At 38.3% G+C, this 65,658-nt stretch overlaps 1 protein-coding gene across 1 annotated transcript; it reads left to right on the top strand.

Moving 5' to 3' along the window:
- Positions 1 to 8,512: 8,512 nt before the first annotated feature.
- On the top strand, positions 8,513 to 60,756 carry IBTK (inhibitor of Bruton agammaglobulinemia tyrosine kinase). Its single transcript, XM_009887463.1, is given in 28 exon segments — positions 8,513 to 8,836; positions 12,229 to 12,325; positions 13,766 to 13,890; positions 14,887 to 14,997; positions 16,211 to 16,381; positions 17,495 to 17,612; positions 19,421 to 19,601; positions 20,856 to 20,979; positions 23,272 to 23,449; positions 24,947 to 25,121; positions 25,900 to 26,496; positions 27,643 to 27,729; positions 28,685 to 28,767; positions 28,877 to 28,914; positions 30,665 to 30,761; positions 31,153 to 31,254; positions 32,196 to 32,313; positions 33,942 to 34,002; positions 34,739 to 34,866; positions 36,686 to 36,798; positions 37,418 to 37,566; positions 38,285 to 38,448; positions 40,466 to 40,558; positions 41,735 to 41,890; positions 49,253 to 49,405; positions 57,890 to 57,970; positions 58,071 to 58,203; positions 60,631 to 60,756. Coding segments are annotated over 28 exon segments (4,083 nt in total).
- Positions 60,757 to 65,658: the final 4,902 nt, after the last annotated feature.

The raw sequence follows: 65,658 nt of genomic DNA, 5'->3' as shown, positions 1-65,658 counted from the left end.
GGGCTGTAGGAATGGGGAGAGCCCCAGGCGGGAGAGCTGGGGAGGATAAAGGGCAGCCGGCCACGTAGTATGGGAGGGAACCGGCTTCCAGGCGGAAGAAAAGTGTCTCGGTCGCCTGTTTTAAGTCTCTTCGGTTGGTTGTCGCTCCCCGGCTACGTGGACTTGTGCAGTGAGAGGCAGAACAGCTACCCTCCCCCCTGCCTGCGCCTCGCCTCTGGGTGCCTCTTTGAAGCATTTCAGACTTTTTTTCCCCTTGACACACTAGCAGCAGCCTCTGCCAGGTTTCCTTAGCTGGAGATTCCCGGGAAGCCTGTCGTGTTTCTGGCCTTCTTGGTGATACTGGTCTCTGGATTTTGGTAGCAGCTCACAGTGTGGCTGGCTCTGAGCAGCAGTGTATGCACCAGGGAGCTCAAATCTCGTAGTTAGCTAAAAAGGATATTTCTGTGCAGTCCTTTTAGGGGCCAACCACCTGATCTCTGAAGTCCGGTCCTGTTTTTGCTGATGTGGTCAGTGTAGTTGTCTGTCTTCATGGAAACTGACCACAATTTGTAGTTTATAAAAAAGTAATCATCACCCAACAACATCTGGTGTGGGTACTCTTTAATAATACTGTACCAGAAGTTCAGAGTTCATTTGGAAAAATCAGCTTTTCCTAAGACTTGATGTATTTATCTGGTACAGTTTGAAGTGTGGTGAAATTCTAGAATACATTTGTGGTTCATTGCTTTTGACTTATCTTCAGGTTATCTGTTTCAATAAAAATTCTAGAGCAAGGTCCCAGTGTATTGTGGAAATGCCTATAACTGTACTCACTATACTTTTGTCTATACCACTTTCTGTATGTTTTAGTTTTCTGGACAGTGTTAAGTTTCTAAATGTAGGCAGTTTTGCCTATTTCTAGATAAGCCAAGCACAGTATTTTAGTTTACTGTTTATGTACTATGATTCCTGACTAATAGATCTGCTCTGACGCCTTGTAGCTGAATTTAGCCTCCAATGGTACTTTTGGTTTTTTGGACAGACATATCTGCCTTTAATTGGTAGTGCTTGTTAGCACTGTTAGGAGCACATGGATTAGAGTTGCTGGATCACTGAATGTCTCATCCTGATAAGGATTATGCTGTTATTGCTGTGAAGGCAGGAGTTGTGGAAAGTCTGGAGAGAACCTCTAAAGGTCACCAGCACCAGGGTGTGTCTGTGCCAACCGGTGGCAGAGACGCCCCGATCCAGTAAATGACACAGCTTGGATCTGCCATGGCCCAGGGGACATAGCAGGCATGGTGGAATGTGGTGGTTTGTAAAGCAAGTTGGTTTTCCTCTATAGCTTTACTTCTAAGCAGGTCACATTTATTTAAAACTTGAACAGGTTACTTGTTGTCTAACCCATTTTGAGAGCCTTATTAGCATTCCATTTATCATTTGAAAGTGCTTCCTGACATATAACCTTAATCTCTTACAAAATTTGAAGAAATGGCTTCTTATTCCACTACGTTTTGATTTTTCTTTTTTATGTAACATGTGCCTTATTCAAAAGCTCTGGGTGGTCTGTAGAAAGCACAGCTGAAGGAGAAAATAGATCTAATTTGCTTGCCTGTACCCATGAGTTGTTTTGTAAACCTTCTGAATCCTAGTTGCTCTTTCCAAAGTTTTCTTCTACTTACACACTTCTCTTAAAACTTGGTGTCTAAACTGGAGTCAGTACTCTAACTGGTGTTTTGTGTGTTGAGAAGAGCAGGACCCTTTCTGTGCCTTGCACTACTCCTGTAATATAGTTGAAAAGAAGCTGTTTTTTTTAAAAGACTGTGGGAATTTCTCACTGCCAAACCTATGTGGGAATTTCTGACTGCTGCATAGCTTAGATTTACCCTTTTTTCCTTGTATATTCAGTCCCTTTCCCCCTCATAAAATATTTTGTGTATTCAAATAATATTGTTAAAGGGGTTGAAAAGCCTAGGTTTATGCCCAGACTTCAACAAATGTGCAGGGAGCTTCTGAACAGGTTAAACTATTTGTGGATATGTAATCTTCTGCGTAGAAGTTAGTAGTCTGGCTGTTCTTTAAAGCCTTGGACAATGTGCTGCTTATAGCTGAAGGGTGTGTTTGCTGCTATTTATCTAGGAATTCATCTACATTTCCTTGAGGATATGTTGCTTAATGCCAGTGTTATTGTATTATATTACTACCCAGCTTCAATTTGTTAGTCACTTTTGTCAGATTCTAAACTGCTACTTTAATATGTATTAGTGAAAGTTGCCTTTAGGTAAGACCACAGTCAACAGAAAATCCTGGAAAATCAGTAACATGATAGCAACTTCCCATGGCTTTAATTCTGTAAGCTTTAGGTTTGGGTTGTTTTGTGGGTTTTTTTGGTGGTGTTTCTGGTTGGTTGTTTGTTTTTTTGATTAGCTTACTTAGTCTGCATGGTGAAGTTTGTTTTGGGTACAAATATTCTCAGGATTTCCATGCTTTTATAGTTGCAGGTCTTTTGTGATGTTATGATAAAAGTGCAAATGGACCAACTTGGAGAATATTCTTAAATGTCAGCATGCTTGTTTAAAAAACAACCCCCCTTCCATTCTACCCTGGAAATCTTTAAGAACTCGCAATACCCCGATAAGGATGGACTTAACCTTCTTGAAGTGTATGATATTGCCAGTCATATCTGTCTTCGTTTAGCAACTTACTGTCAAAAGGAAGAGCAAATGAATTTTGCACCTTCTGAAAAGCCATATTATTTATACTATTTTTTTTTTAAAGGAGGGGTATTAGGATTGACAAGGAAAACTAGGTTTCTTTTATATGGAAAATAGAAACCATTATTTAGTTCTGGTTTAGGACACTCAAATACTAGGTAGTTTTTCACCAAGTGCATCCTAGATGCAACTGATACTTAAGAAAAAATCAGTACCGATTAAAAAAAAAAAAAACAACAGAAAAACAGTGAATAGAATGAAGTTATATCAATTTAAAGATCAAATAATGTCTTGAGAAATATGTTCTTAGTAAAGCAACCTAAAGCTGGGTTTCAAGGCCATGTCACTAATTTGGCAATTGAGTTACTTTAATGTAGTGCACATGGAAGATGCGAAACCAGCAACCTGTCTTCAAGTGGCACTGAATTCTAACAATCTGAATCTCTTGGGCTTTCTCTTTCATTTCCATGTGAGACCATTGTCTCTAGTAAGATGAAAAAAAAAACACAACAGTAACCAGTAGTCCCTGCCTTGTTACTGGTATTCACATCCATGTTATTCAGATTTTGCTAGGTCTAGTACTGAGTATAGGCTTTCATGGGGAAGAATGTGAAAGACCATAGATAGGAATTCTGGTATCAAACGTGTGCCTCTTGGATTGGCAGTTTCAATATATGTTTCCGGCATCCAACCATGTGGTAAGGGTTGGTTGCTGTTTCTCTTCTGATAAGGCCCTTGTACCTTTGAGCTAAGAGCACGCAACTTCTATAGAAATACTTTGTAGAAAAAAAAGAAAATTGGGAATGTGTTGCTGGAGAACAGATGTGGAAACGAGCGTTCTGGTATTTTCCTTCATCCAGCGTGATGCCTCTGTGCTAAATGTCAGTGTTCTAGGCATCACAAAAAAATTGTGCTGAATATGCTTTGCCTTCGCTGGGTTTGTCTTCTGAAAGATAGTGATTAAGAAACAGATATGTAGTGGGAGTTCCAAAGCTGCCTTGGTATCATCTCTTCTGGCTTAATTTTTGTGAGATTTCGTGTTACCAGAATAGAATTGATTATATATTTTTTTTACGTATTGTGGGAAGCATCTTGGATAACAAAACTAGGTAAACAGAACCCCAACCCACCAGCAGTCCCTTGTAAGCAACTTTGATATGTAGAGAGATTTCTGGAACTCCACAGTGGGAAGCTTCTGCCAACTCTGTTCATTTTTCCCTGATTGAACAGAATCTCAAGATTTCACATCTGCCTTCTACTGTTTGCAGGAAATGAAATCTACCATCATCATCTGTAGTCATTAAGGTATTTGTTAGCTTAGTCTTACAGATGTGTAGAATATTAGTTAATTTCATACTCAAGAGGTGTGACAGCTTTGATTTTAGACTTTTTAGCAAAAAAAAAAGTGCCAAATCTTTGCCTATTTGTAGTGACTTCTTGAAAGAAACAGAGATTTTTGAGACAACAGTAGTAGGTGGAGAGCTTCTTTTTCAACTGTAGGAGTTCTGACTCCATAAAGTCAGATGACACATCTGATACACTCCTTCTTAGAGACTGTCTGACAGCTGTTATGTGACTCTGCTTTGCCCTCTCTGAGGGGAAGAGCTGAGTGAAGGGGCTCTACCTACTCATTTCCAGGAGGCAAGATACCACAAACAATTTCTTGCTACTTAGGAATTGCTTCCAAGTTTGTTGTAATCTTTTAAATTTTCCTGGACTGTGAACATGTATAATAAGTAGCTTGTGTCTCTAAGGGAAAAATTAGAAACCCACTTGCTACTGAAATAAAACGTCTTTGGGATACTCTGAGTACCGTTCCAATTCCTCCATTTTTCATGACGTTTTTCTATCATGAAAATGTTAATGAGGAATCACTTTTTCAAAAGAATTTGAATTCCAAATGATACCTATTGTATCATAAAAATGTTTAAAAGATGATAATCTTTTTTAGCTATTTATGTCTTTCAGTGATTACAGCATTAGGAAGGTACCAGTATTATAACATGAATATGATTAGTGCTGAGAAGCCTACAGAAATATCTGCAAATAAAAGCAGAGATGCATAATCATAAGGGCACTGTATTCTAGGCATTTAAATTCCTATTTTATGCTTATTTTAGATGCTGGTGATTCAGCTGAGACTCTGTATACTAGAAGTAAGCATCTGGACAGCAATCACAAGGTTTTCACACAGATGTGATCGTCAGTTCACAACTTTAAAGTGTTAAAGTTTCACTTAAGGATCTCCTTTGTACTTAAAGATAGATCTGATTGTTAACCCTTTTCAGATGTTGTAATAACATGATAGTGTGTGTTATTGGTGTGCCAGTCTATTGTGGAGGGGTGAAAACTTGATCTACAGCCTTCTGTCTCGAAACTCAAGGTGTATATATCAATGTACGAATATAGTATCTAGCGTTGTAATGTTTATAGTAAAGGAGGGCTGGGTTAGAATGACTTATAAAGAAATAATTCAGCAGGGTCAGATTTCACATAGCTGCAGTAAATGTCACCATAATGAAGTTAGTGTGAAGTAGGCCGGACTGTACTTTCATATAATAGCAAACTTCTTTTTTTACTGTGTGGTTTGTTCACAGTATTTTGGTGTTTGGTGAGGCTAGACTTCAGGTCCTTTAATGAAGTTTTTCTCTGGCCTCTCTGTTCCTTTCTTGTAATGGCACAAGTTTCTTAGGAACCAGCATTTACTTTATTCTGAAGCATTTTCTTATGTAATTCAGTGTCTTAAATAGGTGTGTACTGCACAAGAGAAGGTATGGCATGGGGCACAGCAGTACTGCTTCCTTGGGTGGTGGTGCCATTTCATACCAGTTTACCTACCAAATTAGTCAAATGACTCCCTGAATAATTTTTGTTTGTTCTTTTTATTTTTACTTTTCTTTCTTTGTAGCATTAATAGCAATGTCTTAACAATGAATTATATTTAAGATGTGCTTTACAAGACATGCTGTAGAAGAAGTACAAATTTTACATAATTTTCTTGCCTAGTGGCATATTGATGAAATGTGACAAATTGGTTTGAGGGTAATAGCACTTACGATGTTTTTCTTACAGATCATAGAATCATAGAATGGTTTAGGTTGGAAGGGTCCTTAAAGATCATCTAGTTCCAACGCCCCCCCCCCATGGGCAGGACACCTTCCAGTAGACCAGGTTGCTCAAAGCCTCGTCCTCCAAATATCATCTTTTAAATTATTACTATTTAGAAGAGTGTTTGATGCACTGGCAATCTGAGTCTGCTGATAGCAGTCACCTGTCACGCGTTGATTCCTTGGAGCAGCAAGTCAGGCTGTGTTCTCGAAACCAGAGCTTTTTTTCTAAGCTTGCAACATTTGTTCATTTTTCATTATTGTCTGAGGCTTTAGAGAAGGTGAAAGAAGAAGAGTCCACACAGGTATATGTTAAACTTGTGTTACTGCAGAAGTTTGTGTGTTGGTTGTAAAATGCCTTGTAGAGTGAACTCAAGCTTGCTGTGACAGATGTAAGCTAAACGGTTGTGGTCGATTTTGGTCTCTGAAATATTTCTGAATATTACTCCTGGACAGAAATGGGAGACTAAATTGTAATGAATAAAAACTACTTTTTTGGTTTTCATGTGCCTGCTGTTTGAAATTGGTTTGAAGGTACATACTGAATAACCTTGATTTGTAGATTTCTGTTCCAAGTATTCAGTCCCTTCTGCATGAGGAGAAAAAATAATTGTTGAAGGCTTTGTCGTGAGATGTTTAAATGAATACTCTTGGATTAGATTATTTTTTTTTTTTTTTGAAAGTTTTAGACTCCGTTAGTAGGGTTTGCTCTAAACTGGTTGCTTTCAACTTGGTGGCAATCTTGGTGGCAATCTTGATAACTTTCGAAATAGGAGGAGGACTGGGATTTCTGTTTCCTGTTCCAAACAAAGTAATCTTTCCCTGATGTGTCTTTGCAGATAGAGACAGTGACAAAATATGGTTATGCATTCAGTGCCTGGAAAGCAATGGAAGCCAAGATCAACAGGCTGGGGGGAGCAAGGAGTGGGGTGTGCACATGGTTACATGTATAATGACTGCTGAGCTGGAAATATGGCAGGGTTTATTTGTTTTTCCTGAGGATTTGCTAATATATTTAGTTTTATTTGTTCGTCTTTCATGGTATCATTGTCCATAGTATCATTGGAGCATTTTACTCATTGGTAGAACAATTTTAAGCTACAGTTTGTATTGCAAGCAAAAACATCAAGGAGTTCGATACATGATTAAATGCTACTTCACTCAATTTGCAACTTATGCTTGGAAAGATTGAAGTGTGACCTTTTTTGGGATTGAATAGCAGTTCACATTAAATTATGCAGGTTATCAGCGATATGTATAGTTCACTTCTGTTTTAGATGGGTTTATGTGTGATTTTTATACTGCTGTCTGCATTTCTTGTACTGTAACCTGTTTAAATATAACTGCAGGCATTTAATGGGCTAGATGAGTGCTTCTGTCAGGCCTTCTTTACTTTTGAGAAAGCTGCATATGCTGAAGATAAGTATGACCAGATAAGCAGAAATGCTGTAAGCCCCGGACTGTGAATGTATTTTCATGAACAAGAATTTGTATTTTTGCCTCCTTTTCCTTCTTCTTCCTCCCTTACTCTTTCCAATTTAGAGCTTCATTTCTTCTTGCCTGTTTCAGGAGCTTCAGACCTTTGCCCTGCATGAGTACTAATCCTGTCTGAATTCACAGCTCTTGTGCAAGTTTTTTTTTTCTTTGCTCTGTTGCCATCCTTCCTCTCACATATGTCAGCAGCTCCAGGAGTGGTGGCGAGGAGCCTTCCTGTTCATTATGCGGGAGAGGTTTAGTAGGGAAATGGGTAGGCATTCAGGCCAAGGAAGAGAAAGCACAAAAAGAAAAAAAATAATTTTTTTCAGCGGCTTAAGGGAAACTGTGGTTATGCCTCCCTCCTCCTTCTGTGTGTGACTGACAAAGCTTCTGTTAGCCAAGATCTACTTAATAACTGTGAGGTTTTTTGGTGGGTGGGTGTTTTTTGGTTTTGTGGGTGTGTTGTTTTTTTTTTTTTTTTTTCCCTCAACAGTCTTTTAGTTCAGTCCTTGCTTTCTGATCACAAAGTAATGATATAATTAGACAGTAAACTGTGAAGGTCCTAAGGACACGAAGGCTGGGAAAGCAAATTTTTTTTTTTTTTCTCTCTCTTCAGATTACTTTTTTGGATCCAGTTTTTCGAGTAGGCTCAAAGATTTATGTCAAAGAAAGGGAGGAGGTTCCTCAGGAGGCTGGGGTGGGGAGTGGAGTCATGTCTTTTATAAACTGACTGAATGACTGAGTATAGGCTCAGATGGCATGGGACAGGTCAGTTAACCCTTGCCACATTGCTCCTGTACTTGGAAGTGCTAGTTTGATATGCATTTAAATTGGTGCAGTTGCTGGAGGAAAGCATTTTTGTTGACTAATGTGTTCTGGTTTCTTTTCTTTCAGGTCTCCCTTGCAATTATGGAGTTTTAAAAGAATAAGGTAGTGTGGAGGGGGAATCCCCCTCTCCACACTTGAGGTAGTTCACTTTTGGAATTTTCTATGGACAAGAATATTTGTTATATAAGATGGTGAAATAAGACTTCTAAAATTATATATTTATAAATATTTATTTGGATCAAGTGCCAAACATAATAGTACAAAGATTTCTAATGGCAGCTCAATAAAACTGGATTTACGTCCTTGGAATTATAAGTTTTTTAAGGCACTGTGTTGTACTGAATTGGAGTGCCTTGATACACTTAAGGGTTGTTCCCCTTAAGGAGAGGAGCAGCTTAAGAAGTGAAGATGAATTCTCTCATGCCAGACTGCACTTCAAAGTGTCGATCTCTACAGCATGCTTTGGATGTTATTTCTGTGGTAACCAGAGGAAGTGAAGGCCAGATCAAGGCCTTTCTCTCTTCGTACTGCTACAATGCTGCAACTATAAAGGATGCCTTTGGTAGAAACGTTATACATCTTGCTTCATCTTGTGGCAAAAAGGGTGTGCTAGACTGGTTGGCTGAGACCAAAGGAGTAGATCTCTCGGCGAAAGACAAAGAGTCTGGATGGACAGCTTTGCACAGAAGTATATTTTATGGATACATTGATTGTGTTTTGTCGCTGCTGAAGGTGAGTGATTTAAACTGTAGTTTTCCTTGGTATCTACAATTTTAAAAATTGTATTCATTATGTAAAAGTGGTGTTTTAAACTTGCCTGAAAGCCTCTTGAGGGTTGTCTTAATACTGTGTTTAGATCACAGTGCACTGATTTACGTGAAAGTTGTCTCTGTGTTCATAAAAGATGTCTGCCTTTGCCCATGCAGAAATCAGCACTAAGTGAGGATCCCTGATTAATTGTGGATTTCCCTGGAGACTGGTTTGTGTGGATGATAGCAGGGTCAGGATCTTAAAAGTGGAGAGTGATCAGACTAAAATTATGCTAAAAATAGACTCTTCAGTACTCAAGCCAATTAGTGTTGTTAGAGAACATAAAATAATAAAAGTTTAACTGGAGTTATAATTAGAAATTAATCTTACATTTGAGAGAGAAGCACGTTGAGATATGGAACATTTCATTAAGTGAATCCCCATTTCATTCATATTTTAACCAGGGCTTTTATTCATTCCTTTCTTGCAGTTGCTGTTTCTTCCCTACCACTTAGCAGATTGTGTACATTTTTTGATTGCTTTTCTGTTCCTCCTATTCCAAGTACAGCAAAGGGAAGAGCCACATATGATTGAGATGTTCAGGGTCCCTTTAATCACACGAGAAAATGAAATACTTAAAAGCAAACTTTTCAAGGCAGAAGATTTTCCATTTTAAGTTCAACCTTTTTAAATTGCGGTGACTAGCCATTTGTAAGCATTAAACTCTCTGCTTTCAACAGGCAGTTTAAGCAAGTGATTGTGGATCCAGTAGTTCTTAATTCTTGATGGTCTGGTAACTGTTAAATATGTATTTCATGTGTTGTACTCTTGCATAGTGAGGAGATTTTCATTAAACTTCACAAAAGTAGGCGTTTGTGGGAGAGTTGTACGTGATTATGTTCTCTAGAAAATTGGAAACTGTGTATGTGATGTATCGAAAAGCATTCAGTTCTCTAGTGTGTGCGTGTGTGTGTATATCTTTATCATCTGATGTTTGCTTACAAGAGGCCTATACAGGTTTCTCCACATGTATTTTATTTTTTGATCAGTTGCATAAATAAGTGGAGTTTTTTCTGATAGCTAGCTCTGCTGATACTCCTCTAAGAAGCAGAAAGAAACAGGTCATGGGCAGTACTCTGCCCTCCAGTTCCTTAGCTGAAGTTTCACTGCTGTACTGCATTATAGGAAGGTATTATAGCAACAACAGGAAGGGATTATAGAATAGAATTATGAAATGGCTGAGCTAGAAGGAAATCTCTGAAGAGTATCTAGTCCAACCCACATGCTCACGCAAGGTCAGCTAGAGTAGGTTGCCCAGGATTCTGTCCAGTTGGATTTAGAATGTCTCCAGGGACGGAGAGTCAAACATATCTGTTCCAATGTTTTAATTCTAGTCCAGTAAAAATGTTTTTTAGGTGTAAACAGAATTTCTTATGTTTCAATTTGTGCCCATTGCCACTTGTCCTGCCACTGGATATCACTGGGATCCCCACCCTCCGTCTCCAATCAGGTGATTGTTATACACATTGATAAGACATGTCCTCCCCTCACCCACCCTGAACCTTCTCTAGGCAAAGCATTGCAGTGCTCTCAGCCTCTCCTTGTGTGTCAGATGCCTCAGTCATTATTTTCGTGGTCGTCTGCTGGAGTTGCTCCTGTATGTCCATGTCTGTCCTGTACTGGGGAGTCCAGACCTGCATCTAGCACCACAGCTGTGGCTTGCCGGTGCTGAGTAATGCCTGCTGGCAACACTCCCTCGCATAGCCCTGGATGCTTTCACCATTCTTAGCTGCAAGGACGCGCTGCTGGCTTGTGATCAACTGGTTGTTCACTAGGAACCCCTGGTCCTTTTCTGCCCAGCTGCTTTCCAGGCAGTCGACCTCCAGCTGTATTGGTACACCGCGCTGTTCCTCCCTAGAGCCAGGATTTGCACTTCCCTATGTTGAACTTCATGAGGTTCCTCTCAGCCTGTTGCTCCAGCCTGTCAGGGTCCCTCTGAATGGCAGCACAACCTTCTGACTTGTCAGCTGCTCTTCCTGGTCTTGTGTCATCATCAGCCTTGCTGAGGTTGCACTCTGTCCTCTCATCCAGGTCGTTAGTGAAGATGTTAAATGGTACTGGCCCCAGTCTCAGCCCCCGGGGTACTCAACTAGTGTGGATAGTGGGCTTCTGTTGTGGGCTGGAGGCAGTCATGGCTTATTCTCAGACTGTATCTAACTACAAATTTTGCCACTCAGCAGTTGGTGTTTGTTATTACAAATTCAAATGGTGTGAATATCACTGCAGCCTCTGTTTTTTGCTTGTAAATGACCTGTGCACCTGCCAAAGAGAAGAATATCCATCTACCTGTTGAATCATAAAAAATAGGTCGGTCTTTCTGTCATATAGTGAATTAATACCAGCACTGTTACTAGTGGGGTTGCCTTTACAATTTGGAGAATTTATGTTGTTCTTCTGGCTAGTGTTTTTCCAAATGAAGTTACAGGTTAAAATCCCTACAGCAGATGTGGCTAGCTGTCCTTCTGTCATGCGTGAATGGATTGTGTTTCTTTGGTTTTTGTATTTCATGTGTTTACCTCTTAAGTATGAAATTCTGTAAGGTTTTCTTTTATATTAGCTATGAGCTGTGGTACATAGGTACAGCCATATTATGTGTTAGGTTCTGCCTGGGGTCACCGCAATTCTTTCCTTCAGTGATCTGATTGATGACACTTGACTTCCTTAAAACCAATGCTGGTGTAGCAGCACTTTTTCATATTAAGGAATTGATATTTACAGAGAATACCTACCTCTCTAAGTTCTAACACAATGACCTGTTCATGCTTTGTGCTTCTGAAGGTTCTTTGCTGCTGTCTTGTCTGTTTGTGTCTTCTTTCCCTTTCTCAGCAACTGTGAACCACTGCTCCCTGCTTGTTTTCAAAGCCATAGTAGGTGTGTTTGATCTTCTTACTTCACCAGCCTGCCAAAACTGATTCTGTAAACATGCTGATGTAAGAAAATGTATTCTTCAAAGATGGTAAATGCATTTTTGGTAAATACTTGCCCTTCCTAGATGGCAGTGCTTTATCTTCAAGTATATCTCTTTTGTGTTTCCCTGATTACATCTTATTGCTCAATCAGTGTTCATATAATAAAGTCTCACTTAATAGATCAACATGGTGTATATGTAGTTGAACAGAATGTGCTGTTTTTTTTCAGATCTGCTTACAATTTACTTGAAAGAATCTGAAGGTTTTCTTTCATCAATATTAAACTTCAATTAAAGATTTGTTTAGCTTCTTAAACCTTTACCTAAAAGCTTAAACATTTACTTAAAGCTGTGAAGTTCAATTGTAATTCTGGTTTTCTCTTCCTCTCCTCTCCTTCTCTTTCAGCATGGTGTTAGTCTGTATGTTCAGGATAAAGAAGGCTTATCAGCCCTGGATCTTGTGATGAAAGATAGGCCAATCCACGTGGTCTTCAAGAAAACTGGTAGGAAATCAAGTAGCTTAAATTGTATTTTACAAGGAGATATGTTTCAACAGTGTATTAATGTATGTACCAGTGTAGACAATATTTTCTGTTTCTAGTTAGGACTGTGTAAGTTATGAGATATCTGAAGATGTGGAGTTGCTAATGTCATAAGACAGCAGGTGTAGAATCTTGGCAGTAGGCACAGGATGCACATGTGTAGCAAAATGAAGGAATAATGACGGACTTAGAGGTAAAAAAAAAATAAAAGGCCAAAAAAAAAGCATGTGATATAATAGGTAACCCAAAGAGGTTGTTGAGACTACAGCCTTGGAGATATTCAAAACCTGAGAAAACATGGTCCTGGGCAGCCTGCTATAACTGACCTTGCTTAAACAGAGTTATTGGACTAGGTGATCTCCAGAGGTGCCTTTCAACCTCAATTATTCTGTGATTATTTTTTTTTTTTCCTCTTTTATCTCAATTCAGTTTATCAGAGGGACTTCAGTGTCTTTGAATTTGGTAGAGTACTTTACAGCACTTCTGTATCTTGTGTGAAAAGAAGGGGAATATGTCCTTGAACCTTCAAAATATTTTTAGGCAAGGTAGCTTGATACAAGCTGGTTACAGTCATTCTAAATACAATTTCTCCAAATAGGAAATGAGTATGTAAGAATAACTCTGAGCACACTAGTTTTTCTTGGACATGGGAGTACTTTTTCCACTGGCTTTTATTTATTTTTATGCAGTTTTATGCTTTTCTACCCCCCTCCTTCCCCCTTTTCTCCATTTCCCCAAGTTCAGTCTTGTTGCACTGTTAATTTTGTTCTTTTCGGCTTGTTTCCAGTCAATTTAAGTATGTTTGGTCACACAAATCCTGAATCTTGTGTGTTTTTAATTTTACCTTGTAAAACATCTTAAAACTATTTAATGTCTAGTAGTAGCTCAACATGATCAAATGCACATTAATTTCAGTTTCTTACTCATCAGAAAATGGTGTTCAGATATCAGTGTAACTGAGCGATTATTTAAAAAATGTAAAATGTTAGTTTTTGGCCATACCTCTGATTTGAAAGTGTTTATGGTTTTCAAACACGACAGAATAACCTTTTTTGGGGAGGGGATTTTTACTAAATTGAAACAAGGCATGTATAATCTTAGGTAGTAGTAGTTGTCTTCTGAAAACACAACAAATAAACTTGCTGCTGAGGAGTGCTTGCCTATTCTGCAAGTGGAAAATATGTATAACTAATGTTGATCATCTTCTGTACGTTGATGTTAAAATATTTTGTCATAGCGCCTTCCTTCTCATAAGAATAAAACTTCTAAAAGTTCAATATTAGGTAAAAACCAGCTTTTTTCTTCAAATTTTAAATGGAAACACCAGAAGTTGATTTTCAAAGTCATTATGCATGACACTTGTACATTTAGAAGCTGCAGAGAGAATTTTTTTCATTGCAGATCCCACGGAAGTCTACACCTGGGGAAACAATATAAATTTTACTTTGGGTCATGGTGGTCAACATGGTAAACATCATCCTGAATTGGTGGACTTTTTTCCTCGGAATGGCGTGTATATCAAACAGGTATTCTAAAAGTATTACAGAGGCATGTTTCTCAGTGAACTTGGAGGGATGTGTATGTGGGAACAATTATTGAAGATGTTATCAAGTTTTGAAAATTTGAATGGAAAAAAAATTTGGATCTGTGGGGTTGTTGTGTTTGATTTTTGTTTTCCCTCTCTTCTTCTTTCTTCCTAGTTATCCATTTCCATTGCTCTGGCAAGCAGCTTAGAGCAGCTAAGGAGTACTAGAGTAGGCCTGCTGTATTATATTCTTGCTGCTTTCCGTCTCCCCAGTCACCCTCAATTAAATCACGGTTCCCTGTTTTGGTGGGGAGAATTTTTTTTTACGTTATTTACCTTGGATATAGGGCTTGTATATCATTAAATAAATTCAGAAGCATGATAGTTCCGTAACTATTTTGAGTTTCCGACTTCTTGTGCAACTCCCATAGTGAACTGAAGTGGGACACTGAATCTATTCGATACATGTTGAATTAAAATTCTTCTTGTGTTGAAAGGGGCATGTGCTGTTAAACACTCTTCCTGTAACAGTAATTTTGTTCCTAGTAACTTCTTGGGCCTTCAGTTTAAGGATGTTTGAAAGCTTAAAGTACAAATTGAACAAGCATTTAGGGCAGACAATCTGTGCTGCAGTCTCAATGTGTCCTTCAGCTCTTCTGAGGCAGTATTGTTGCCCTTAAAACTCAGTCTTTTGAGCTTCTGTTAGCCTTAAGGGCAACACTTGAACTTATTTTAATGAGTGCAAACTGTAGGTCTCTTCAAGTAGGTTAAGGCAGTACATAATAAATCTACAGCAAATATTTTGTGGTGTTCTGACTTGATTTGGCACTCCTGTGTGTTAATACTAGTATCTTACTCATATTTTCATGAACAGATCTTTATTAAAGCTGAACTTCTTGACAAAGTAGTTTTGCTAGGTGTTTTGAGATTATCCAAGACAATTAATTTGTCCTATACTGCCTCCTCCCCACCCCTTTTTTTGCCCTTTTTCTTTCAGGTGGTACTCTGCAAATTCCACTCTGTGTTCCTTTCCCACAAAGGTCAAGTTTATACATGTGGACATGGACAAGGTGGACGCTTGGGTCATGGTGATGAACAAACATGCCTGGTATGCTATCCTGGGTAGTCTAGCATAATGCTTCTTCTATTTTAAACAGCAAGTCTAAAAAGTGAATTAGGGTTTCTGTTAGTGTACTTTCAAAATCAGTTTGCTGTTAATTTCAAACCAACCCCCTTGCCACCAAATAACAGAAAAAAACCAAATGTCTCCAGTACTGCTAGTGTGGTGGCAGAGAGTAGAAGAATATGCATTTAAATATGTTTGACTACAATAGCTAGCTATCTTAAATTAAAACTTTTGTGTTATGGCTGAGTCATTTTAAAGGTTAGCTGGTGCCAGGTAAGTGGCAGCAAATAGTTTTTTGCTGGGCTGGCTTCTTAAACAGGTTTGTGGTACCATCTGATGAGTGTCAAGGCTGACACAAAGGAAACAGCAGTACTGTGGAGCTGTAGTGGCATGAAAAGTGATGGTAGGGTTGCTTCTTACTAGACTTGCACGGCTATTAAGTGAAAACTCACCTATCATTTTTATATGAATAGCACATTGTTGCAATATGCAAAAACAAAATTTGAAAAGGCTAAAATATGGTGACAATACAATTCTTAGACTTCAGTATCTTATCCTGAGCACGCTACCTGGTAGCTTGCAGCACAAGCTGCAATTCAGTTCTTCAATTTTTTGAAATTTCTAATGTCAGATATCTGGTAGAACTTGATATTATGTTGCTGGATGATATAGTGAAGCCTGGAGCTCAATTTTTAATGCTTTTTAAAAAAATGCAATTCTATGAAATCAGATTTTTTTTGCAAATTGCTGTTTTGAAATTGGGGTTTTGCCCAGTTGAATAAAGGAGAACTTGCATTAGAATGCATGAAGACTCAAAGATACAGAATTGCTTCCTTATTCTGTGGAGTTTTCTTAGGATTATCCTGCACTTTGAAGGAAGGGAGAAATTGTTATCGCTCATGGTAATTCAAAAAGAAAAACAAAAGAGGTAATAGTTAAAATATCTTCAGCTGTCCTGAAGATACAGTTTCCAACCTAATTTCAGAGCAGGTAGTTCAAAAATCATCTTCCCTGATATCAGAGGATGCATTTCAAATGAAAGTAGTTTTTCTTACTGCATTGGATGTGGTAATTATGCTAATGAGTGTATTCTATGTTCAAATGCATTTTCGTCTGTAGTTCAGTATCTGGTCATGATTTTCTGTTGGTGTAACTTTAGTGTCACAGATGGCCACTTTTTTTTTTTCTTGTTCAGGTTCCAAGACTCGTGGAAGGCTTAGCTGGCCATCAGTGCTCCCAGATAGCTGCAGCTAAGGATCATACTGTTGTTTTAACAGAAGATGGATATGTTTACACATTTGGCTTAAATACTTTCCATCAACTGGGTATTCTTCCTCCTCCTGCTAACTGCAGTGTTCCTAGACAGGTAAAAGTAATGTCAGTCAAAGCTTAGTTATTTGTTTGTTTGAACAGAAAGTAAAACATGAAGATTGCGGAAATAACTTTTAAACTTTTTCAGGACAATAAAGTCGAATGTGAGTTCAAATAAAATCTTGGTTCTGTGTTATCATACATCTCAATCTTAAATATTTACCTGTGTCCTGATAAATGTCTTAGTTTGTAACCTGAACTATACTAAAGTTTGTAGTGCTAGGTATGGTACAAGGTACAATTGCCCAAACCCTTTTCTTCCCCAAATTGTTCTGTAGCTGAAATGGTGTAAAAGTAATAGGTATGTATTGCTTGAGATTCATGCCCTTTACTCCTTTTGAATCACTGGATGATGGATGTCAGGGTTGTGTCCTTTGCTAGAAGCACTATTGATTCTGGAGTCATAATGCTTTGGGAAGAGTAGCAACAGGGAGGAGAGGGTATGGGCATCAGCAACTGGACTATATTTCTGTGCTCCATCTGTAACTTTTTCTAATTTTGTTTTGAAGTAAGAGTTACAGTACTTCTTATTGAAAGGGAGCTTCATCTAGAGTAGAACAACATTGCACTACCAGTGCTATAAAAGTAGGAAAGAATAATTGGCTAAAGTACAACAGGACAGTGCTTTGGGGTACAATGAGATGCTCTTAATAGTATAATGTATCCACAGTATTTGCTTTTAACTTGATTCTCCAGATCAAGATGATCAAGATCAATTTGAAGTGTGGAATTAGTAGTGTTCTGCAGTGTGTTTAGGGTGTTAGGATTTAGAAGCTGAAACTTCAGCTGAAACTTTTGCAGCACCTGAGTCGTCTTTGACTGTCTTACATACGCAAGATGTTAAACAAAACGTGTGTAAGACAGCCTAAGGAGATTTGATTCTAATTCTGATTAGATAATCAAAAAACTTTACTTCTTTTTGTCACTAGTGCAATAGTGCCCCACTTGACAAACTTCTGAAATAATCCTGACTTATTAGACTGTATGTGGATTGATACCAATGCTTTATTCTTAATGACTTTAGGAGTTAAATATTGTCAGAAGTTTGTACATGTGAAATTCACCTGTTGCTGCTTAATATTAAGATGTACTTTGGATTTGTACTTAGGTTCAGGCAAAAAACCTGAAAGGTAGAATGGTGATTGGAGTGGCGGCAGGCAGATTCCATACAGTGCTATGGACTAAGGAAGCAGTGTATACCGTGGGGCTGAATGGCGGTCAACTAGGTAAGGTAGAAGCATTCTGAAAGTAAACCCCAGCCATTAAAAGATGTTATTAATGTTTTTTTGTACTAAAGCTGTCATCTGCTTCTTACAATAGAAGCCTTGTTAAAGCTTTCTCTTCTCTTTTTTTTTTTTTTTAACCAGTCTGATATCATCCCTTCACACTTCTTTTGAAGAATATTTTTCATTACTGCCAGTCACTTTCACATTTTGAGATGATGGGAGCGAGTCAGACACTTAGCTGTGTTATTTGAATTCCTTGTAATTCTTTTGCCTTCTATTTATCTTATGTGGTCCTGCTACTGAAGATGTTCAGGAAACAGAATGTTGCTGTTTGTGTTGCACATAACCCCAAGGCATGCTCGTCTCCTTCCAGCAGTCTGGCCCTTAATAAATTACAAACTAGCATTCAGCTCTCCTGCCTATGTCCTTCTTTAACCATGCACTGTAAACATGCTACTGATAACTTTTTCCATACTAACTTTTTAAACTGAAATGCTTGCCCATATCTAGAATTTTTTCAACAATGCCATTACCAGAATCTTCACTTAACTTAGTTGTATTCTGAAGTCAATAAAGAACCTAATAAAATGTATTACCAACTACTGAACTTCTTGATTTGTTTTATGAATGGGATATTTTAATTGCTTTTGTCTTTTTTTAATGAACAGGTATTGCAATATTGGTTTGGATTTGCATTTCCACAGTTCTGTATCTGTGTGCAAACAAAACTGTTAGCTAGGTCTGGTAATTACAGTTAATCTGCATCAGTTATGACATCAGGTTCAAACACTTTTTTTGTGTTCCTATTTAAGATTGCAAAGGTATGTGGAAAAAAAAACTTGTCTTTGTCAGAGAAGTATCTTACTAACGAATATTTTTTTGTTTGGTTGGTTTTTTTATATGCACCATCATATAAGTTTCTTTGTGGTTGCTTGTCTTGTTGAGATTATTCTGGTATGCACATGGCCCAGTGCAGTACCATATGGAGACAGTAACTGGATTGTTAGCGGTGTAGTTGTGTCAGCTGGGCTCTACGATAGACCTGTGGTAATAAATCTCGCCTCTTTAAGATGTTCTGGCATAGCACTACACTGTCATATGACAGGGTTGCTTCCAGCTTTAGAGGTGGCTCTGCTGCTTGTTCCCAAGATATTTGTACCCTGATCCACTCTGTGGTGCAGACATAAGTGCACACAGAGCAGAGTTATGTTATGTATGAGATTCTTTGTGTTAGATTTCTTGATGCAGCAGAGCAGTAATGGCCTGATTTTTTTTTTTTCTTTGTTTTGATACGTTTTCAGAGACTTGACCTTGCAGCTCCAACTTTGTCTGTTGTTTTATATAACTCACTGCCTTCATGCTTATGTGCACTTACAGTAAATTGTGTGACAAACTTGTTTGGTGTCTTCCAATGGCTGAAATAATCTATAGTTTATGCCAGTGTAATAGTGTTTCTAGTACCTTGAACTGTAATATGATCAAAGACAGGTTTGTTCCTTGGAATTAAAGGCAGTACCTCTGCAGAGTCTAACTACATTGAATACTTTTCCCTGTAGAATATGCCTTACTTTTTTTTTTTTTTTTTTTTTGTTTCTTGAATTTTGAATGTTTTCTGGTGTTTGTGGTGAACTCACAAGTGTATGTGGTGGGTCTCTTATCTGTCTAACTGTTTTGAAGATGAATTATCTAACTACCTAAAAAGTCTTTTGGAATTTAAGGGCTCTTCAAAGTAGTGTAGCAAAGTGTCCTTTAAATGCACAATGTGTGGAATGGCAAATAATGTTTTTGGGGTATGTTGTATTTTCTAGGTTATCTGCTGGATCCTAATGGAGAAAAATGTGTGACTGCACCTCGCCAAGTTTCTGCTCTACACCATAAAGATATCTCTGTGTCCTTGGTCTCTGCAAGCGATGGCGCTACAGTATGCGTTACTGAAAGAGGAGATATTTATTTGCTTGCAGACTATCAGTGCAAAAAGATGGCTTCAAAGTATGTGTTACTTTTCTAATTTGTCATGAAACACAATAGGTGAAGGTTTCACTCTAGGCTTACACGTACAAGCTATTTTAAAGATTTTTGTGCATAAAGTAGAGATAATACAGTGCTCCCCAGAGTTTCTTCATTTGCAGTTCTTTCATATGAACAGCAGCTTTTTTGTTTATTTGGTTTTGTTATTAGATGAGACTTAGTTGCTGCTTGCTGTTTACCCAAAATATTTAAAAAAAAAAAAAAGAAAAACAACCAAAAAACAACAAACCATACTAAGAGGAAATATTTTGTGCCATAGGTTTAAAAATATTCAAACGAGTATTTTTTTGTTCATCTGTTAGCCTGAATTTGTATAAATGCATCTTGGTAGAAGCGTTAAAGATCTGCTATTCTATTTAGTTATGTTGTTATGATTTTGAATCATTAACTTGGAGTCTGAATTTCATAATTCCTGTGTGGTTATAATATGTTATAAAAAGTAATTTAGGTTGCAGGAGGGAATTCATGACATCATCTGGTCTATGTGTTAACACCTGAATGTAAAACTTGTGGAAGAAACTGGGCCCATGACTCAAAAATTTAAGAAATTATTTTATCCCATTCTCTCTTACTTAGTTTGCAATAACAGATTAGAAGAGGTTTTTTGCCCAGCTAACTCCCTGTTAGCTTTTCAGCTTCACTTCAAATTCTAGCAGTATTTATTGACATGTTATAGCTTAATGATTATTTTATACTTCATTTTCTACATCGTTGTAAGTGAAGAGGCTGGCACTTGGAGAAACTTAATACCATGTATTGCGCTTTTATACTAAGAAATGGAAAAGGGGTAACACGCATGGTTTTGATCAGGTAAAAAACAAAACCGACCAAAAACCTGAGAAACAGCCTGCTGGGGTAGGATAGGTCTTCTCATACAAACAACTAAATGAAATTTTTACCACTATAATTTTTGTAATGCTGAAAGTCAAACCTAAATCATATACTGGTTTTCATTTATGGAATTTTGTGAAGAGCCTGTGGATATGATGTGACTTACTTAAAAGCAAAGCAAAAATTACAATCTACTAATAGTATTTATTAGCAGTTATGTTAATAATACCAGTGGGGAGAAACTAAACTTAAGTAATTTTTCAGTGTCACTACCTCATCTATAATTTTTACTGCTTCTCTAAATGAAAAAAAGTAAACTCTGTCATGGAGGCGACATCAATACACAGTGAAGAAATACTAATTTCACCTTTTGTGTTCTTTCAGACAGCTGAACCTTAAAAAAGTTCTTGTTAATGGGGGATGTTTGGAATATAAGGTAGATACCCAGCATCTTAAAGAAAATGGGGGTCAGAAGATTTGCATTCTAGCACTGGATGAAGCTGGAAGAGTAAGTTGTGTCCCTAGAAATCATAATTATATAGCAAGCTGCATACTGATTAATCAAACTTTAAACATAAGAAATTGACAGGGCGAAATCATGCATAGACAATATGTAATTCTTTTCTGTAGAGCTGCTAGTGATTATTTTTTTTTTAAAGGGCTATGGAAAGACTACCAAAGTAACATACAGTAGTTTCTTTCTAAATCTGTGAAGATCTAATGGCTTTTCAGTGAAGGCGTGAACTTCTTTACTTTTACATAGATAAGTGGTTATACAGCGTACATGGTCTGTTTTGTGGTTCCCCACTGTCCCCCCATCTCTGCTCTCACTCCACCTACCCAATCACTTTTAGTCCCTCCAGAAATAGTGTAAGTAGTCATCTTTGGACTTGAAAGCCTTTGCTGAAAAGCAGCTGTTCTGTAGATGAGATGTCCCTTTTATTGTTGAAAAGTTGCAGCTAAACCTAGTGAATGGTTTACTATTTATAGTTAAATGTAGACTCTGTGTTGACTTAGAACTGGAACACTTTGTCGGATTTACTGTCTTCTTTCCTCATTCTTTCAGAGAGTAACAGTTTATAGGACCCTTCAAAACCTCAGCCTTTTCTAGTTTTGTTCGCTGTGCGATCTAAACCTTCAGTGCCATCTAGTGGTGTTTACGAAAAGGTTTTGTTACTGAAATGACGCCTTCTTCAAGAATGTTAAAAACTGAGCTTGTCTGTCAAAATGGGGAGGAGTGTGGGTATTTCCTTTTCTTTCCTTGCATTTGACTGAATTATGTTTTGGGATGATCTTATCTTTTTATTAGGTCATTAGTTGTCTCGGAGGTTATAAACTTCCAGTGCAGTATTTGTTCATGTGAGGTTTAGCCTCTAGCATCTGTAGTAACGGTAGTGCCCCTTCAACATCTTTGGGACAATTCTTTATCGGTAAGAAACTGCTTTGTGTTCCTGCATCAGTGCAACTATGTTGACTTACATTGCATATCTTTCCTTGCTGGATACTGGCAAATGCAGGGATCTTCAGTGCTTTTAGGCATTATAAATTACTGAGTGAGGAGAGGGATGGGATCTTAATATTTCTGTTTCTTGAATCAGGGCCTCCTGGTCTGGCTTGATTGTACTCTCTTGGAGAGTACTGTTTAGCCTAGAAAAGAGAAGGCTCAAGGAGTGTTTTATCGATGTATGTATGTATATATATATATATATATATACTTGAAGGGAGGATGTAAAGAAGATGGAGCCAGGCTCTTCTCAGTGGTGCCTGGTGACAGAACCAGAAGCAGTGGGCACAAACTGAAACAAAGGAGGCTCTGGTCAGGAAACACTTCTTCACTGTGAGGGCGATCGAGCACTCGCAGAGGTTGCCCGTGGTGGTTGTGGAGTCTGCATCCTTGGAGACATCTAAATGCTGTGTGGACATGGTCCTGGGCAACTGGCTCAGGGTGGCCCTGCTTGAGCAAGGGGTTGGACAAGATGACCTCCAGATGTCCCTTCCAATCTCAACCATTCTGTGGTTCTGCAGGGCTCAAGAGAGGGGAAAGGAAATAGGTTACTCAAATTATTTTGTCCCCTCCTTATGTAGGTGTTAATAGACCTGTGCAGGTTCTTCAATGGGAGAAGATGAAAGCCTGACTTCAGCACCACTAATGCCACATCTGGGCTTTACCTTGAATGGGATTGTTGCTTCGTGCTCGCTTCTTTCAGACATCTGCAATAAACCTTTTTGGGGTCCTGCTGTGCATGCATTTCTTCACATTTCTGTTAAATGTTTTGAAGTTTGCGTTTGGTCATTATCTCTGTTCCAAAACCTGGGTTGGTACAGAGAAACTTGAGATTTTTGTCACACAATTAACAGGAAATAGTTTAAATTTTTGGTGTGCTAGCTTTGAATTTTGCCTGATTTATAAGCAAACCAGTTGGACAAATCTGTAAATTAAGAGCTAGATTAAACTTGTTTGTTGGCTTGATGACACCTTTTCCTGTCCTTGTTGAAATGTCAGTAAAAACTGTCCTATAGATGATTGCTGTGAAGATGTTTGAATATTCAGAGAAGCTTTTCAAGTACCCTTCGTGGGCCAATGAATCTTGATATCATAATAGATTTTTCCCTGTTTTACTTGTAGATTCTTTGTAATAGATGCTCATAATGCTTTAGGGTATAATTTTGAAGAATGTCTTTCTCCTTTTATATGCAACTTTGAGATGGCATGTTCTTGTGTTTAAAAAAGTAGTGTGTAATATGTAACTGCTTTTATGATATTAAGATTTCCCCTTTCTCTGAAAAAATTATATTACAGGTGTTCTGCTGGAAGTCATCTAACAACTCCATGAAGCAGTGTCGTTGGGTGTATGGCCGGCAAGTCTTCATGTCTGATGTCGCTTTAAATAGGAATGAAATAATGTTTGTCACGCAGGATGGTGAAGCCTTTACAGGGAAGTGGCTGGAAGAAGGGAAAAAAATACCAGAAAAGAAAGGTTAGCTGTGATTTCTTGATTTGAAGTACTTAAAAACAATTAATATAAAAGTTAAATCGAATCTTTACAGTCTCTAATAGTATTATGTGATGAATTTGTTCTTTCTTCTGTGGCTGACAGTTGGTAGTGTTGGCCACTACTGTTCTCTTTCCTCAGTAATACCAAGATTACTTACTTTGCAGCTTTCAGTTAACCTTCAGGTGGAGATTTCCAGGAAGAAAAGTACTTCTGAAGAGTGATAATACACAAAGGTCCAGTGTAATGATCGTTTCACATATTAGATGACCAGACCTAAGAGACTGGCATTGAACAAAAGAAGGAACACATACTTACTTCCACTGCTAAGTCTGTGAAACTTTATCGTGTTTCCTAGACCCTAATCTGGGCATAATACAGGGTCCAGAGCAATTTCGTCCTTATTAACTTGGCTCATATTGCTGAGAGTAGGTCCTGATGGATTGTTTTTCTGTGAGGAAGATACCTGTCTACTGTAGGACAAGATTTTAAATGAAACTGTCAGCTCAGTTCATGATGGGGTCTTATAACTCTGTGGATAGAAATGGATTTACTTCCAACCTGGGATGTATTTGAACTTTATAGCTTTGTTACAATTCTACTTCCTTCGATACCGAGATTCCATCTTTAGTTTTATCAGTCCATTTTTGCATTCTTTCACAGCAAAAATCTTTCCTCTGTTGCTCAGTGCAGAGTTGCATACTAGTTTTTCTTTGTTGCTACTTTCTTTTATTCAACATGTCACGTCCTAGTTCCCTCACTACAGAGGCATCAAATGCATCTCCTTTTTGCTGTTTGTCCTGCTGCTCGTATGTGTCTGTATATACTCTCTTCTTTATACTTATTGCTGTTCTTTTTGTAGGTGAATGTTCATCACTGGTCTGTAATGAAGGAGAGCTTCTGTTTTTTTGAAAGGGTTTAATGAATGTGGCAAATGGTATGCGAGTATTCAGTTACCCAGTTCTTGAAAAATAAGCCAGTATTCGGAGAATATAACACTTTTTCAATAGTTCTTTAGTTTAGGTATAATTGAAACAGATGTCATATGAAGTCTGAAGGCAATTGTATTATATCTGCTGTAATTGATATGACAGGAAAAGAAAACACTCTTGCACTAAGTATGCTGATACGTAGCTTGTTTCATTCCACAAGAGGTTTCATTGAGTGTTAGATGGAGTGTTTTCCCTTATATGAACAAGTGGCAAAACACTTCCACAAGAAGTTCTGGATAAAGACTGTCCCACTTCCACAAGAAGTTCTGGATAAAGAACTGTATATGTACTGTATATGTACTGTAAAGTCTTATTCTTAAACCATCTTCCCGTGTTTCAGTTAAGCAAGCTGAAATCTTCAACACAGTTCAGCCTTATTCAGTGACTTCATCAATGGACTTAAAGAAGTCATAAATCTTGCCTTTTTGTTATATCAGTTGCATTTTAATTAGCTGGACCTTTCTGTGTTTTTTCTCTTTTTTTTTAGCAGAACTTGTATCAAGCCTTCAGAGTTCTTCAAGTGATGTGTCTTGTGAACACGATACAAACAGTGTGTATGAAAGAATTCGACTTCAGAAGCTTACTTTTGTCCACCGAGCTGTTAGCATTGCCACCGATCCTAATGGCTGCAATTTTGCTGTTTTACAGTCAGATCCTAAAACAAGGTATATTTAAAATATCAACAACTGTAATTTTTCTCTTTTTGTGTGTGTGTGATTGCAATTAAATCATTCTGCTTTTCAGAACCATTTTTTGGCTCATAACAGAAGTCACAGTAAATGTGGTTTATCCATACTTTAACAGTATGGATAAGTATGCACTTAAATAAAACTGAAAAGTGGTCTTTATTTATTTGCAAAAAATCTTTAAAGTAAAATCAGTAAGTAGAATACTGAACCATGTTTCAAGGACTCTCATAATAGTTTCTGATATACCTGATAGACAAAAAAGCAAATGTTTATTTATTTTATTATTTTGGATTGTAATATGAAATACAGCAAACATTTCTGTGTTTTCTTGTTGGAAAAATGAGATGAAGATAAGATAGTTCTGATAATACATATTTACTGACTATGTTATAAAGACAAAATACTATATTTGATATTCTGAAGCTAGGCAGATCTTACATATGTGGTTTAATTGCCTAAATACCATATTATTTTTTCCTCTTGTAAAGAATAGGACAAGAAATGTTGAGTAGTCCACCAATGTTAAAAAAAAAAACCCACGAAAAAACCACAAAAAAACCCAACAAAACAAACAAACAAAAAACCCAAGCGTGCCCCCCCCCCCCCCCCCCAAAAAAAAAAAAAAAAAAACCAACCACCAAAACCAAACAAACCAATGGAAACACATTCACCCTCTTCATTAAACAAGCTATGTAAAATTTTACGGATGTTGTAAATACCGGGGTTTTTTTTGATGGATTTCATTTTGTTCTAGTCTCTATGAAATTCCAAGTGTGTCATTATCAAGTTTTGGAGAGGACTTTGGCAAACTGTTAAATGAAACAGATGAAATGGACAGCATCCATGATGTGACTTTTCAGATTGGCACAAGAACTTACCCTGTACACAAATACATCTTGGCTGTACGCTCCGACTTCTTCAAGAAGCTGTTTGTTTCCAGTGACAACCAGCTAGACACTCCAGACGTCTACCGTAAAGATGAAGATGCTGTTGGGTGTGATCTTTATGTAATAGAGAAGGTTCATCCAGATCTGTTTGCATACCTTCTGCAGTTCATATACACTGATACTTGTGATCTTCTGACTCATGGTTATAAACCAAAAATCCTGCATAAAGGAAAATCAGAAGAATATCAAGATACTTTAATTTCTAACCTGAGTAAAATGAGTTTTGATGAAAATGTTAATGGAAAGTCTGCATTTGAGATTTATAGAAATAATCAAGTGCAAGTTATAAATGAAAAACAGAAGAGCAAATCTAAAAAAGGCAAAGTTGTTGGTGAAGAAGCTAACCTCATAAAAATGTTGCAAAGTGCTGCAAAGAAATTTGGACTCGGCAATTTAAGTGGAAGGTAGGTGAAAGGAAATGTATTTATATTCTGGCAAGCTCTTAACAGTGTTTTTATGTAAGCTGATCTAACTTTGGGTGTTACTAAAGTACAAGGCTGCTTGGGGTTGATAAGTTTGCCTTCCACTAGACCAGGTTGCTCAAAGCCCCATCCAATCTGGCCTTGAGCACTTCCAGGGATGGGGCATCCACAACTTCCCTGAGCAATTTGTTCCAGTGCCTCACCCCCCTCGTAGTAATTTTTTTTTTTTTTTTCCTAACATCTAATCTAAATCTCCCCTCTTCCAGTTTGAAGCCATTACCCCTCGTCCTATCACTACATGCCCTTGTAAAAAGTCCCTCTCCCGCCTTCTTGTAGGTCCCCTTCAGACCCATGGACAATGAACATATTTAGCGTAAAACAACACATTGCAAAGTTAAATTCTTGTTTAACTGATGCATTTTTAATATTATATGATTAAACTAATGGAATTGAGACCAAATGTCTCTGTTGAACTGTATTACTCAGTTGTTTTGGTTTTTTTGTTTTTTTCCTGCATTTGTGTTTTCCTTTCACAGGAAGGAGTGAGCTTTTTCAGGGCAGTTTTCTTCACTGTGTTTTTTGCAAACACTAAAACTAATCACTAAAGATGTGAAGCTGTTGCGAGAACTGAGTTCCCAAGTAAAATTTCCATGCTAAAGCACTTTCCCTTTGAAAGTGTATTGCTTTGTAATCCACCATCAGCGCTCCTGTGTCTTTACCATCCTGCTCCCAAGCACCTTAGAGTGCTAAAGAAGCCTCTGGTGAAAAATACATCTCTTCCAAACCAGTCTTTGTTCAGATAACTGACTGGTAGCAGTATGTGTAACTCCTAGATTTTTTGACCCCGTGATGTTGGACTTTGGCCTTAACTGTAGCAGTATAGCTTTCATCTAAGATAATAAAGGTAGCTAAGACGAGGCAAGAATGTCAGTGACACTTTGCATCTGCAGTAAAGACTTTGAAGTAACAACTGTCCCCTTCTAGTTTTCTGTGATGAATGATTATGGTCCTTTTTCATATTCACAATATGAGCCCACTGAAGTGCTGTTACTTTGTGAAACTGTTCTTCTTAAAGGTTTGAACTGTATACTAATTGTATGACTTATCGCTAATGTTAATGACTTGCAGGTTGGATGGAGTCAGGTTAGAAAATGGAAAAATTAATGTTGTCAACAAGAAGAACGGGAACAAACTAAAGTTAAATCAGAATAAATGGTAAACTTTTTAAAACAAACTTCCCCTACCCCCACTATCTTCCTCTTTTGTCGTCTCTATTTGTTAAGTGTAGGCTAAGGTTGATCAGCTGTATTTTAACTTCTAGTGTATGCTTGTCTCTTTCACAGTAACTCATGCGTGTAAGTTCTCTGTAGATGCTTGTAGGCCAATCTATGAATTAGTAATCTGGCATAGATTATATATGGTATATTTTTGCTTCTTTTTGCTGTACATTAATGTGTTCTGTGGATTAATTGTGTCATAGAATATTAATGCCAGGAGAAATGTTGTGGGTAATCCAGTCAAAGCCAGTTTGACTTCTGCAAATATGCAATAAGACTACATGGATTGGAAATAAGCAAATGTATAATATTTTTTCTAATTAATAAAATCCTTGGAATATCTTTCAATAGAAACACTTACACTTTTATCAAAATAATATTTGTTTTTTTAATTCCATTGTTGTGATTGGGTTATTTATACTTAAAGTCTTGAATAGTGTACTTACATAGTAAAAGCTATATTGCATAAAAGTAGTGTTTTCACAGAATTTGGAGTACTTCACTCTTAAAATGCATTGTCAAAGCTTATAGTAACTACTAATGTAAAAGAAATAACTAACTGAACCTAGAGCATTTAAGATTGACTCAAATTAGCCATAATTGATTTGTTTGGTCATCGCAGTTTTGAAACAGTAGTCGACCGTGTTTTGAAGGAAATACTTCAGATGGAGTTGTGAGAGTCAAATTTGGATAAAAAAATTCTCTCTTGAAACTATCATGCCTGTACTTTTCCTGTACTTTTAGGTTTATTCTATATGATATTTTTGAAGTTCAGGTGTGTTATATTTTAAAGTATAAATCCTAACTTGCTAAAGTAAGCATTTATTTGTAGAGTTCACTACTTGTAGCTCTTCTGAATAGTCACAGTTCTGATCCTATTAAATCTCTTCTAGTTCATACCTCTGCGATGTGACCCTGAAATCTTTAGATGGAAAGGAATTCCCGTGTCATAAGTGTGTACTTTGTGCAAGACTTGGTATGTGTGTGTATTTATATATATAAAAAAAAATATATCTTATAAGTTGTATTGTCTTTTTTTAACTGAAATTTTATTGCATCTTGAACTGAAATGCCTTTCTTTACAGATTATTTTCACAGCATGTTAAGCAGCTCGTGGATTGAGGTAAGCTTGCCAGTAAACATATGTGGTGGTATGTTTTAATGCATCAAATAAGTGATAGCTTTTCCATTTTTCCTAGAATAACATATCCTAAATACTCGGGAAAAGGAAAAGCTGGATTCTTGGATCCTGTTTGCAAGAAAAAAAACCAAACACATACATTTTTGATTAGTCTATATTTGTACTATTGAGTTTGTGAATTAAATTAGAACAATAAATGTAATAACGTATATCAAAGGAAATGAAAGTATTACTTTTGTTTTAGAGGTTTAGTTTGAGCTAGTTCATGGATTTATAAAAGCTGCTGGACTGTTCTTATGGGGTACTACTTTGGATGAGTTTTCATCTTCAATCTTACAATTTAAATAGTATGCAATATGGAATAGCTGCAATAAAGATACAACAGAATCGAGAGTCAATGTGTAGAATCTCTAGTTGACTTTTACTGTTAGTGAAATAGAGGATATCAAGGACTATTCCATGTAGTCACTATGTGCGGCTTTAAAATGCGTAGGTTTTTTAGTTGTCTTGGTTCCTATCTGCTATCTGTGTGCCAATGCCCTGGTTGTTCCTGGACATGGTAATTTCACTAAATGCCTCTGTTTAATTATCTGAATACTATTGATAATGCATGTTGAAAGAGAGGAAAGGTGTAAATGGAGGAATGTTTTTAAGAGACTAAAAGCTGAAGCAACATGCAAGGGTTTTCTTGACTTTCATAATTTTTGTGCCGATATGTAAGTCTAAGAACCTGGCAAAGTGCTGGCAGTTCTCTTCTGCTGCGTTACAGAACTTTACCTGTTCTCTAAGGTACTGTACTGCCTTTTCCTCAGTCATCCCTGAGGAAACATATCTGAAACACCATGAGACAAGTTATTGATTCATTATTTTTTCTGAAGTGTTGAATGTCCATTTGTGTCATTGATTTCTATATCAGTTGTATGTAGTTTGTAAATGATCTATTATTTTGTAAGTAAATCTAAATCATACAAAATTCATAAGTATTTTGTGAATCAAGTGCTCTAGATATTGTATACAAATGTGGATGTTTGTAAGAGGTTTTTAAACTTCAGACAGGAAATATGTCAGCACAGGTTGTATGTTCTAAAGCAAAAGAAATCTTTTAGTATAAAGCTTTGTTTCAGTACCACCTGAAATAAACCAAAGTTGTTAAGCAGTGATGTTGCATAAACTTGAATGGTGACAAATACATGGTTTAATGGCTAATGTTTACTTACACAAAAGCTTTACCTTAATGGTTAAGATGGCTCTTCAAATAGAGGGTTTGCCGAGGACCTTGTTTTCCGAGGGATTAACAGTAATGGCTACTTTAATTTTATTCTTGCATGGGAACTTGTGATTTCACTACATCTTTTACCTTAAAAGGAAAGCAATTCAGTACTTGCATAGGGGATTCCTGTAGTTCTACTTTTAAACAATTGTGGGTAGAGTAATGTAATCAAGGAGTATTGTTAGAGAAGATGCTCAAACTGATAAAACACTAAATTGTTTCATGGATATTTATTCAGAAGTGCAGGCAGATTTTAATTGGTCTGTTACAATCAATTATTAATTTAAGAACTTTGACAGATTTTGTGTAAATGCTTAAATAATTGTTTAACTTTGAAAATGTGACCCTCAGTCTGAGTCCTTTGCTAAGTATAATTGCTGTCTTAATTTTGTATTTTATTCCAAGTAGTCAGCTTCTTTTACTCTTATTTGTTTTGTTTTTTTAAATCCTTTTGCCTTTTAGGCTTCCTGTTGCTCAGCTCTGGAAATGCCAATCCATTCTGACATACTACAGATAATTGTAGATTACCTGTATACAGATGAAGCTCTTGCAATAAAAGGTGCCATTAATATATTTTCAATTCAACTGTAGCCCCTGCAATTTTTATATTTTTAAAATAGAAATTCAATAGTTATGTGCTTGCGTTGAAGTTTTATGTAGAAAATTCACATTTTTGTGACTCTTGCTTTAGATTTTGAGGTGATAGCTGTACCCCAGGCCTTTTTGTACCTTTTCTTTAGTTTGTCAAATAGCAGTTTTCCTTTTCCCTCCTTCTTCTGCTTCTAAAAGTGACTGTTTGTGCTCTTCTAAGCTAGTCCTTGTGCTGTGAAAATCCCATCAAAATTTGCAAAGCCATTACATTTGTCCTTTGGTAAAATCTTATTGAAGCTGTATGTGTTATAGTTGCTTTTGACTTGTCCACAGTGTTAACATGATGCTTTGTTTTCCAGATTCTCAAAATGTGGAATTCATATGTAATGTTCTTGTGGTAGCAGACCAACTTCTTATATCCAGACTCAAAGAAATCTGTGAAGTAGCAATTGCAGAAAAACGTGAGTTCTTCAACTTGAATTATAAAGGGTTAGAGAATAAAAAATGGGTTTTTTACATGTTAATATTCTTGCCTATTTAAGCACAGAATTATTTGCTTATATTCCTTTGTTCTTATTACCTTTTGCTGTTCACTGTATAGCTGTTAACAGGTGCTTCTTCAGTGTGGGTGATGTTCTAGGTTAGTGTAATCTTCTGTTCCTTATGCATCATTGTCTTCATCCAGTACTCTTTAATAAAAGAAAAAAAAAGTAAAAAAAAAAAAGGGGGGGGGGGAACCCTCACCCAAACCACAAATAAGTATAAACCCTTTATTTCAATGAATTCAAACTTCTTGTGTTTAAAACATGATAAAATGAATTCTATGTTTGTTTCCGTTTATGTCCCTCTATTTAGTTCTACTAGTTCTTCTGTTGTTTGTTTGGCACAGTGCTGTTTCTATATGCTATGAAAGCCTGTCTCGTCTAGAAAAGTTGCTTACCTTCATACAAGAAGTCGGCATACAATTTTTGCTTGGCATTTCTTAGTGACTTCCATTTTTTAATCTCCCCCCACCCTCACCCCTTTACCCCCCTTTTTTCATTCTCCCTGCTAAAGGATTATTTGGAGCTTTAAGAACTGTTTATGCTGTATATGAAACTTGCTATTTTAAACTTTCTTTTTCCCCTTTGTTTTGGGCTGCTGAGTTTCAATACATTGAAACTGATACATTTGTAGGTAGGGCCTTTCTGTTTCTGTGAAGCAGCCATTGCATTCAAGCTGCTGCAGTTACGTGGCGCTTGCTGTAGTTTATGGCCATTTGAGTATTAGCCTTTTTTTATAGAAATGGAGAAGTATATGATAACGTTTTAATAACTAGCTGACGCTGTGCAATGTCTCAAAAACTGCTGCATGATAGTGCAGCATGTTATCCAATTTAGTTTGCTGTTTTTCTTTTTTGCAGTTACTTTAAAGAATGCTGCCGAGCTGTTGGAGTTCTCAGCAATGTATAACGCTGAGCAGTTAAAACTGTCCTGCTTGCAGTTCATAGGACTCAATATGGCAGCTTTGCTTGAAGCAAGGTAAGGAGGAATGCAAATGTATTCATGTACTAGCTGTTAAATTCTAACATCCCTAAAAGGCAAAAAGCTTGCAAGGACTAATAGGAGCAGTTAAATGTTAAAATGCATTCAGTTGATTGAATGTTGCTAATTTAAAGGGAGGCTCATTTTTGCCAAGCAGGGAGAGAGAAACTAGTTAAATAGCTGCACATACTGTACCAGATCTGTAGTACAAAACACTATGTTAAAATCTGTTATGAAGAGCCTGAATTAAGGGGAAAAAAAACTCTTGAATTCAGTGCGCTTTGAAAGTAGGTCTGGTCTTGTTTGGGTTTTTTATATTGTTTTGGAAGATGCATAGAACTGCTGTGGGTTTTTTATTGCTTGTTTTTCTTTCTTTTTGTTTTTTTTAACATGATAGTTACTATGCAAATTGAATTTATTTTAAGTAGGTTTATTATAGCTGGTGCATTTTCCAAAGAGGATGGACCTGCCTTCTGGCAGTCTCTTTGCTTTAACTGTCTGCAGTGAGGGCTGAACAAATTCATTAATTACCTTTGCTTTCCACAGTGATTCAGCTAGGGGTCTGAGAAGTTAAGGTGTGCTCTGACCTTCCTTCTCTTGATGTTTTCGAACAGGGCTTTGGGTTGCTTCCAGAGTACATGTCACCTTCTCAGAGCAAGCCTTATCAGCACTGATTGAACTTCTTTGCTAGAAAAGACTTAACCCCTCCCCAAAACAACAAAAACAAACAAAAAAAACCCTAACCAATTAAAAAAAACCCACATCTCTATTATTGGTCCACTCTGTCCACTCCTAGGCTTTTTGTCATGTTTCCTTTTACCTGTAGAAGTTCTTGGAGATCTGAGCCAGTTCAGAATGCCAGCACTTCATCGTTACATCACACAACTGCAGGAATCCATTCATATGGATTTGAGTTTTCCTCTTCACATCTTTATATAAACATTTTAACGTTTGATTTTGGAGAGGAGAGTAAAAATCTAATAATATTATCTTAAGTATAATTCTGAATTCAGATTTGTTTCATCTTAAGCCTGGAAAGGACATTCTTACTACGATTAAGACTGTGTCTGCATTGTAGTGAAAATCTGAAAATGTCATTACTGGGTCGCAAGACTTTTAATCTGAGACACCTGAGACAGAACTTAGTTGTGACAGCTTTTTGCAAGGAGGGTTGCTTATGCGGGCAAAACAGTTCTGTTGAGTAAAGTTGGTTGCTGTAGTATTATTTTTTGGCATGAATATCAAGGGAAGTTGTGGCTGAGTTTTATAGAAGAATTTATAGAAGTATTAGATACGTGTCAGGAAGACTCGAAAGTATGCAGAAATAGGTAATGACCAGTTCATGATAACTTAACTATATAGGTCTGTATTGGCTGTAGCCTTAAGTAAAGGTAGGCTATCTGGAAAGGTTGTGGGTTTAATCCTGCTTTACAACAAGGGCATGGACTAGTTTCTATTTTGTGTTCATTTTCTTCCCTCCGACTCCATGACCACAGTGAATAGGTAATAATGCCCGTAGGTGAGATTAATCTAAAATGTTAATTTGAATTTTTCATTAATGTGATATTTTTTATTTTTTTTTAAGCTGGTAAGATAAATCTGTATTTTTATTTTTTTTTTTTTAGGACTCTGGATGTCTTAAGTGATGAAGTTGTAAAGGATCTTTCTGTTTATTACAGAAAAATGGTAAGTGATACAACTTGAGCGTAAGCTGATTAGGTTTAAAATGAGAACAGATGAGTAATAAAGACATACCCGCAGGGTCTTTAGATGACAGGCTATGGAACATCTGACTCAAAAGCTAAGGTTAGCTGCTGCTATTATCATTCTCATGGAGCTCATATGTCATTATTCATTAGCCACTGCTGCAACAGTATCGTGTCCTTTAAATTATTTAACTATACACATTAAACATATTGATGTTCTGTAATTAACAATTGCTGCATGAAAAACCAAAGCAAAACCTATGGAAAAGAGCATCTGTTACTTAGAAGAAAGGAGAAGAGAGCAAATTAGATTTCTCCAGTGTAAAGTTCAGGGTGATCATATAAAAATCTTAAAAGTGGTAAGAAAAATAAAGTGAAAGCTGGACTTTAGTGCAAAGGGGAAACCCAAGGCACATTATAATCCGATATTCTTTAACTGTACAGTAGTAAAAGATGAATGTTTGCAAAACCTTGAAGCATTTTTTTTGTCAGGAGTTATAGGCAGCTGAAACATGCATTTTGAGTCTGTCACTTAAAATAATTCTCCTGTTTTGTTTAAAGATGTAACTTAAGTTTATAAGCTGGTTAAATAATTAATTACTTGATCTGTAAAAGAGTTTTAAATAACAGTTGGTTTTGGTCCTTTTACAAGAGATCATATATTTGTTAGCATACAACTTAAGAAAAACTTAGAGTAATGGCATTTACAACTACAGATTCCAGCTATGGTCAGGAGAGTAATTACTCCATATCCAGATGGACCTGATATAAGTTCATTTGAGCCTGAAGATGGAGAGAACTTTGTCTTTTTAAGGGAAGAAATGAATACAGAACAAAATTCTCAGTAAGTATCTCTTTTTCATCAACACTTTTAACTAGATGATCTGTATATGGTATTTATACCCCTTTGAATGGTGCCTGACTCCCTTTGGGTTCAGAATTGAAATATTAAGATATAGGAGAAATGGAGATTTCAAAGACTTCAGTTCCCTTAAGAATTTTAAAATGTTACAGAACTGAAGTGGAGCACTTTTTTCAATTTGTAAGTGGCATGTTGAGTAAAGGTGGCAAAACAAACATTCACAGTAGTGTTTGGGAGTTATGCATGTGATTAGAGTACCTGTGTATGTACAAGACCAACTGTGGAGTTCATTGAACTTCACTGAATTAGGAGAAATCAAAAGCGAAAAACCCAGACTTTAATGTAATATAGGTCTGTATGGAAAATTGTGATAGTCTACATTTCTTAATATTAACAGAATTCTCATGCAAAATAGGAAGTTTTGCAGCATGAGTTTTTAGTGTCAGTTTAAAGTGGCTGCTGTCTCGCTGTAGAATAACAAAACAAGCCACCTGCATTTAAGAGGTATTAGAAAATGTGATCCAAACAACTGTAGATCTGGTAGTTTGGTTTTGTGGACTTGTGGTATTCTGTCTTTGAACATTTGGTCTGAAGACATAGAGGTGAGAGCAATAGAATTAGTCTTTTCAGACTAATTCAATATGCTGTTTTTTCTGACGAGTAATAATAAAATTACAGCTGGTTTTTTTTTTGGTACAGTTTTTAAACTGGAGAAGTTGACTATGGCATCACAACTATGAAAAGTTAATTTGATACGATGACTTGGTAACGTGCTTCCAACACGGATACTGAAATATGTCACTGTGCAGATGAGACCTTACCCGTGGTGTTGTGTGCTGTTCTGACCATTTGTGTCAAGAAAAGTTGTACTAAATTAACTAGTACAGATAAGGACGAGTAGATTAAGGAAACTGAGAGGCTATTTTGTATTAGACTTCAAGCCTTTCATTGTTTTTAAAGACTAGACGAGAGAGCCTTTAGGGGATAAGGCAGTCCAAGGATTAAAAAAGAAACTCAACCATTCTAAGGTTACAGTGTTGATGCAGGAACGAATAAGTACATATATGGTTATTCCACAAAAAGCTTCTCAAAGAAGCTTTTTTGAAATAGGGTTAGTGTAGCTGTGATTCGTACAATTCTGAATTTCTAGTTGTCCTGGTTGGAGGGGTAGGGGAGAGCATCTGTCATTTGCCCAGTGGCCATTTCGGCCCAAACCATGACACTAGTAGTTTTGTTGAAATGAAAGATTCCTTTTATTTGATTCCATTCTTCCTAATATTACATCTAGAAACTTTACGTGACATCTTGGTAACATGACCATATACCTGCTTTATTGTAGAAGCTGTGTTATCTTGGTGGCAATATTTGTGTTGGGGAAAAATGAGACCAGCTGTGGAGTTTGTTGAGCTCCGCTAATTTAGGAGAAATCAAGAGAGAAGAAAGTGGAGACATGGATGTAGTTTGCTTTATGTCAGTTGCTGTGGTGTGTAGCAGGTTTTAATCTGACCTAGGTGGCAGTGCCAGCCTACGCAGCTGCTGTATCTTCCCCTGTCTCAGCAGAAGCCTTTGTGCAGTGTACTAGACCAGAGACTAGATCTATATCATTTACTAAATAGTTGTGTCAGTCCATAAGCAGAGCAGGAACATGCAGCTAGTGAGAGCTGGTGGGACCAGGTATTACTGCTTGAAGTATAACCGCTGCTGCTGACTGAAAAACTTGACATTGACATTGAAAGTTCTGAGGCTCAATTTCTTTGGCTTGAACCCATCTTGGTTTGTTTTTTGTTGTTGTTTTTAATAGGGAAGCCCTTTTCAAAAGAGCAAAAACTAAGGCAAAAAAGAAGCCACGAAAGCGGTCCGACAGCTCTGGAGGGTATAATCTATCAGATATTATTCAGAGTCCAGCCTCTACAGGTCAGTGGGAAAGGGGTACAAACGCAGAAGGTTAAGTTTAATATGCAATGCAATGTGATTTCTGTACTTCAATAAGGAAATCTTGCAAAGATTATTTCTTTTCTAGTGAACACCATAGTTAAATTCGAACAGTGAATTCTTAGGTTTTGTTTGAAAGCATGTGTGTCATATTAAGCTTGTGCCCAAAGTTCAGATTCTGTAAAAGCATGTATTTTATCATAATGGACAGTACCCCATGGGGTTTTAAGAAGTGGAACATTTCTGCTAATGTGTGTGTTGGTTGTTTTTGGTTTTTTTTTTTTTCTGGAATATAAAAAGTACATTAGTCATTGTTTATTGGAAAGATGGTAGAAACCTTCATTTTCAACAGAAAAGTGTCAGTGTTACTCCCTAAAACTTTGTATTCTGAGACAAGGAGAATGGGGAGTAATCTTATTCTGAAAAAATATTTAAGATAGTCTTATTTGCTTATACATACTACAGTCTATTGTACTGGACTAGGTAAACTTCTGGTTATTTTGTATTCATCATATGGAGTAAATAACTTTTGGGTTTTTTAAGCATTGTTTAGTCCGGCTCTCGTGATTTAATAGTTCTACTCTCTCTTCTTATTTTTTAGGCTCAGTAAAACTGGATAAAACTAACTCTGTAGAATCACTTCCAGAGCTCTTAACATCTGACTCTGAAGGTAGTTACGCAGGAGTGAGTAGCCCCAGAGACTTGCAGTCTCCTGACTTCACAAAAGCATTTCATCCAGAGAAGACTGAGGTTGGATTTCTTTTCCTAGCAATTTGTTTGTTTGTGTTTGTCTAGTTGGTCAAAAGCAGAGTTTGTATTTTGGAGTGTTGCTGAGAAGCTGCTGTTCTTAAAATGGAATAGACAACTTTAAGTAGTTATTGTTTCTCTGATAAAGCAAATAAAAATGAGTATTCCTTATTAAATCCTCTAAGGGTAATTTATTCATGTGGTACTGTAATAAGAATTATTATATGCTGTAGTGTTCAGAAAATTTCAAACTGAAAAAGCAATTATGTAAAGTCCTTATCTACTTCACTTAAAATGCAAAGCAATTCTGAAGTTCAACAAAACAAACAAAAAAAAGAGGTCAAAAAAACTCCAGGAAAATCCTGCTGTTCTTCGACTTCTGTAGTTGAACAGAAGTATGGTCCGGGATAACTGAGGCATAACTGGCAAAGAGGAATAAGTTTGACAAAATTGTGCCTATGTTAAGTGCTAAAGCTTTAGAAGTGAACATCTCGGTGAATTTTCCACTAAAAAGATGCATATTTGGACTTGAGAGGGAAAAAAACCCAGAAGATACAAACAGCAGACTGATCAGGGATTCACTACGTTATTGCTATTTTTGAGGTATCCTTTAAAATCTTTTCGTTTACACGTCATTCGTTTGTAGGATCAACTTTTTTTTTTTCCTAAATGAAAAAATCTAAGAATACTTATTCAGCATTTTTCTGTCTTTTTTTTTTAGGTGAAGGACAAAGCGTGCAGTCAGGGTATAAAACCCTCTCAACCGAACAAGGAGATGAAGTCATACAAGGGATCATCAGCACTGACACAGTCTGTTCCACAGTCCATTCCCAGTGCTAAAAACAACTCTGCAAGCTCTCCCAATTGGGTAGCAACCAGTTTCAGGTGGAGTAATAGTTGTTGTGCCTACCTAACCTACAATCACTGTTGCACACTTGGCAGTGAATGCTAATAATATTATTTTCAGACTAAAAGCTATCAGCTGTCTGCTCTTCAAAATGATCATACATTACTTGACATGTGAATTAAAGATTTTGGTAGTTTAACACAACTGGTATGTTTTTTTAAGTATTCTTTGAGGGTGGCGAGGCACTGGAACAGGTTGCCCAGAGAGGTTGTTGAGGCCCCATCCCTGGAGGTGTTCAAGGCCAGGCTGGACATGACCTCGGGCAACCTGGTCTAGTGGGAGGTGTCCCTGCCCATGGCAGGGGGGTTGGAACTCGATGATCTTTAAGGTCCTTTCCAACCTAAACCATTCTATCATTCTATGATTTGAGAAAAGCAATTGCTAGGTGCATTTTATTTTTCATTTAAGTATTACCAGTCTGGACTTCTAATATCTTTTTTTAGAAGGTCTGCCTGGTTAACACTCTGTAAAATACTTGGCTTTTTTTTTTTTGTACATTCAGACCATGCTTGAAGCCATTAGAAGCACCATTATACTTTGACAGTTTTAAGGCATGCCTTTCGACTTAAACAGTCTGTGAAAATCAACACTACAGGTTTAACTGACGCAGTAATAAAAAAATTGATTATAAATTTTTATCTGTAACAGTATCTGCGTATGAAAAAGGAGCACTACTGTGATATATTGTCTTGCCCGGTGTACTGTCTCTGACAGTTGTCAATAAAGGTGGAATAGAGAAGAGTTTAAGGATTTAGGGAATCATATAGTGATAATTTTCCACAGTTTTCCCAGGCTCTGTTGGTTTGTGGCTGATGGCCTTTGCTAATACAGGTGATACAGCTGTAGAAATTAGAAGTTGCAGCTCTGAAGTGTATTGTTTGGTGAGCCGGGTCCATTAGGAATCTATCTTGTCTCACTATGTATTTGTGCAAGCCCAGTCTATGCGGAGAGGGTAACGCATCCCACAGCCAACTCTTTGGTCTTGAGACTGGTTGGAAGAAGCTCCACCTTCATCTGCTATCTTAGAGTTCTTTTTGAATGTTTTTTAGAGGATTGCATGAAAGGGGAACAAATAAAACCATAAACTTTGTTGTAATGTCACTGTGGCTTTATGGGTTTCCCTTGTACTCTTTCTTCACTTTTTCTAGTATTGCTGGTGTGATGTCAAGAAAAAGCAGGTAGCACTGTTGTGTAGGATGTTTAAAGGATTAATACTGTAGTGTGTTTTGTTGAACTACTCTGGAGTAGCAGTGACAACAGGCTTTGGCGTGACCTCCCAGCAGATAATTCACTAGTTAGTCTATGGCAGTTGGGTTTCTGTAGGGAGAGACAGAGGCAGTACTGCCTGTATTTTATTTCAAAGCTTGTCCTTGAATCTAGTTGTAACACAGCTTAGTGTACAAATGCCTTCAAGTGCACAGGTTTTAATCTATAGTTTTATATAAAGCTTGAAAATGTCTGGATTTAATTCATGTTTATTTTGGTGGAAGTTTAAAATTATGTCATTTATGAAAAGAAACTGATTCCTAAAGTTTGAGACTATTACTAGTGTTTGTGCAGAGCTCAGACTTTGCAAAGAATGTTCTGTTTGCCATATGAAATAATATTAATCCTGTTCTTCAGCTGAAGATCTAATTCAACTGTCATCAAAGAGCTGTGAGCAATGTTCCTCTAGTACTTAGCATGAGCAGGTGACTACTAAATAAGTATCCTGGATTTAGGTATCTAATTTTTTTTAGAGTAATCATAGTTCACATCTTTTTGTTTCATAGTATAATGAGTATTTTTGTAGTGTGTTCTTAAATATGTATATATTTATAAAAGTTTTGTCAGAAACATTCTATTTGAGGTTTGCCATAATTGAAGAAACAGACATAAATTATACATCCGGTTACCAATCTTACATATGATTTAGAGGATTTCAGTGAAGGCTGGAACTGTGGAATGTAAGTAAAAATGAATGCCTTGTAAGGTAACTTTTTATTTTTCATTTAGCCCTGCCAGCCCTCCTGCTATGGATCTAAGAACCATCATGGAAATTGAAGAAAGTATGCAGAAATGTGGAACCATGCCAAAGGCAAATTCAGGGTTGGTAAAAAACCAAAATCTATAAAAGAAAAGCGTGATAGACCAGGCTATTACGAATTTACTTAGTGGTTCAGGCAGTCCAGAATTTAAAACAATCAGGAGAAAAGTTGTCCTATTTGGTTTTGAGCAGCTTCATTTACTTCAGTTCATTATGGTGTGTTTCTGTGAGCATACAAATTTTATCCCTTTATTTTACTGTAGTCTTGTTTTTTCAACTACTGCAAAAGCATGTCTTAGCTGTTGAAATGTGAAAGAGCGAGCTAGTAAGCTAGTATCTTAAATCAGTGGCCTGCTCTGCTGACCTTCCCTATTTCCAACCAAAAAGAATTAATTCTTGTCCCTAGCACTTCGGAAATTACTTGTGGACAAGTACTGTAGTTGATCCTGACCTTTGTTTCTTGTCTCACATTCTCTGACCTCCCACAGCAGCCATGTGTTGATATTGACAATTCTTCCTCAGACAGAAGCAAGACTGGTTGTTGCTTGGAAAAGCATCCCAAAGACACAGGGAGATAAATGTACATTTTTCAGGAGGCAGTGGATTAAACCTAATGTTTCTTAACTGGTGACATATGGAAGAGAACTGGAGATGACTTTCGTGACCTTTGAAGGGTAGCATCCTTATAAAGGAGAGCTAGGACGGTAGTCCTGGAGCCTAATAAAGGGTTGCTGGCTAGGTAGATTCAGAAGCTGTGAGTAATACAGCCAAGACTGAAGAATCCAAATAACTTAGAAAACAAATTATTACAAGTAGAAAAAAATCAGTATATTATGTTGTATATGTTTTTTATGCAGGAATATTTTTTGTTTAAGGGAGCTGAGCTTGTTACAGTCTCTAAAAAGTCACAAAATTAGAAAATAGTCTTCATCTGCTGCTATTCTGCCTTTTTTGAAGACTTGATTCTTACTCTGTATGTTTTTGTTTGTAGACATCTATGTGAAGAATAGTTTTATGGTGCTTTTCTTTCTGTCACTCTTGATATTCATTGATCCTCCTTTTGCTCCCCAGCCATCCAACCTCTCCACCCCACCTATACTCCCCTTTTGGCGCTCTAGAAAAAGTATTTTGGTCTAGGAAAGAAGTATTTCTCAGTTTAATGTGCAAGATTAAAGGCGAGTCATCTCAAACCACACTGATCTTACATCTTCTCTCTTTGCAATATCACTTCACAGCAGAATGGCGTCTCATGGAATCAAGCTTTCTCAGAAACAAAGGAAAATGATTGCCCTGGCAGCAAAAGATAATGGATCAGTAACTAGCAGCACAGAGCCTACTACACTAATAACCACACCACCTCCACCTACGAAAGTTGCAAAACTAGGGAATGCATGGTATGTTATAAATCAAATATCACTTCTTTCTCTTTGGAAGTTTTCTGCGTTGAATAGTCTCTTAGGAGGAGTTTCTCACATAAAAATGGCCTAGGTTCTGTTCACTAAAAGGACTAGCATTGAACTATTTGTATCTACATTTGGTAGTAATCTAGAAATTCAAAGCGGGCAGGGAAATGCAGTGGTTGCAATCTAACAGTTCTTCGAAATTTTGCTATGGTGAGTCAGAAGACTGCATCGCATCTGGTTCTTGCCTGTGTGTGATGTGGTATTTGCAGATGGTATCAAAGTGAAGTATAGAAAAAGAAGGTTGAGCACAAGCTCTGAAACTTAGTCAGGAGAAGGTTATTGAAAACGTTTGAGTGCTGTTTTTTCTGTGTCAAAAACATAAAAAAAATGTTAGCCCTTCCTGGGGGAAAGGGCTAGAATGACTTTGGAGTAAAGCAAAAATAGACCGAAATTATAGATAACAAAATTATCTAGGTGGCTAGGAGCTAGAGGGAGTGACAGGTCCTGTGAAGAATTCTTATGGTGGAAGGATGCATAATGGGTTTAAAATTATTTTTAATGCTGATTACACACAATTTAGCTGTTCAGGTTAATATCACTATCAAATAGGAAAATGTTTCATCATCTGTTCAATGAAATAGGTTCACAACAATGAATGTAATGAGGTGCGAGCCCAATTCATGCTTTGCTTTTCACATTTACAGTTGGTATTGGATGAAAACATATATGTAAAAGTTTTAAGCTATGTAAATTTAATGTGTTTAATTATTACAGAATAAACACTGATGCATTTAATACATCAGTAGGGGCAGTTCTGCCCCTTCATCTTTTCAAGAAGGTCTAGACTCTCATTGCCCCTTGCTTCTGTATCATACCGTAGAAGAACTGTGAGTCAGTCGTCTTTTTCTAGAGCTTACCTGTTTTGTGCCTCAGTGGGAACAAAGCTTGCTACGTGCCCGCCTGTTGTGGTTTAGGCTGAATTGGCCACTGGGGATGTGGGGCACCCCAGATGAGACGGACAGGTGCTTCCCCCGACCTCTCTTCAAACAGAGGCAGAGGAGGGAAAAAGATGCTTATGAGTTTAGAAGGAACTAAACTACTTCAATGAAATATTAGTAATAAAATAAAAAGGGAATAATTAAATATATACAAAACTATATCAAGCTCCCAGGATGAAAATCACATCACTGCTGGCACTGGGGCAGTCCCAAACTAGACTCAGGGACAGACAGGAACCAGATTCCAGATCTGGATTCAGGATCGGGGTCAAAAGCAGACGGACAGACAGAGTCCTTTTCAGATGTCGGCCGTGAAGAAAGAGGCCTGACCCTTTGATCCCTCAGCTTTTATACTGAGCATGAGGCAGATGGGATGGAATGCCCTGTTGGTCAGTTTTGGGTCACCTGTCCTGTCCGCTCCTCCCCGCAGGTGGGACCCCTCTACGCTTTTCCGCTTCCGACCCTCCAATGGGGCAAGTAACCAAGTCAGCTGCCCTTGGCTGTTATAGCAATAAGGATAAGCAAGAGCCTCTCTGCATACCACTCCTTGGTATCAACTATAAACATAGGTCTTATCACTCTGAGAGCAAACATTGTCTGCAAAATATGCTGTTAATTTCAGTAGTTAGAAGAGGCCCAGCTAAGAAGCAAAGTTACTGAACAAAACTGGCCCTGTTTTACTTCAAACTAGGATGCCACCACAGCCACCCTATTTTAAATGGTCTGTTTTAGACAATTTAGCTCTTTTAAATGCTATTGTAGTAGTTTTCCTTTTGTATTGTATAGATTTCAGAGTAAAATAGGAGTCTGTCTTTCAAAGGATAGGTTTATTTTCCACAGTTAGAGCTGTCTCCCTCCTGTGTCCTTTGGCTCTCTTTCCTTTGATCCTTTATATGAATTAGTTGCTCCTTTCAGAAGTAAGAGTAGTAAGCATCTGCAGGAATCTTTGTTTTTCTGCTATGCTCCTGTAAGTTCAAAACAGACATGTAGGTTGTTAGCTATTTAATGAGCGTATGGAGAGAAAAAAAAATAATCACATCACTTGCTGGCTGAGGAAAATGTAGGCTGCGTCCTGGCCATAGTTGCTTCTTGAGAGGCGTTCTGTGTCAAAAGGCTTAGAGCATTATCTAGAACTGCTTGTTTCTCTGCTCCGTTTCATGTGTCTGTTATCTCATCTTTCTTTTTTGGATGGATACTATTGTGATCAGCACCTTGAGTTTGACGTGCCTTTAGATTATTTGAGATTCAACATAAGTCTGTTGGTATGCTGTTAAATTAGTTTAAGACCATAGTAATAACAGTAATATCCCAGAACATAACAGTGGTAAAATAGAGCTGGTGTTCAAAATACTTATCAGTAACATATGGGAAAAACTGTGAGAGTATGTTGTAATCATCCCAAAATCATGCGTTATAAATCAGATAATAATTGATTCTGAAATGGTATTCTGCTTCCAGTTATGACACCAGAATAAGCTTTACTTCTCTAGTGGACATGATGCAGTACACTCAGCCTTATGGTTAAAGGGCTTTACTATTTTACAGGGCCTGTCAAGGATCATATCAGTCTGATCTGAAACGGGCAGTTGTTTGGTGAATTCAAGGTAGTGTGGCATGATGCGTCCTTCAAGTAGTGATTTGGACGGTGATCATAGAATCATAGAATGGTAGTGGTTGGAAGGGACCTCTAAGATCATCTAGTCCAACCCCTCTGCTAAAGCAGGTTCACCTAGACCAGGTTGCACAGGATCGTGTCCAGGTGGGTTTTGAGTATCTCCCAGAGGAGACTCCACAAACCTCTCTGGACAGCCTGTTCCAGTGCTCTGCCACCCTCAAAATAAAGAAGTTTTTTCCTCATGTTCAGACAGAATTCCCTGTGTTCCAGTTTGTGCCCATTGCCCCTTGTCCTGTTGCTGGGCACCACTGAAGAGTGGTGCCGCCATCAAGAGTCTGGCCCCATCCTCTTGACACCCACCCTTTAGGTATTTGTAAGCATTGATGAGATCCCCTCTCAGTCTTCTCTTCCACTGGCTAAACAGACCCAGGTTTCTCGGCCTTTCCTCATAAGAGAGGTGCTCCAGTCCTCTGATCATCTTCATAGCCCTTCTCTGGACTCTCTCCAGCTGGGGTTCCTCCAAGGGTCAGTGATGATGGAACATAAGGCAAAGCCCACAATTTTGTCTTGAAGAGGAAATAGAATGGATTGCTTCACACCTAAGTATTCAGACTCAACCTGACTTCTGAACTGTAATTGAGACCTTCACAATAGAAGAAACAAGGTTTGTAAGATTCTGTGATTCTGTGAATTTCAGAATCCTTAACACTGATACTCTCAAATGCTCCAAAGAACATGCTGCCTGCCTTACACAGGTGATACTGCAGGTCAAGCAGCAGGTTAGTTATTCAGCTTAACTAATGGAAGTGTCACAGCGCAATTGTAGCTCTGAGGCTTAAAATTTGCTGGGACAGACTGATGGTTGAATCAGATCGTGACCAACGCAGGAAATAGTGAGTTATGCTATCCTTTATTACATTAAAAAAATAAATAATCTATCTATGATTTTTAATTTTACTACTAATGTTATAATTATGCATAAACAATATGTAACCTAACATCTACAGTGATGCTGTACACAGTACACAAATTACACGGGCTCATTCACACGCTAATTTACTCATTACAAACCCACCACCTTTCTACCCGTCAGTGACTTGGCGTGACAGCACCAGGAAAGCCATGTTCTTGTGCACTACCTGATGAGTGACTCAGAGGGGTGTCCATGCTGATGTGGTAGGATGCCTGCAGCTGGCCAGAGGTGCTGCTAATGAGGTCGACCAGGGCCTACATGAGTCAGTCCTTTTCCTCGGGCATGCAGCGAAGTCAGGGGCCTTTCTGTGATCAGTCATCACGAGTGGGTCTTCTCTGGAGTCTTCAAAGGAACTTCCCCAGAACTGCCATGCCATGGCTTGGGTTGATGTTAGTGATCACTGGTGTAGGCATTTCATGGGTATTTTCAACCAGTCATCTCAAATATCATCAGTTAATTTCCTTTTTTTTTACTAGCCATTTTCAAGCTGCAGTTTTATATACTTGTCTCTGACAGACTTTGGGAATCAAGGCAAGGGGCCATGAGAACTCCACTGGGAGGATGTTTGTATAGGCCGTCTGTCTTTGTCCAGCCTGGTCTTCCCAGTCACCCCTTCATACACAACTTTTAGGTACAACAATGCCTGAAGTAGGTTTTGGAGGACATTGCGTAGCTTATCTAATTATCTGGGGTTCTTCTAAAGGTGGGTTTTTTTGTTCCTGAAGTCCTATTTTCATTGTATGATAAATGACTCTTCAGAAGTATTTGCACTGATTGATTTAAGCACATGAGCTAGATGCCTCTAGTTAAATGATTTACTTCTTAATACAGGAAATAACATATTAAGAGAAGCTCTGATAAAAGGCATATAAAAATGTAGGCCATAACTTCCTTGATCTGACATCTGAATAGTTTGACTATCCATGCTATTCATGTACTCTCTGATAGACTATTCTTTACCTCTTGGGTTTTATTTAATTTAAACTATGAACTGCCTATGAACTGTTCCTTGCATTTAAAAAGCAACTGTGGACTCATTTTTAAATATGCTTAGATAACTGTGTCCAGAAAATATATTGTGCTCTTAAGGTTCTGATTAAAGAGTTTTTGAAAGTAGCTGGGCTCCACTGTGTTACACAAACCATCTTAAGTTGAAAGGCCAGTGTATACTTCAGGAGGATGGAATCCAATCTAATGCTCATGTGGTCACCACGCATGATTGTGTACGTTCCTCTGGCTGCTGATATGGAAAATGACGGTAGCTCAAGAGTTCAAGCAAAGAACCAGTGGGAGGTGTATGAATATTTAAAATTATGCCTAGCTGCTGGAAAGAGCATTTGTTGAATAAGCTACTCTAGGCAAGTCATCAATTGTTTGATTGCTTCTGCTAGTTGTTCTATATGTGAGGTAGAATGGTGTTACCCATCTGTCTGCTCTAAGTATTTGCAGTATTTGCGAAGTTGTATTCTGTAAATTCACAATGGACTATTAGAGTGCATTTGGCAATAGACTGAGCTTTCCATGCATGCAATATAGTCAAAGCTGTAGAACTTGTGTTCTGATGAAATAAGATACTCATCTTGGATGTGCAGTGAGCATACTTGCCAGGAGGGCATGGGACCGTCCAGCTCTTTTTCAGTTGTCTAAAAGACGGAGTCTGTCATACACAATGTCCTACCTTTCCCACCAGAAGAAAAGTGGAAATTAGAAGGGGAAATAAAAATCACACTAGTATACTAGGAGTATATAATGCGAGAATCTAGGTATTAACTTCATTAGTTCTCCAAACCTACTTTGGTTGAGGGAGGGGGGTGTTGTTTGTTTTGTTTCTTTTAAGCTCAGGAGAATCTATGGGTTTTCAAGAGTGGAGGCATAAAGAAATTAGAAGTCTGTCTTGAGAATTAACAATTGTGTATTTTAATGTCTAGGTTATCAGTTTGTCAGTATTCCAGTTTATACTGAAACATCAACAATTTTGGAACTTCATACTTCGATGTTTTGCAGTTACAGTTTAGAGAAACTTAGTCATATTCCACTTTTTTAAAAAAGATGTATAAATTAGTTTTACTAATGCTACAAATTAGATAGATATGGCAATGTATCAGGCAGGACAAGCTGAAATTTTGAGTTGTTAGTGTTAGGAAAATTTGGACCAGTTGAAGCCAAACTGTTTTAAGCCACTGTTAATTGTTGTGGGTGGGTTCACAAGCTGAGAATCACTCAGGGTTGGGTGGTTTGGATTTTTTTGGGGGGGGAGGGGGGGAGTTCTGGGGGGATTTTTTTGGTGCTGTGTTGCAAGTAGATCTGATTGCAGTACAAAATTTTCATGAAAATGGGTAGGCTACTTAAATGGTAAGTCACGGAAGAAGCTTCTGTGACAGCAAATCCCAAGGGAACCTGGGGTTGCCTACTTGATATTAGTTTGAGGAAGTTCTGGTCAAACACTTGCCCGGACTCTTGTGTGCCAGCTGATAGTAGGAGCCCCTCTGAGCCCCTGCATCTGGAGGCTGTGATTCTGCTTTCTATGCCTTCTGTGCTGCTCATGCAGTATTTAAAAAAAAAAAATACCAAAACAACAACCAAACAAAAAAAGCCAACAAAACAAAAAACAGTGACCAAAAAAACTCCAAACTTAAGCCCGAGTGATCTAGCCTGGGGTTCAGACATCATTCATAACTTTCAGATGCTTTTGTTGCAAGATTTCAGATACAATGTTGCAATGTTTGAATTCCCTCATGGATGTTATCTTAAATTGTATACCATATAGATGTAGTTTGAAAGTCTTTGGCTTCAAATGCTTCCCTTCTTATGGTAGCTACACAAACAATTAGCATTGTATGGAAAGCTTGGCTTACTTCAGTAGTGTTTATAATTGTTCTCTTATTTCCTTGAGTAGATAGCGAGCAGAGCTTTTCTTCCAATACATATTTTGTATATTTGACAATGAGTGGGACTGCAATGCTTAGTATAAATGTAAGCAAATGTATGAAGAATTAATTCCAAAGTCTTGATGGGTAAGGGAAAGACTAATGGTAACTGCCTTGAATTCTGTAAATAAAAAGGCTTTTGGATCAGAAAGTGTTCAAAATAGCTATGATGCTAAATTGTTTTATTTTCATACGTGTTTATTTTTGAAAGGTAATATGCAGGCTTTAGCTCAGTAACCATGCACATTATAATTGAGCAAGTAAAAGAAAATGAAGTGTATCAGTTTTACTCATACCTGTCATAAATAACTTAATCCACAGTGAAATTCGTAACTCATTCAATATGTTGGGGAAAGAAGATCAGCTATATTTGACTTTCGTGGTGGTAAACTTACAGTATTAAATTGAAAGTACTAATTGTGTGTTTTATGAGAATACCTTTCAAGGAATAATACTGTTAGAAAAGGTACAGCTTGTTGAAGACAAGGTGTCTGTGACAGTAAAATTGTTTTTTAAGAGGATGGTTTAGGGGCAGAATAAATTGAGGTCTGGTTTTCGGGTTTTGGGGTGGTTTTATTTTTTTCCTTCTAGTGAAATTTCCATATTACTGGCTTGTTCTGTTCTCATAGGTATCTATTTTCTAATGTTTACCTATTTGATCCGAAGTGACTTATTTTAGCAAATAAGGTCTTGCAGGCATAATGGTGATACACAAAAGCTAAGTAATACATTTTTATTTTTAGTAACTGAAAAGGCCCTCTTTGCTATCTGAAGCGTGGAACAACATGGAGTCCTGGAAAATGCATGTATAAAATGAGTTGTTCTGGGGTTTTTTTTAAGGTCATCTTCATTACATTCTTCTTTGCCAAAGTCATTCCGTGATCTTGTAATGGAAGAAGAAAAATGTATGAGTGCAAATAATTCACCTGGTACTGGTATCAAAAGAGCCGGATATAAAGGAACTGAGGATTCATCAGTCCAAAACACCACAAGGTAAGAAAGCAGTCTTTTCCTAATTGATCAACCATTATACAAGAACCACAATAACCTGTTTAAATTCTGCTGAAATAAGAAAGGATAAAAATGTCATTAAAAAAGAAATAAATCCTATGAGCATTCTTTTAATGATTCTGTTAATAGAATTTTGTGAATGAAATACTCTCATGAGTAGGAAGCTTAAAGACTAAAGCGATTTAATGCCACTGATAATATTTTGTTTGAGGTTTGAAGTGTTTGTGTCCATATATATGGACATATGTGTGTGTACATTTGTACATGTATGTATAAAAATGATAAACCTATATTTTGGAACTTCTGTTAAATTTAGATATTTTTTCATTCAGATACGGCATGTATGAAACAAAGTTTGCTTAGGAGTATTTCTGTGTAACCACTGAGTGGATGAAATCAGTTTATTCAAACACAGTTCTGGCATTTCCTGATCTGAGTTTTCTTATTAGCTGCCATAATTGTTCAGGTGCAGTTTTTCATAGATTAAGAGGGCTTACTGAAATATTGATGCATTGGTTATGTCTGTGTACTAGAATTACTGGGGGACTACAATTCTGAGGACAAAAATAACTTCTTCTGAGGTGCATGTGAATTATACGTCTAGTTATTAGACAACATTATTACAATTCTGAGGACAAAAATAACTTCTGAGGTGCATGTGAATTATATGTCTAGTTATTAGACAACATTACTCTTTGGTCAACTTGTTTTAATGACATGTCCTCTTGCTACCTCCAATAAAATCTATCTCTTGGGTTAAAATAGCTGTCTAAGCTGAAGAAAGACATGTCAGCCTTATTCCTGGAGGTCTGTATGACTTGAGTTGCCCACCCACCTGCATCTCTTCCCCCTGTCTATCATCAGTAACTTTGAATGCTATGCATTTCAAATGTATTTACAATACAGAGGGCCTGAAAATCTGGAGAGAGGAAAAAAAAAAAAAAAAATCCAGACTTTCCCACCCACCGTCTGGAAGTGGCACAGGCCAGGTAGGAGAGCCAAGGGTGACCGCAGGACGGGCCAGGCGGTCGCCTTCCTATAACTGTCTAAGCTGAAGAAAGACATGTCAGCCTTATTCCTGGAGGTCTGTATGACTTGAGTTGCCCACCCACCTGCGTCTCTTCCCCCTGTCTATCATCAGTAACTTTGAATGCTATGCATTTCAAATGTATTTACAATACAGAGGGCCTGAAAATCTGGAGAGAGGAAAAAAAAAAAAAAAATCCAGACTTTCCCACCCACCGTCTGGAAGTGGCACAGGCCAGGTAGGAGAGCCAAGGGGGACCGCAGGACGGGCCAGGCGGTCGCCTTCCTGAGAGGGGCACAGCGGCGCTGTGCTGGTGGAGTGAGATGAGCAGAGCAGGCTCCGTGATGGACAGCAGGGTGAGCCACGGTCAGTGCGCACAGATAGGTCCATTGCGATGAGGCAGGGTTGAGGTCAAACGTGCAAGTCAAGTCAGGAACGGCAAGGCTGGGCTTGGGTGTAGCTGCAGCCTGGCTCAAGAAAGGCCATGACTGAGGGACTGGGCTTAAATGCAGCTCCTGAGTAAGGAGGAGGGACCCCCATGAGCCTTCACACAGCTTTTCCTTACAACTCAGTTTTGGTCATAGCAGCCTGACTCAAGTTTACATCGCTGTGCTGAGGGAGAAGAGTTTACAGAGCCTGTTGGTGCACAGGGAGCCCTGACACCCATTAGCCCCTAGTTTTTGTTATGAATTCCTGTTTCGCCCCCCTCCAAAAACTATCGCCTCCTTAGGGAAAAAGTTCTGCTGGGCCTTGCTCTTGGTTGTTCAGCTTGTCTAGAAACTGGTGCTTCCCTAGGGCAGAAGTAGTATGTGTCCTATTGGTAGATTAAAAAAAAGGTAGAAATATAGGAACATTGTGTGTGGGATGGTGTTAGAGGAGAGAGGTGGGAGGGATTTGGAGAGTGTGTGTGAAAGGTGGGCATTCTTCAGGAACAGAGGGATAAAGCTGAAGTTACTGTGGTGAGCGGAGAAGCAGGGACACAAAGCACACATCTGCAGAAACCCAGGTATCGTTAGCTTTGTTGCTAGCAAAGTAATAAAGCTTTTCGTCACGTGGGAGATGGCAAGGGCTGGTGATAAGGGAATTTGCACTGGGTGCTATTATTTACTTTGTCACACCTGCTCTGTGATCTTCATAAAGTAATTTCTTTTCCTTTTGCATTGCTCTGTCTAGTCTGTGCAATCTGGCCAGTCTGCACCCTCTCAAAGTGGATTATTTGAGCTGAATCCGGGCCTAATACGTTAGCTGTCTGAAAATGATGCATTAAGCTAGTGGGAACCTAGATGACTAGATTGACTATAATCAGTTGGAAAAGTCGACAATTCCAGAGCTATTTCGGGTTTTGAATTGTGTCTGAAGATGCTTATTTCTCTCTATTAGGTATAAAGAGCCTAGGTGACTAGTTCATCCATCTGAAAGTTAGGAGTTGAGTTTCTAGTTTGAGGTAATTTTATTCTTTGACTGTACAGTTTCTGTCACAGTAGGCTCTGAGTTTTGCCTGCGGCATTCAAGGGCTATTTCTGTGAGGATTAATTATCCAGACCCTTACCTCTTCCTTTTTAACGAAAGGAAATTGCACGTGCATAGAGCATGAGTCAGACCCGCTGATGGGACACTGAAGATACTTGCGTGGCTTCTGTTCCTGCTTTGTCTTTTTTCTTTGGATAAACGATGCGGTAATTAAACTGACAGTTTTCTTAAGTCTCTGGATGAGGGATTTTTGGTAGTTGCATAAACACACTTCCATATACTGTCACCTTCCAATTTATGCAACCCAGAAATTTTCTGTAGATGAACCATGTCATGAATGTGGAGATGTGAACTGGATCCGGTCCAGAGGCAGATGAGCCCGAAAGCTGGGCTGTGTGGATGTGGCTGCATTGTTTCCAGGGACAGCTCAGCCTTGGGAGGTATGCGGTGCAGCTGTTCATGTGTAGCTCATAGTCTAAGCTGAAAACATAGGCCTGACATGACTTAACTTTGTTGTGGCAGCCTGGGTTGTCTTCACTGTGTTACTCCAGGGAGCAGTGAAGAGTCTTAGAGGAAACAAGTCTTTGTGGCTTCGCGTGGGAATGGCCTAGTTCTGGCATGGCTAATAATGAGCTAATAAGTAGTACATGACTCAAATGGTACAACAAAACCCAAGAGGTTCTGCAGGAGACCAGGCTTTGTGTTCCCTTTTCTGGGAGCAGTCATTAGATCAGGGAAGCACCGGACCTGAACTGGCTTTAAATGAACAAATCCTCAAGAAACACTGGGGAGCTGAGTGCTGGGACATCTTGGTGGCTGTGCAGGAGTCATGGCAAGTTCAGCCAACTGAGTTAATCAGGTTGGTTCAGTATTGATGATACTTGGCTGTTTCCATGCAGAACCACTTACGTCTCTGCATCAGTCTTTAATTTTCAAGACTTCCAGGTTTCCAAGCTCTATATTTTTGAGGCTTTTTTCCATTTTTCTGTATATGCTAGCTTCCCATTTCCTGTCTGTTCCATTTCTCGTAGTTATTTTGATGCCAGCTGAGGAATTAAGCTAGCATGTTGCAATATCTGCAGTTGATTTAATATCTGGACTGAGTGTCTTGCTAGCAAGAAGCACAGATGTACGTACGTACAAACAGCTTCAAAATAACTGAACTACTTCATACATTTTAAAGCCACGTTAAATTGAGGGAGATGACACAGGTATTTAAACTTACCTTTTAATTGATCACTAGAGTGTGCTATGACACTGGAACTATTAGTACCAGCTTTTGGAAATTTCTGTTGCGGTGGCTTTTTGGTTGTAGGTTGGGATTTTTTGTTGGTTGGTTTGTTTGTTTAGAAGTCTTACTCTGGAAAGAACTCTTTATCTGTACTGAAACAAGTTTAACAATCTACTTGGATTCATTTATAGTGGTGCTGTGAGTAGTTTGGATTGTGAGTGGGAAGAAGAGCATAGCTGTCAAATGGGCTGAATAGGTGTTGGTTATTGTTACATGTGCAGGAAGGTGAGCATTATTAAAGAAGGTGAAAAAAGAGATGAAGTTGAGAGATGACACCAGAATAAAAGCATTTATTAAATTGTACAAATATGCTCTTAATTAAACAAACCAGCAAGCAAAAAACTGCCTTTGTCCCCTCTTCTCCTTCCTTCCTTTTCTCTGGTTCTTTCCTGCTTTTTATTATGTTACTATCTTTCCTAAGTGCAGTAAAAGCTGGAAGCTGATTATCTAGAATAGTAGTAGCCCCCTGCTGTTGAAATCATAGAATAATTTAGATTCTCTAGTTCAGCCTCCTGCTCAAAATAAGTCAAACTAGATGATGTGGCTCAAGGCCTGGTCCAGTTGAATTGTGACTGCTTTCAAGTATGAAGATACCCCAACCTTTCTGGGCAACATGTTCCAGTGTAAGATCATTCCCATAGTGGGATTTTTTTTCCCCTTATATCTAACTGGGATTTCCTATATTGCAGCTTGTGCATGTTGCCTCTTATTCCATTACTGTGCACCTCTTAAGATTTCCAAGAAGATTCTTGCTGCATCTTTTCTCTACCTTCCAGTTCGGTAGTTGGAAGACAGCAGCGAGATCTCCCCTTTTTGCCCTCTTTTAGGATTAACAAAATACAGTTCCTCCTGTTGTGTGCTCCAGCCCCTAATCTTGTTGGCACTCCACTGGACTTGTTCCAGCCTGACAGCATCCTTCTTGTACTGAGGAGCCCAAAACTGGGTATGATACTTTGTATGTAGACTAAAAAATACAGCATAGAGGGGAAGAATCACTTCCTTTGACTCTGTGGCCACAATCTTTCCAGTATAGCCCAGTATGCAGTTGGCCTCCTTTGCTGCAAGGGCACATGCCGATTCATCTTTGACTTGCTGCCAGCCAGGACTTTGCAGGTCCTTCTCTGCAGAGCTACTTTCTAGCCAGTTGACCCCTGGCCTGTACTTCTGCGTGGAGCTAGTCTCTTCCAAATACAGGACTTTGCTCTTGCCTTTGACATTAATGAGTTCTCAGTTGCCCATTGCTTCATTCTCTTGAGGGCCTTCTGAATGGCAGCCTGGCATTCAGAATGTGGACTGCTGCACCCTCCCCACCATCTCCCCATCCATCTGTGGCATTTCTGAGAGTGCGCTCCTTTCTACCAAAGATGCTAAACAGGATTGGTCCCAGTATCAGTCCCTGAGGACTACCACCTGTAGTACTTGGTTTCCAGTTGGTCTTTGTACAGCTAATCCACAAGCCTCGAAGCCCTTCAGTCCAGCCCATCTTCCAACCATCTTGTAGTCCATTTACTCAGTCCATATTTTTCAGACTGAGTATGAGGATACAATAGCGTAACATGTCAAAGACCTTGCTGAAGCCAAAGAACATGATGTCCCCTGCTCTCTGGTTGTCTGCAGAGCCTGCCATCCTATCACAGAAGGCAATCAGGTTGGTCAAACCCTATTTGCCTTGTGTCATAAATCCATGCTGGCTGTTCCCAGTCATCTTCTTGTCCCACATGTGCTCAGAAATTACTTCTAGAAGGGTTTGCTCCACAACCTTCCCTAGGATTGAGATGAGAGTGATCAGTCTGTAGTTCCCCATATCCTTCTTCTTGAAAATGAATATAACATTTAGCTTTTTCTAGTCATCAGGAAACTTCAGTGCTTGGTTGTTTTGTTTTTCTTGCTAATATGAAAGCTTTCCTTTTGTCCTGCACATTCCTCAGTTTTTTCAGCTCTAGCTGGGCATTGGCTCTTTCAACTCTATCCCTGTACACAGAAGTAATACTTCTATGTTCCTCTGGTGTAGACTGTCCCTGCTTCCACTGTTTATACATGTCCTTTTTGAATTTGAAGTCCATGTAGAGTTGCCTGTTCATTCGTGTCAACCTTCTGCCATGCTTGCTTGATTTAAGGCACATTGAAATGACCTGGTTCCGTGGTTGGAGGAGGCTGTCCTTGTATATCAGAACTCAGTCCACACACCGTCTATATGAAGTGTAGTTATTCTCTATAGTTTTTTCCTTTGCAAGGTTAGAGATAATTTTTAGTGTTATCTCAGAAGATGATCAGTGGAAGGCTCAAAATCAGTTACTGTTCTCTGCATCTATGACAGTTTAAATTATTCTTCCTTTAACCTAAGAGACCCAAGCTGAAAGCTCGTCCAAATAAGCTTTGTCCAGTGTGGTATATGTTGGCAAAAATATTTGTTTCAAATGGAAACAACTGTTTTTTGTCCCCCCAGCCACATACTTCTGATTCGTTATCATGATCAGTACACCTTGGATTCTCCTTTTTCTTTTCAAGCTGAAAAACTCCTAGCTTATAGCTACTACAGCCTTCACTTCAGTCTTTTGTTTTGTACTTCTGAATTTCCTTTCCCATGGCTTTGTTCCACAATCATACTGTTAATTTTTATCCTTTGCTAAATTAATAGTGTCTTTTTAATGTTGTCTACTGGTTTGAGCTTTGCTACTTATTGTGTCCACCAATGTTAACTTAGTTATATTTCTTTCAGTTAAGTTGTTCTCTAAAATAATGATTAACCCAGCTGTCAAGTGAGTAAGGAGTTATCAAGGTAGGAGAAACTTGCTTAAAAAAACCAAAATGGTTATGTGGCGCATGACTCAGTGTGTTACAGAATTCCCATATTCGTTTACCACACTTACCTGGCATGACCTGATACTTCTCTTAAATAAAATAGGATTCTCTAACCTGCCATTGGTTTTCTTTTACCAAAGATAAAACAGAAAAAAAATTTCCAAAATACTGATTTTCTGCCTTTCTCATGGCCAGCTCTTCATCTCCCAGTACTCCCAAGTCCTTCTCAGCTGGGCTGCTCTCAATCCCTTCATCCCCCAGCCTGTATTGATGCTGATGGTTGCCCTGACCCAGGTGCAGGACCCTGCACTTGGCCTTGTTGAACCTCATGAAGCCCACTTCTTGAGCCTGTCCAGGTCCCTCTGGCTGGCATCGTGTCCCTCAGGCATGTCAACTGCACCACTCAGCTTGGTGTCATCCACAAAGTTGCTGAGGGTGCACTCAATCCCACTGTCCATGTCATTGATGAAGATAATAAACAGCACTGGTCCCAATACAGACCTCTGAGGGACACCACTTGTTACCGATCTTCATCCGGACATTGACCACCATTACTGAAAATGGAGGGTAAGGATCATCTTGACTAACATGAACTGTGCTTTCCTGGTGGAAACACAGAAGCAATATGGCCTGGCAATCTGCTGGTTTTGATTCAAGGGAGTGACACTGTAGAAAGCCTCTTTTGAAATCCAGTGTTATGCCGTTCTTTGAGAAGTTGGCTGTTTGGTGGGCAAAATTATGTTTTGTGACAAAAAGCTGGGCATGGTTCATTTAAATGCTATTTTTGATGATGGATGTTGCATTTAAGATTTTTTTGAGATCGTGCTCTCATTGCTTAGCGGTAGGAATCATGGTTTTTGTTATCCTTGGAATTGTGTTCTGGGGAAAATATTCCAGGCAGAGAACTCAGCAGTTACTGGAATTCTCTTTGCTTTCTATAGATTTTTCCTCTTTTCTAAGAGTTTGTGGCCACTTACAGAGGATTACCAAAGCCTTAAAGAAAATTGAGACTGATTTATTGAAATACCAACACCCTTTGGGTTTTTTACAATAATTCAAAAAAAGTCTGCTAGCTTTTCATAGTATGCTGTAACACTTTTTTTAGAGTTCTGGAAATGGCAAAAATTGCCAAAGATTGGTATTAAGAATAAATCTCTCTCTTCCTTTTGACCTACTGATGTAAGATTTTTCTGACAAACATACTTGTTTCTTAAGGCATACAAGGTACCAAATGTGACTTATTTTCGTTGAGAGGTTAATGTTTTGCAACTGAATAAAATATCTTCCTGTTAGGAATTCTAGTAATATTTCAGGATTTTTTTTTTTTTTTCCAATTCTGTTAATTCTAGTTTTATGCTGTTCGTATGAACGTGGGAGGTGATTGCAGGATATGTACTGAAAGTCCGTAATTTCTGGGCTTATGCTTGAGGAAATAATTTATTAGTGCTATTGTAGCACTGGTTCTTTTACATGAAACACTTAATTTGAATGCAGGACAGTTATCTGGGTGTTTTTATCTTGAAGCCATATTCTTTTCATGTTAATTGCAAACATTTATAGTCAATGCTGTTCATAACTCAGTTGACTTTTTTTTTTTTCTTAAATTGCCTTTGTTCAATTGCTCAAATGTTAGGAAATGCCAGAATTAACACCCAAGCTGAAAATTCATTAAGTTCTGGTAGTCAGAAACAAGCATCAGTGTCTCTTCTAGTCATAGTATCACACTTAAAGACAAATTCAGCATTGCATGCTAATGCCTTTCTTATGGAAAAACCCTACACATTTGTAATTGCCTGCTGTAAATTTGTACTTCACAGTATGATGTAGGAGAATGCTCTGTCTGTAACTTTGGCTCTCCTTTCCTACCCTTTTCCAGGTGCACCGCTAGAAGCAGTCGAGGTCTGGAAGACCATGTTCTGGATTCTCCACAGCTGGAGAGTCATAATTAAGTTTGATAGTGGCTTAGATTCTGGTGCTTGTTTTCTGTGTGTTGTGCTGAACATGTTCTGGGTGTTGCCTCATAGTGTCATTTGTTGTTTTGTTTTTTTTTTTTGCAGTCCTTGGTTAGCAGCATCGCCATCTAGCTCTCCTGTCATAGCACCTGTCATGTTTTCGGCTATTGTAGAGGAAGAGCTCCAGCAAGAAGCTGCTCTTATTAGGAGCAGAGAAAAACCTTTGGCTTTGATCCAGGTAAAGCGCTAAGTTACTGCAGCTGTGAAGTAACACAAGGAGTTTCCAATAGCTGTTTTGGAGATCAGTTTTTAGGATTAATTATGTATTGGTACGCTTAGTATGATTTATATAATGATATTAAATAGAATTTAATTTTATATAATTTAATCACATTGCTGTTTGATAAGGTAGGCCTATATTAAAGTCAGATTGACTACTGAGTTCATGATTAATGCATTCCCAGCATCAAAGAGTGGTTGAGGTTGGAAGGAACCTCTGGGAGTTGTCTAATCGAAACCCGTGCTCAGAGCAGGGTCAGTTAGAGCAGGTTGCTCAAAGCTGTGTCTGGGCAGCTTTTGAGTATTTGCAAGAACGGAGGCTCCATGACCTCTCGGGGAAACCTGTTCCAGTGTCTATCCACTCTCACAGTAAAAAAGATTTTTATCTTTAAGTGCAATTTTCTGTGCCCATTGCCTCTTCTACTGTCACTGGGCACCACTGAGAAGAGCATGGCTCAGTCTTCATTCTCTCCCATCAGATATTTATATGCTTTGATACGCTCCCTAAATCTTATCTTCTCCATGCTAAACAACTGCAGTGCGCTCAGTGTCTTCTCATATGTCGGGTGCTCCATGCTGTTAATTGGTTTTTTGTGTCCCTTCACTGGGCTGTCTCCAGTATGTTCTTGTCTGTCTTGTACTGGGGAGTCCAGAAGTGGACCCAGCATTCCAAATGTGTCTCGCCAGTGCTGGGTAAGAGGAAGGATCACCTGTCTCAATCTGCTGGCAATGCTGTCCCTCGTAGAGCACAGAAGGCTGTCACCCTTCTTTGCCACATGAGCACATTGCTGGCTAACAGTCAACTTGTCCACCGCGACCTCAGATCCTTTTATGCTAAGCTGCTTTCCAGCCTGTCGGCCCCCAGTGTGTAATGGTGCTTGGGCTTATTCTTCCCAGGAGCTGGACTTCACATTTCCCTTTGTTGAACTTCATGAGGTTCCTCATAGCCCATTTATCCAGCATGTCTGAGTCCCTCGAAGTGGCAATGCAACCATCTGACACATCAGCCACTCCTTGCAATTTTGTATTGTCTGCAACCTTGCTGAGGGTGTACTCTGTCCCATCGTGTGGGTAACTAATGAACATGTTAAACAGTACTGGCCTTAGTCTCAGTATTGATGGTAGTGACTGACCTCTAGCTGGACTTTGTGCCACTGATCACAACCCTTTGAGGTCAACCAGTTCAGCCAGTTTTCAGTCTGTCTCACTGTCCATTTATATTCTATGTACTTAAGCTTGTCCACTTAAGCTCTTGGTCCGTACTTAAGCTGTACCACTTTCCTAGGGATCAAGATAAGGTAGTCACTCAGATTCTCCTTGCCCTTCTTGAAAGTAGGAATGACATTTGCTTCCTTTCAGTCCTCAGGAACCAATCCTTATTGGATTTTTTTTTTTTGAGAGTGGGCTTGCAATCATATTCGCCAGCTCTGATCTCAGGGGCCTGGGATTGCTGAAGGCGACTTTGCAACGAAAGACCAAGATGAAGGCAGCTGTTAGTTCCCCAGACTTCTCCATGTCCTTTGGCGTTCAGCAGTGAGCCTATGTCATCTTTTTGCTGCTGTGGAAGCCTTCCTTGTTGCCCTTCATGTCCCTTGCTAGATTCAACTCCTGATGGGCTTTGACTTTCCTAATTCTCTTCTGTGTGCTCAGACAGTGTCTCTGTTTTCCTTCTGGGTTACCTTTCTCTGCTTCTGCCTCTTGTATGCTTCCTTTTTGTTTGAGTTTTGTCAGGAGCTTATTTATTTCATCCACGCAGGCCTCCTGCCACTCTTGCTTGGCTTCCTGCTCATTGGCATGGACTATTCTTGAGGTTGAAGAAGGTGATCCTTAAAATCAACCATCTGTCCTGGACCCCTCTTCTTTCCAGGGCCATATCCCATGAATTTTTTCCAAGCAGATCCATGAAGAGATCACAGTCTTCTCTTCTGAAGTCCCAGGTTGTTATCCTGCTCTCTGTATTGTTACCATTTCTTGGGATCCTGAGCTCCACTATCTCATGGTCATTGTAGCCAAGGCTGCCCTTGACCACCTCATCCCTGACCAGTCCTTATTTGTTTGTAAGTATGGGATCCAGCAGAGTGCCTCCCTTTGTCAGCTCCTTGATCATCTGTGTTAGGAAGTTTTCACCAACGCAAACCTCCTGGAGTGCCTGTGCCCTACTGTGTTGCCTTTCCAGCAGATACTAGGGTGGCTTGTTTCCCATGAGGAGCAGGGCCTGTAAAGATGAGGTTTCTTCAAGTTGTCTGAAGAATGCCTCATCTACTATTTCTTCAGAGGTCTGTAGCGGACGGGCGTTCAGGACCAGTAAAGCCGGTTCGTAACTGTGCTACTGGTGTAAACGTAGATCTGACACTGATGTACATGTTATTTTTTCCTTTCCTTCCAGATTGAGGAATGTGCTATTCAAGATTTATTAATCCACTATGAAGCTTTTGACAACCCTGATGAATTTGTGACTGTTGAAAGGGCTCCGCAGGGACCTATGGCAGCACCTATGTGGAACAAGCACTAATTTGTACTCTTCACAGTCCACGTTGTATGTGCACTTCTGAAGTTCTAATTCTTGTTACAAGTTAAATGGGACTGGAAGAACAGGAATAATGTAATTTTTAACATCAGCATTAAAACACTGCACATAATCACTAGGTATTTGTTAGAGAGAATGGAAATAATGTGTTCACTGTGTCCTTTACCCACAGCATCTATTGTATGTATGTTTTGAGAGAATTTCTTTAACAAGACATATTATTAGTAATGTTACATGAAGATGTAGATTGGAAATGCATTTGCTGATCTTAAATTGTGAGGGGTTTTTGTTAAATTCACAGATGGCTGAAAAGCGAGTGCTTATTTTGTGATTTAATGTGGAATTGAATGTGCAGAATTATACATCTTTAAAGTTTGGGGCGGGGGGTTATGTTCTTCAGAGCTTTCTGGCAAATTGAGAATATTGACAAAAGTTTGTGCTTGAACTTCATGTAAAAGTACAGTTTGATAATGCAGTTTTCCTCGAAGTTACGCGTGTAAGTACTGGTTCTCTGATTGTTGCTGCCAGTGCTTTTTACTGTGACGCTCCACGATGAACCTCTACGCTGTACCTAAGTGCCCTGCCGCTGCCTGCTCTTAGTTCGGTTGTGCATGTTTTTTCCCCTGTTATGAGGCTGGCCTTTGGGTAGGCAGCTCTGTTGTGAAGTAAAGCACACAGTTGAATAGAACGTGGTGGCACTTAATTAGCTCATCTGTAGTCTTATTCTGGTAAATATGGTACAGTTTTAGAACCGCTGTGTTTTAAGGTACAATTCACTTGAAGTGCTGAGGAAATAAAAGATCTGTGTGTTCATTGTTAAAGCTGTAGGGATGAATGCTTGACTGTGGAATTTGCAAACACCTAACCTTCAAAGATTATCATAGGTGGCTTTCAGTATTGTGTGTTCCAAAGTTCTCTGTGCCTGGTTTAAACAAATTTATATATATATAAAAAGTAAAAAAAAAAAAAAAAAAGTAGCCTTATCTGCAATATTCTGTCTAGTCTGTCTGTTTATATAGGTGTGTTTGAATGTGTACTTTTTCAGTAGTGTCAGTACTCACAAACTCTGGAAAACTGGAATTGAGAGAGCTACAGAAAATGAATGTAAAGAATTGATCACTGTGTGATAAAAGAATCTTGAAAAAAACCTATGTAAATATGTCCGATGGTTTCAGGTCAAGCTACACCAAAAAAAGTCCCCCACAAAAGTTGTAAACGAATGCAATAAACCATAAAATCTTGATTTACACAAAGTTAGTATACTTCTATGTGCTGTGTATATATAATCAACGCTTTAGGTAACCATAAAGTAATCTAAAAGTATTTGTGTATGAAACAAGAACTGTAGGCATTTTGAACCTACGCAGGCGAAGGAAGATGTAGCTTTTAATTCTATTTTTAAATTCTACTGGTGATTCATTCACTATACTTATGAGAATACTGGCATTAAGTGCTTTAGTTGATGCACTGCAGGACTTTAGAGCCTGCTGAAACTATCCTTCTGAATTTAAAAAAAAAAAAAACTGTGAGAAATAGCTATAAAAGCAGTGGGTCGTTCCAGGTATGAACCCAAGTTGTTTTCAAATACAAAATTATTGTAAAGTTCCTAATTTGCATTTTTTTTTTTTTCAAAACTGAATACACTGTTTAAAATGCCATTTTCGTGACGTTATAAGAGGATTTGTGCTTTGACTGTGCCAAGGCTCTTGACTGCTTATAAGTTCTGGGTTTATTGTCGTGTTTTATTTATGCATCATCACTGGTTATACTTAATGTTCACAAACAATAGTGAGCAATGATCAGTGTACCACTCTTCTGAAACTGAGAATGTTTTTTTTTAAGCTGTCATGTTAGAACAGCTTAAAGTTAAGGCTAAATTGTGTCACAGAAAGCTGTGTAAACTTACAAATTCCATTTTTTTTATCTTAAAACTTGGAAGTTAACAGAGTTCAAAATGTCTGAAGTGTGCTTAAGAAACTCAAGTTATAGTGGAAACAGAAATAAAAGTTTCTAAATCCCTGGATACGCTCTGGGGATAGCTTATGGTACACATAAAAACCCAAACAAAAATCCAGAACAAGGCAGTTGCATCAAGAGTTGCAAATGTCTTTCTGTAGAAGTGGTAGAACTTTAAATTTCCTTCAGTTGCATACTTTGCTTTGGTTGAAAACTTCCATTTCTCAGTATTAACGTGAGGTCAGTCTATAGTTTTTGTGTACACCTGACCATTGCATCATCATCGAGACTGAAAGCAACCTCTGGAGATGCCCCGTCCAACCCTCCTGCTCAATCAGTCTCAGCCAGAGCAGATTTCTTAGACCCTGTCCACTCAGGTTTTCAGTATCTCCGAGGCTGGAGACGCCACAAGCTCCATGGGCAGCCTGTTCTAGTGCTTCACCACCCTCACAGTAAAAAGGCCAATCTTACATTTAAACAGAATTTCCTGTATTTCAGTCTGTGCCCTTTCCTCTTGTCCTGTCACTGGGCACCACCGAGAAGAAATTGTCTCCGTCTTCTTCCCTGCCCCTCCACCAGGTACTTACCCACATTGTAAGATCCCCCTGAACCTTCTCGAGGCTGAGCAGTCCCAGCTCTCTCAGCTTCTCCTTGTATGTCAGTGCTCCAGTTATCTTTGAAGTGCTTTGCGGGCCTCTTTCCAGTATGGCTACACTCACCATCAGCGTTATTTCACCAGATGCCTTCTGGAAAAATATGTAGGGGTATTTCAAGAGTTTTAAAGCCTAAACAATTCTATTTATGCCTGTTTAATATATAGAAGGAGATCGCTATGTATCTACTGAAATGAGCTGAGATTTGTGATTTGGTTCATTCAATGGTAGGTGGGTGTCTGCTGGTTTTAATGATTGACAGAAATATTTCTGTGGATGTTGTGCTAGCTTTTCTTCCCGATGGACCTTCAAAATTTGATGTCTTTTTTTTTTTTTTTTTTTACAGTCCTACCTTTTTTGGTTTAGTCTATCAGAATTCTTGAGTCCAAAGAAATAAGTATGTCTGTTAATAACTCCATAGGGAGATTAAAGTATAACCATTCATCTGCTTAGAGATTTATTTGTATCAGCTGAGTCAATATTCAGGGTTTGATTTCTTCCGGTTATTTTTCCTAGAAAAATAAAAATCCCATAGGGAGGTTTTTCTAGGTACTGAAACTTGCTAAAATTTTTTTTACATGAAACAGTAAGATGCTGAAATCATAGTTAAGTTGTCATTGTCAGGTGTCCATACCCAAACTTTGCATATAAAGAAACAGCACATTTTAGTTGTCTGTGCAACTCCTCGTTTGCATTTGGTCTCCACAAGGAGAAAATTCAGGCTTTAGGGAATAGCATCCAGAAATCCAGCCACCTAGTGCATATGTTAACTTTGCATCAACATGAAAAATCTGTTATTTTCTAGCTCAGATGTCCGAGTTTGTGGCCTTTCTTGTAATGCTAAACATGAATTCTATCTTTGCTTGATTAGCTCTAACAATGTCTTCATTTCTGGGCTTGTTAACTCCTTTAACTTGTACAAAAAAGGGGTGGAATTCCCAGGTCCTAATGAACATAAAGCAACACCTCAGAGTTTGCAGTAAACCCAATATTTAACGTATTGGTATGTAATTTCAAGGAGATGTCTTATAGCTAGTTGGCTTAAGAAATACAAAATTAACAAAAGGTTTCTAGTGAAATGTTCGTTACATTTCAAAGACAAACCAACCAACCTCCAAAGCGGGTTTCTTGAGCAGCAGTGAGCATTTTGTCTTTTCTCATTTGTCATTCATTATCTCGAACGTCAGTCACTTTTTTTAAAAAATGAAGGGATAAGTAAAACTTGCAAATGTTTTCGCATTAAAATGGGGGTAAAATTACTGCACTGTCTTCAGAACTTGCTATTATAGTCAGAGTGTCAAAGCATTTGAGGAATATAACGTGTAACTTTTCTGCATTGTATATTGAAATGAAAATGCAGTAAAGTAGGAGACCAGTCAATTATAGAACCCATAACTGCTTTTGTTCCTTAAGAAGAGAGACTGTTTTTAGTGAATAAATTGACTGTAGAGTATCATTGAATGGAATCCGTATAAGGGCTGCTTTTGCAACTTTTCACAGAAGAGCATTGACAAAAAATAACTCAATTACTAATATAACTTGTGGTATAAGTCTTGATCATTCTTTTCTATCATGAACAGGGAGAACAGTGTTCCTGTTCAACTGCAGCTAAGGGTTTTGAGGGGAAGCGTGATCCAGGAAGATCACGTGGGCTGAGTTAAGTGATGGTTCAGAACAGATAATCGCACTCTCCTCCTTGATCTCGATTTAAATGAGTTCTTTGTATTTTAAAGCAATTCTACAGACCAATATAGTTTTAATATTGGGCATCAATACTTCCAAATCTGCATGAGCTTTTCAGATAGCAAAGGGAATAAACCTGTTAAAAGTGTTGCTATGGGCTTTTTTTTATTATTATAATTTTATTTGCATAAAGGATATTGCATGCATGATAAACGGGTAAGCAAGCAAGCAAATAAACAAATGAAAAGCAAATTTATGTGAGAGCACACTTTAACAGGCCCACTGCATTTGCTCTCAAGTAATAATGTGCAGCTGGGGGGAAGGCAAAAGTCAGCTCTCTCTCCAGCAAATAAACAAATGAAAAGCAAATTTATGTGAGAGCACACTTTAACAGGCCCACTGCATTTGCTCTCAAGTAATAATGTGCAGCTGGGGGGAAGGCAAAAGTCAGCTCTCTCTCCTCTCCTAATAAAAAAAATCAGAGAATCATAGAATGGTTTAGGTTGGAAGGGACCTTAAAGATCACTGAGTTCCACCCCCCCTGCCATGGGCAGGGATACCTCCCACTAGACCAGGTTGCTCAAAGCCCCATCCA

The sequence above is a fragment of the Charadrius vociferus genome, unplaced genomic scaffold (assembly GCF_000708025.1).
Source record: "Charadrius vociferus isolate BGI_N301 unplaced genomic scaffold, ASM70802v2 scaffold185, whole genome shotgun sequence".
Classification (NCBI taxonomy): Eukaryota; Metazoa; Chordata; class Aves; order Charadriiformes; family Charadriidae; genus Charadrius; species Charadrius vociferus.
Note: the sequence above shows the minus strand (reverse complement) of the source record. Positions and strands in the feature narration are given on the sequence as shown.